The 72,089-nt window shown below is 35.9% G+C and overlaps 2 long non-coding RNA genes across 4 annotated transcripts; one reads left to right on the top strand and one right to left on the bottom strand.

The window, feature by feature from the left end:
* Positions 1-30,688: 30,688 nt before the first annotated feature.
* LOC116525848 lies at positions 30,689-36,755 on the bottom strand. The gene is made up of 3 exons (XR_004257851.1): positions 36,356-36,755; positions 32,724-32,874; positions 30,689-31,079 (listed from the first exon to the last, which is right to left on the bottom strand). It is a non-coding gene; the product is annotated as an uncharacterized LOC116525848 (long non-coding RNA).
* Positions 36,756-41,109: 4,354 nt separating this feature from the next.
* On the top strand, positions 41,110-62,743 carry LOC116525746. Of its 3 annotated transcripts, XR_004257804.1 has the most exons (5): positions 41,110-41,694; positions 46,842-46,936; positions 49,010-49,155; positions 56,667-56,845; positions 62,587-62,743. It is a non-coding gene; the product is annotated as an uncharacterized LOC116525746 (long non-coding RNA). The 3 variants fall into 3 exon arrangements; XR_004257803.1 differs by lacking the exon at positions 49,010-49,155 and having other exon boundaries at positions 41,127-41,694; XR_004257802.1 differs by lacking the exons at positions 49,010-49,155; positions 56,667-56,845 and having other exon boundaries at positions 41,432-41,694.
* Positions 62,744-72,089: the final 9,346 nt, after the last annotated feature.

The raw sequence follows: 72,089 nt of genomic DNA, 5'->3' as shown, positions 1-72,089 counted from the left end.
AAAAATGCTCATTATCACTGGTCATTAGAGAAATGCAAATCAAAAGTAGATTGAGATACTGTCTCATGCCAGTTAGAATGGCGATCATTAAAAAATCTGGAGACAACAGATGCTGGAGAGGATGTGGAGAAATAGGAACACCTTTACACTGTTGGTGGGAGTGTAAATTAGTTCAACCATTGTGGAAGACAGTGTGGCGATTCCTCAAGGACCTAGAAATAGAAATTCCATTTGACCCAGCAATTCAATTACTGGGTATATATCCAAAGGATTATAAATCGTTCTGCTATAAGGACACATGCACACGAATGTTCATTGCAGCACAATTTACAACAGCAAAGACCTGGAACCAACCCAAATGCCCATCGATGATAGACTGGACAGGGAAAATGTGGTACATATACACCATGGAATATTATGCAGCCATCAAATACAATGAGTTTGTGTCCTTTGTAGGGGCATGGATGAACCTGGAAACCATCATTCTTAGCAAACTGACACAAGAACAGAAAATCAAACACCACATGTTCTTACTCATAGGTGAGTGTTGAACAATGAGAACACATGGACACAGGGAAGGGAGCATCACACACTGGGATCTGTCGGGGGTAAATAGGGGAAGGACAGTGGGGGGTGGGGAGTTGGGGAGAGATAGCATGGGGAGAAATGCCAGATATAGGTGTTGGGGAGGAAGGCAGCAAATCACACTGCTGTATGTGTACCTGTGTAAGAATCTTGCATGTTCTTCATATGTACCCTAAAACCTAAAATGCAATAAAAAAATTTAAAAATCACATATACCTTTTAAATATGTACATTTTTTATGTATCCATAACATTTTTTAAAGTACATAAATTCTGCTTTTTAAAGGCTATGTACACTAATTCCAAAGATGATCACAAGACATGACTTAAAAACAATGTAGAGAGCAAGGGAATTTGTAAAGCACTTACCAGTTGAAAATAATTTGGAAAGGGGACAGCGTGTGTTATAGGTGAGCTCTTCAATTTTTATTTTTGTAAGTTCTTTGGGGTAACTTGAACTAATATTTGAGTGCTGACAAGGTTTTGGAACTGTCTTTGATAGCTTCATATGAGATATTTGAGAACTAATCATTTATATGCAAATTGTAACTGCCAGGTCCTTGAGAATTGCTATATTTTCTTAGGTAGAGTGAACTCCAGGAAACCATTTTCATAGTATTAGCTTTCTTCAAAAATTCTTTTTTCATAGATAATAGGAAAGTTAATTTAAACCCATCTAGTCTCAGTCAAATTATCACAAATTCCAAACGAACCGAGTCCAAGTTAATTTCTCTGCAATGCAGAATGTGTATATTTATACAAAGTGGAGACCGAATAATGAAGCAATCAGAATCAGATGCAGTTAAAGCAGGAAATACAATAAATTATGAATTATTTAATTTTTCATGGATAAAATGGAAATTCTAACTTGTGACATTTGATGATTTGTCCTAATCTAAACAGGCTGTTAGTCTCTACAAAGTGTAAGAATATATCAAGGCGATTGGAGTTTCTGCATTAAATTCCAATTTAAGCATAGGCTTTGGAACTGGACACATTGTAGGACCAGTCCAGTCTTTGCCAGTTAGGAACCTGGTTGGGCAAGTTGCTTTATCTCCCTAAGATTTCATTTAATCCTCTGTAAAACGAAGGGGTGTTGAGAAACAAACCAAATGTATTCACAGCTTCAGTCTCTAGAGTAAAGTAGGGGAAAAAAGGTGGTTATTGTTATCACATTATTATTTTAGTGTTACCCATGTAGCTCAGTGGAATAATTTTAATAACGAGTATGTTCTCTTTCATTAGGTTTTTAAAAAAATATGATAAATTCCATTATTTTCTTCTTAAAAAAACTTTTTTGTGGAAGGTGTGAGGAGATGGGAAGAGATGGTTTTGGCTGACCCTTGGATGGACAGACACATGCTGAGGTTATAAAGGAATGCTCACTCACTGCTTTTGTTCTCAATGAAGCAACTGTAATACTTGACAAGGAGAAATCCTTGAAAGAGCTTCATGGCTCAGTTAAATCTGCTCAAGTACTAGAAAGAAAGGCCTTGCTAACATAAAAAAGACACATCTGCAGTACATTTTGGTTGCAGTAACAAAAACTGGACAAGTCCCTGGCCCATTCAATCACAAAAATTTACTTTCCCCTTGCCGAAGTTGAACATTTTCCATGGGTTCTTGTTTGGTATTTGAATGGGATGGTAAGTAAGTTAAGCCTTCTGGCATGAAAAATCCTCAGTAATGTAGGGTGCAATTTTTACTTCCCCACAAACACTTAGACATTTCTTCTGATGATTATTTAAAGGAATAATACTATGTTAATAAAATATCGTTTTCTTTCATCTCTTCTTGTGCTGTTTGGAAAGAGTAATTTTGTACCAAAACAAAACAGAAAAACCACCAACTAAATGTAATTTTCCTGGTTCAACCAAAAAAATCAAAGTACAGTAGTGAATATACAAAACATATTTTTCACTGGTACCTTTGGAAATACTGTAAAACATTTTCTTCATCGTGCCCTGGTATACCTTTCAAAGGAAATTGGATAGAATGACAAGGGAAGGAAATGCACAAAACATATGAACAGATATAATTCAGAAGGGTACAGGCTACCTGTAGTTTAAAATATTTATTCCTGGTTGAATTTCAGGCCTCTGGCTGTTCTCTCTATCATGAAGTGTTCCATTTCTGAAAGTAGAAAGCAAAGAAGGAAATATCTAAGCTGTAAAATGTCAAATTGCTTTCCAAACTTGTTCCAATTTCCAACCACATCAAGAAGGATGTCTGAAAAGACAATCAGCTTTTGCACTAACCAAATACATATACAATTATTTGTTTTTAAAAAATTTTCCTTGGGAATGCACCATCAAAGGAACATTTAGGGTTATTCTGAGGCTATTTCCCTTCAATCCTTTAAAAACTAGTTTTGTAGCTACAGTATATTTGTCTTTTTTACCTTTAAAATTTTTGTAAATCAAATAAGCCACAATTCAATTTATGTAGGAAAAAAGTGCCTACAGTTGGATATATTTTATCCATTTTCTGGGAATAATATGTTGGTGCCCTCCCAAAGAACAACTTAAAAAGACATAATCAAAACCTTACTTTTTCCCTCCTAATACCAAATAGGAAAAGGATTAAACCTTGATGAGATCTATTTTACCAAGATGTAACATTAGTAGATCTTATGAAGGAGTTGCTTGTCTATAAAGTCACTTCCATTTCCTAGGACATAGAGTAGAAAGTCAGGGTTCTGCTTGTATATTTTAGAACTTGGATTCATAAACAAATTAACACATTATTCTGTGTACCTCAGAAAATCCAAAGGATTTAAAAGACTTCCTTGCTAATTAATTGTCAAGTAATCAGTATTTTTGATGAGTTTAGTATAAATTCGAGTTACATGCAATGTTTTCAGCTATAAAAATGGTTAGAAACTAATGACTTAGAGTCATACATTTAGATAAATCATGTATTTCTTTTTTCTTTGTAGAGAAAGGGGATGGAATCTCACTCTGTCACTGAGGCTGGAGTGCAGTGGTGTGATCTCAGCTCATTGCAACCTCCGCCTCCCAGGTTCAAGCTATTCTTTTGCCTCAGCCACCCAAGTAACTGGGACTACAGGCGTGTGTCACCATGCCTGGCTAATTTTTGTATTTTTAGTAGAGACAGGGTTTCACCATGTTGGCCAGGCTGGTCTTGAACTCCTGACCTCAGGTGGTCCTCCCATCTCGGTCTCCCAAATTGCTTGGATTACAGGTGTGAGCTACCACACCTGGCCGTGAATTATCTATTTCTAATCTTCCATTTTATCTCATCTACTGGGTTGTTTGCTTCATTTTCTTTGTTTTAAAATTTTGGGTTGCCTCTTTTTCCTTTCTGCTTTCTCTCTGTATTTGATATACAGTTAATTCATTCTCATCTCTCATTAATTATCATTACATTGTATATTGTCACCTATACCTCACTTCTGTCCATTGTGCTACTGTTGTCATTCATTTACAAAAAATTTTATTTACTTGCTGAATGTACTTACATTTTTATTGATTTAATTAACTTTACATATGTTGTAAGCACCATAGTACATTGTTACAATTTTTGCTTTGGAGTGGTAAGTTACCTTTAAAAGAAATTAAACAGATAAAATGGACTTTTCTATATTCATGTTTTAAATATTTCTAGTGTCTGATTATCCATCCGTATAAGTTCCCTTGAGCCTGAAGAAACAGCTGTATATGTTTTCTAGCGCAGGTGGACTGGTGACAAGTTTGCTCAAGTTTTATGTTAAATATCCTTATTTTACTTTCATTTTTGAAGACTCTCTTAGCTAGATATGGAATTCTAGAGTGACAAAGTTTTGTTTTGTTTTTCCTCCCTTCTGCCTTGGCATGTTAACATTGTTGTTTCATTATCTTCTGACAAAACTTGCTTCTGATGTGTGACAGTATAGTTATTGCTATGACAGTTGTCCTGCATGTAAAATGTAGATTTCCTCCTTAGCTGCCTTTAAGATGTTCTCTTTATTATACACATGTGGCCAACAATCATGTGGAAAGATGCTTAACATCAATGATTATTAGAGAAATGCAAATCAAAACCACAGTGAGACACCATCTCATACCAGTCAGAGTGGCTGCTACTAACAAAATCAAAAAATAGCAGATACTGGAAAGATTATGGAGAAAAAGGAACACTTATACACTGTTGGTGAAAGTGTAAATTAGTTCAGCCATTGTGGAAGACAGTGTTGTGATTCTCCAAAGACCTAAAAACAGAAATACCATTTGACCCAGAAGTCCTCCATTTATATGCCCAAAAATATAAATCATTCTGTTATAAAGACACATGTATGGGTATGTTCATTGCAGCACTATTCACAATAGCAAAGACATGGAGTCAACCTAAATGCCCATCAATGATAGGCTGGATAAAGAAAATGCGATTCCATGTACACCATGGAATACTACACAGCCATAAAAAAGAATAAGAACATGTTCTTTGTAGGGATATGAATGGAGCTGGGGCCCATCATCCTTAGCTAACTAATACAGAAACAGAAAACCAAATACTGCATGCTCTCAATTCTATAAATAGAAGCTAACTGATGAGAACACATGGATACATAGAGAGGGACAAGACACACAGGGGGCTTTTCAGAAGGTGAAGAGTGGGAGGAGGGAGAGGATCAGGAAAAAAACTAGTGGTTACTAGGCTTAACACCTGGGTGATGAAATAATCTGCTCCACAAACTTTCATTACACAAGTTTACCTATGTAACAATCCTGCACTTATACTCCTGAACTTAAAAGTTAAAAAAAAAAAAAAAGATTTTTCTTTGTCATTGGATTTCAGCAACTTGCCTAGATGTGATTAACTTTGTATTTTTTCTGCTTATCTTCAGGAAACTTTTTGAACCGTGTTAATATTTTTCATCAAATTTAGAAAATTTTGATAAATTCTTTAAATATTTTTTCTTTTCTAGCCCATTTTCTCTCTCATCGTCTGTATATTGAACTGTTTGATATTATCCCACAGCTAACTGATGTTTTAATTATCTTTTCAAAATACCTGTGTCTCTATTCTTTATTTTTGTCAATTTCCATTGATTTATTTTCAACTTTAGTGATGCTTTCTGATTCAGCATTTATGCTGTTAATAGCGCATTCAAACAAATATATTTTTAAGCTCTAAAATTTCCATTCAGTTCAGTTTTAGTTTTCATTTCTTTCCTGAAATACTCTACCTATTTATTACACTCATCTTTTCTTATAAATTCTTTTGTATCTTTAAAGTAGTGTGTTTTTTTGTCCTTATCTGTTAATTCCAATAAATTGAGTCACGCATGATTCTCATTCTACTGACTGCTCTTACTTGATTTGAAATTAAGGATGATATTTTCTTCTTCCTTTGCATGTATCATCATTTTTTATTGCATTTCAGCATTTTATATAAAATAACGGTGGAGACTAAAGAATCTTAAAGAAAAAAAAAGGTATTTGTGCATTTATCAAGGAGTTGCTAGTCTGTTCATTCTCTTTAGTTAAGGTAAGAGGTTGATCATTTGAATCCTCCTAAAGTGGGGCTGAGAGCCATAGCTCCTATTAGAATTTTTTTCATCTATGCCAAGCCCAACCCTAAAGCTCCACCAATATTATCAACTTTTATGGGGTCAGTGGTGGTTGACATACAATTTCACCTTTAGAGTCCATTCCGGCAGGACTTTGGAATCCAAGCACTGCAAGAATGCAAAGGACTAGGTGAGTTCTCTTTGCCTTTAGCTAACCCTCCATTACTTTTTTTTTTTCCACACAATTTGCAGCTGGGATGGAGCTATTGTCAGGTTAAAGGATTTATTTTTGTGTTTGAGGCTCTTTAGGATTCTTTTTTTTTTTTTTTTTAACTAACCCCCACTGTTATGTAAGGCAGCTAATTTCTCCTCATCCCTCCAAAGGGATCTCTTGTTTACAGTGCGCCTGCTCCTCCTTGTGTTTTTACCCAGCTCAGGAGCCTTCCTGCAGGTGTGGAAGTTGCTGTGACTCTAGCCTACTATGGAGGGCTTGTTTCTCCCTGGAATTCAGTTCACCAAAGCTTCCTTTAGCCCATCACTCCTCAATTACTCCATTCAAAAGTACACTGGGTTTTTGTTTTTGTTGATTTTGGTCTTGTCTTTTATTGCTGTCACCATAGCAGGAATGATCTATTACATCTGTTTTTAGTTTTCTACATTTTTACTAAACATTATTTATGAGCATCCATTGCAAACAACACAGTCTCTGAACCATTTCAAAAATCACCTTCTCTGAATTTCACATCATGTCTCTTCTCTAATTTCCTTTGTTAAACATTTGATCTCATTCATTTTTCACTTTAAAGGATATTTATTATCAGTTTTGTCTCCAGCCTTATTTATTCCTTTCATTTTTGTACATATCAGTTCTTCGTATATTCCTGTCCTTCATCAAGACTAAAATTCCTGAGTCCAAAACTCCAAATGTTCTTTTTAATTATATGAAAAGTTTTATTGTGCTATAAATGATAGAAATTTATATATATATATATATATATATGGTAAGTTTTGACATATTTATACATCAATGAAGCCGCCACAATAAAGGAATTAGCATAATCATTACCCCCAAAATGTCCTTGTTTCCCTCTATGGATCATAAAAGGATAGAAATGATTTGCCTTTCTAACTCTCCTTCCCTCCCACATCTTTAGACAACCACTGATATGTCTTTTATTCTACAGCATGTTCTAGAATTTTACACAAATGGAATTATACACAATTATATACAATTTGTAGTCTTTTTTGACTGACCTCTTTTCTTCAGCATTAATATTTTCAGATTCACCCATGTAGTTACATGTATCAATAGCTGATTTTATTGTTGAGTCTCAGTGCATTGCATGAGTATATCACAATCTGTTTATCCACTCACCTGTAAAATCACCTTTGGATTATTCCCAATTATTAGTTATTTCAAATAAAGCTGCTGTGAGAATGGTGGCACAAATTTTTGTCTGGAAATATTTAAAATTTATATTGGGTATATACAAAGAGTAGAATGGCTAGATCATATAGTAGGTATATGTTGATCTTTTTCATAAGCTGCCAACCTGTTTCATGAAATGGTTATATCATTTTAGATTTTTACCTTATATAAGATTTCCAACAGCACCACATCCTTACCAACACTTGTTATGGTTATTCTTTTGTTGTAGAATTCTTCATTTTTTAAATCATTTATTTATTTAGAGATGGAGTCTCGCTCTGTTGCCCAGGCTTGAGTGCAGTAGCATGATCTGGGCTGTCTGCAACCTCCACCTCCCAAGTTCAAATGATTCTCCAGCCTCATCCTTCTAAGTAGCTGAGATTACAGGTTTGTGTCACCATGCCCGGCTAATTTTTGTATTTTTAGTAGAGACAGGGTTTCACCACATTGGCCAGGCTGCTCTTGAAATCCTGACCTCAGTGATCGGCCCACCTCACCCATTCTCAGTACTAGGATTACATGTTTGAGCCACCACTCCTGGTCTCTTGTTGTAGAATTCTAATTACATGTGTAATGATATCTTATCATGGTTTTAATTATTTACATTGCCCTAAGAAATAATGATGCTTAGCATTTTTATGTGCTTATTTTTCACCTCCACATTTTCTATAGTTAAATAGCAATATAAAATCTCTTGCCCATTTCTTATTGGGTTTTAAAAATATTTTTGAGTTTTGAGAGATTTTAAATATATTTTGGAAAAAAGTTCAAATATATTTTGGATACAGAACTTTATTGCACCAGTGTTTTGAATAGATTTTTCTCCCAATGTCTCGCCTTTTCATTTTCTTAACAATATCCTTTAAAAAGCAGACATTAAGAAAAATTTACTGAAGTCCAGTATATCAATTTTTATCTTTATGCATCATTCTTTTAATTCAAGAAATCTTTGCAGAACCCAAGGTCTCAATGATTTCCTCTTACGTTTCTGATGATTCATTTTACATTAATTTCCTCAATGTTGTAAATTTAAAGATATGTGGAGGATTGTTTGAGTCAGGCTAATGTTTTCCTCACTACCTTGAGGTGCCTCAGGGTATGATGTGAGATTCGCTGCAACTAAATCATTCTCTACCTAGAACCTATGATGTTCTTGAAAAATGTATTCAAAATGATGCAGTTATAGCTAATATGTATGTCTAACTGGATGGATATATATTCTCTCACAGGCTCTCATTTAGCTCAATGGTAGCAAAGATCAAAGTCAGGTGGATAATGAAATTTCCATCATTTCATTCCAGGAATAATCTCACTTAATCCCTTGATACTGCCACCAAGGCCCTTTCAATATTAAATTATAACCTGAATTTCCAACAAAACTTAATGAAGATAGTTCTCATATCTTTGTGGGTAACTTATATATAAGAATTAAGAAAGCTTGCATCTTCTCTTCACTTTCAAAGGCAGTAAGAGGAGACTTAAAATAGTATATTGTCAGATAATTAAAAGTTTAATGTGAATCTGAGAAACCTAAAAGAAAAATAGGCGTGTCCTTATAATTTTATAATTTACATTCCTTTAACCAAACACAGCTAGTTTCAGGAGATATGCCTGAGTCTTGAAGGTCAAAATAACCCAATTAAAGAGACACAGATGGATTTTATTTGAGTTCATTTCACCAGATATGAAATATGCTATCTCTTGTTTTGCAATATGAAACACTAAACAGACCTTTCTGATGGTGACTTAGGATGGACACAGCAAAGGTGGATAAGATTAGGCAGCTGTAGTAACTGGCAGACTGAATGCCTTCCAAAACCTTGCCTGGATTCATGAGGCATATGCAAGTCAGAGGATGAAAAGAAAGTCAAGGAGGTATGTGATATTTTACTAAGGTAACTGCTTAGTAAAAAGCATTATTTCACTTCATTTTCACTCACATTTATTTATTCATGTACTCATTCAATTTTCATTGAGTACTTAGGTTTAGGGCACTATGATAGGTCTTGGAAAAGGTATATGCTATCTCTATATCATATACTATCTCTGTTCTCAAGGTGCTTACAGACTATTTGGATATTAAAAATACACCAAAAAAGAAAAAGAAAAATGGAATTCAAAAGGTAGAAATATAATATGTGCTCTTTTAATGCAGTCAGAATTGTTTTGTTTTTGTTTTTTAGTGAGGAAGTTTGGAAGTTTCTTAGTGGAGTAATGAATATTTGAGTTGCAAATCTGAATGAACAAAGAAATGAATAATCTATCTAGAAATGTAGGATAAGGTGCTCTAAGCTATGGGGACAGTGTGAACAAAAGTATACAGGTAAGAGAGCCCAAACAGGGTAAAAAACACCAAACTGTTCAAATGTAGTTATATTGAATATTAAGGAGAAAAAAAAAGACAAAGATGGAAAAAACTCTGAAAATATCCATTTGTTCCGTTTACACGTTCTGAATCACCTAATGGAGTATAAATTGGCTAAATTGTTCTCAAACTATCCATATTTTTATGGTTTGGGTGTGGGCTACAATGCAAAAATCAAAGTTTCTGCTGAGGTTAAACAATTTGCCCAGCATTGGGCCCAGAACACTTACTTCACCATTCAATTGGCACAAACCCTGTAATGGTTAATTTCACACCTTAACTTGACTTGACTGGGCCACAGAGTGACCAGATATTTTGTCAAACATTATTTTGAGTATTTTTGTGAAGATTTTTTTGGATGAAATTAGCATTTAAATTGGTAAAGTTAATAAGGCTGATTAACCTCCCTAATGTGAATGGGCCTAATGTGAATGATCCTTTTGCAAGTAAGAGAAAATTCTCCTGCCCCATGGCCTTGAACTGAGACATTGGCTCTTCCTGTTTTTGCAACAGAGTCTGTACTTTGGAGCTAAACTGGGACACTGGTCTGCAGATTTTGGACTTTCCAGCCTCAATAATCATGTGAACTGTGAACCAAAATTCTCTATAAAGGTCTTTGCGTGCGTGCGTGCACACACACACACACACACACACACGCACACATCCTATCAGTTCTCTGGAGAATACTAACCCAAACCTTGTAGGATTCTGAGTTCTCATATACACAACAACAGAACCTCTATGAACCCCTTGGTATGAAAAATAGTGTTAAAAATCAGTGCCATTTCTTCCAGGTAAGAGCCCCACTTCTGCCAGCCAATGACCATTTCTCAGTCTCTGACACTACAGCCTGGCAAAAGGAAACGATGGCTTTTGCAGTACTGAGGAAAGAACCTTGTTCCAGTTATTCACCCTGACCATTTCCATCTCAAAGCCACGTGGTTGGCTGTTAAAAACATTCGTTGCACTTGCATTGGCAAATATTTTATTTCTCCAAATTGGATCTAGAATCATAAATACCTGTATGGAGCTCAGCTGTTAAAAATAGCTCAATAGCATCCTGCAAACAGTACTACTTCCTGTTGAACCAGATGGAGAAATCTGCACACGCCAAGCCAATGTGGAGAGAGCAACGGCAGTCACTGGAACCTAGCCACTTATGCCAGAGGAGCTGGCAAAGGTCTGCACATAAAATGTAGTCTAGACCTGGTCAAGCCTTTAGCTCTTCCAGGAAAACCGAGCTCAAAGTGAGGAATTTGGGCTTTTATTTTCCCTAGTGGGAAAATACTTAGAGATCATTCATATGATACTCAATGATTATGTGTAAAAATAATGTTTTTATTTTCCTTCTTTCAACTCCTTGCATTACTTTTCTCTTTGGAACCCTCAATTCAACATGATTTTTCTAAGTGCATTCATTCAACTAACATTGAGCATCCTTTGCATGCCTATACAATGTAAGGTCCTCATTTATAGTCTCCAACGCAAATTGACCTATGTCTTCGTTGTCATTGTCTCTCTCTGATACTTCAAACTACATCCATCTGGTCACTTCACTGCTTCTTACTCATCTTCTTTTCTTTTCTCTGGCTTGATGATTTGTCCCTTTCTCCCTCTCTGGTCCAGAGAAACTTGACATAATGTGGCAACTATTTCCTTTACATAATGATGGGTTGGGAAGGAAGAGGTGGGTTAACTTTCCTAATAGTCAGCAATTGGAAGGAGTCACCTCTACCAATGTCAACTGGCTCTTCTCCTCAGCCTTGATTTTTTTTTTAAGTGTATGGCAACAGGGAAAGGTCTATGCCTTTACTAACTTTTTTTTTCAAGTAAATAAATTAAGAGGAATTATAATGGATTCTTCAGAGTTTTCTCCATTTGTCTTGCAGATTTGACGAGAACACCTGCTTTTCTTGGTCTTAGGGTTAGAGAAAATTCTGTTTCTCTTGCCTTTGAATTTGCAGCTAATCAAAAAGTAGGAAAAGAAGATAATATAATTCATTTAGGTACTCATCTGACAAGCATAATCCAAGACATAATGAATGACATATTTTTCATGTATAAAATACATTTTTCATACACTCATTGAATCCCAGAAGCTGAACACTCAGATGATGTTAGATACAGAAATTATTTTCAAATTAATCAGTGGTCCACATTTTTGCCAAAATTTAGCAGTAGAGTCATTTTAGGACAGGGTCTGGCAAACTTTTTCTTGAAGTGTCCAGATAGAAAATGTTTTCTGCTTGTGTTGGCTATGCAGGCTTTATTGCAAATACTCAATTGTGCAGTCATAAAAGAAGGCATAGATGATGCAGAAATAGAAAGGTCTGTGTTCTAATAAAACTTTATTTACAAAAGCAAACAGAAGGACCACTTTGGCCTGAGGCTTTTGTTTTATGACAGTAAGTTTCAACCAATAAAATAAAATCCATAGAATATCTTTTAGAAAGGTATTATTATTATATTACTTGAAGGAAATATAATGAAAAACAATGTGTCTTAGAGATACCCAGAATGAATGCTATAAATGCAGTTCAGAGCTCCTGTCTCAGTCTTTAGGTTTCTGGATGTCTAATGGAGAAGACCTGGTTAATAAGCATCCCTAGAGACCATTTGCATAAACTTGAGAACTCCTACCACTACAGAGCCATAAATGCATAGGTTAGCTTACCCACAAAGCAAAAAACCTAGGAGGCAAGATGTTGACTGGGTGGGCACTTTAATTCTTTCTGTGTTGTGTTTCTTTCAATTCAAGGTATGATTGACTGGTTAAGAGAATGGGTTTGTGCATCAAAGAAATATGGCTTCAGATGAAGTATATGTCATTTCTAATTGGGAGACTTTTGTTGGTGAAATGGAGCTCATACCTATGACATATCTAGGATCATGTGGGGAATTAATAAATTAAAAAGTGCAAAGGGCTTAGCATTCTTCCAGTTTCATCATCAGCTGTCACTTTGTAGAAGATGTTTTGATGCAGTAATTACCCACTCCTGATTCTGTGGTTAATAGGAGCTTATTCTGTTCAGGGTTGTGAAAAAAGAGCATATGTGATGGTGAGAGAATGCTCAAAGGTTCAGCCTCTGTCTCAGAAATCACATAAACACAGAATTAGTACCTTGCTCTTTTGTTCTTCAATGCAAAGTGACTTGATTTCAATTATGTGAAAGCAGAGTAGGTTTCCTGATTGCTCACCCAGTTAGAGAAAGAAAACAGAAACAGATGAGCAGTTCATGAGTTAGCCCACTTAAGAATGATCTCTTCACTTATTTCAGAAATAAAATTCTTAAATTTTAAGAGAGTGTGAGTAGAATGTTCGAATCTTAGAATCACAGTACTATTGATCCCTTATCATGTGGCAGGTGCATTTCATATGTTGCCTTAATCTTTATAACACAAATAAGTGGTATGTGCCATTAATGCTGCATCATTGGTAAGGAAAATAAAGGTGGAGAATTCATGGTTTTCACCAAAGACTATGCAGTGGTAATATCAGAAATGATATATGCACACAAACTGCCAGTCTTGAACCTCTTTGAAATATCATCATTTTCAACACTTGCTGTTCATTATAATCAATACTAGAAGTAAAAACAATAATACTGCTTCCGGAATTTGATTCACTTCCAGGGATTCTGATTTAATTGGTCTTAGGTGGGAATCAGGCATTTGCATTTTTAAAGAATAGTTTCCCCCCTCACTGCCTATTGTGTGTGAGACTTGAAAAGTACTGTACTTCATACTACTTTGTTATTTAAAGCTGCATGTTTTCTTCATATAAGTGATCCCCTCTCCTTATATGTGTCAACATTATTAACTACAGTATCTATAAACATCTCAAATGTTAAATTGAGAGCAAGCCAAATACTAGGATATTTAAAAACCTTGTCTTGACGTCAAGCATGGAAGATCAAATACACTAACTTTGTGGTTGCCAGTAAGCATTCCCAGTGTTTGCCTAGCTCCAAAAAAAATTATTATATTTGTTTTTTGGCATCTAAAAACAGGCAGTTCCACAAACCACGTTTGCTTTTGATCAAAGGCAATTCTAGGTCACTGGCTGAATGGGATGGGTCCAGCTAGTATTCCTAATCAGATGGTGTCATCCACTCTGAAGAAGGTAGATAGAAAATTAAGTTGTGTTTGGTGAGTTAATATGACTGAACTCAGTCAGTTACTTGGCCCTGTTAGACTTTTATTCTTCTAGTCTGCTTTAGCCTGAAGACTGTTAAGAAAGAGCATGGAATTTGTAAAAGCAACCTAAGAATTGAGGAAAGGTGAACAGACAAGATCACTTTGGCTTCTGTAAAATGCTAATGGCAAGAGATGAGATGTTACCTGCAGGTGAAGTTCTGGGAACACTGGGATATAAAGTGGTATGAAACTTTGAGCTAGATTTAGCTGGATTTGGTTTTCCTTTGGTGTGACATGGTCATGTTAGTTGATACAGCTTGGCTCTGTATCCCCATCCAAATCTCACCAAGATTATAATCCCCATGTACTGAGAGAGGAACCTGGTAGATGGAGATTGGATCATGGGGGCTTTTTCCCCCATGCTGTTCTCCTGATGGTGAGTTTTCATAAGAGCTGATGGTTTTAAAAGTGTGGCACTTACTTGCTCTCACTGTCTTGTACCACCTTGTGAAGGAGGTGCCTGCTGTTCCTTCACCTTCCACCATGATTGTAAGTTTCCTGAGGCCTCCCTGGTCATGTGGAACTGCGAGTCAATTAAACTTCTTTTGTTTATAAATTACTCAGTCTCAGATAATATCTTTATAGCATGTGAAAACAAACGAATACATTAGTCAGTATGTTTAATAAACCCATACTGTTATCATTCAACTGAAGAAAATAATAACCTGCTTCTCAAAGTTAAGAGCCTTAGTTTTGGATATCATGAAGGAGACAGGATTAGACTTCAATAAGGGATGACTGCTTATGATTATGTATTTCATACATTTTACTGGGTGAGATGTTTATGTGACAATTATTTACTGCCTTAGATATTGGGTTAAAATAAGCAATTTTTGTTAATTATATTACATAACACTATAATTTTGTTAATATTTTTGTTAAATAGGGCATAAAGGTTTTGAGTAGCAAAGAAGCTGAACTGATAGCATTTATAGCATATACCTTAGCATATACATACACCTTGGATTGATTTAAAATCTTTATTTTAATATGAGACTATTTTTTTTCTGCAGGAAGAATTTATACTTTAGTTCTAGTTTCCTATGAAATTTTTTTCCAGATTTGTGAGGAAAGTATCTTTGTTATATTTGAGAGCCATTGAACCTGTAATTTATTTATTCACACTGAAAACATAAAATGTAGCTAATATTAATAATAGTTTCATAAGTTATTGAGGACTATCAAGAAATTTAATGATAACACATAAACCACATGTTAAGGATTAGAGTTCTTTATTTTACAGGAGTATATATTTGAGTTAAATAACATATTCCTGTTTCTTATTAGGGGGTAAACTAGAATAATCGAGGTGATGTAAGATTCTCTAAGGGCTTTGCATTTGCTCTATTGAAATCAATTATTCTGAGTGGGTCTGAAGGGACAATCATGTTTCATGGGTTGTAGGTTACTTAGTTTTAACAGTGTTATTGAGGCATAATTGATATCACCCCAAAAATTACACATTTAGTATATACAATTTGGTGAGATTGGACATATGCATATACCTATGATATTATCAAGGTATTAAATATATCTATCACCTCCACACATTTTCTTGTTCTCCTCTGTGTTTTGCATGTGTGTGTGAGAACACTTAATATGACATCCACCCTCTTAACAATTTTTTGATTACACAATGCCATATTGGTGAAATAGAGGGCACTATGTTGTACATCAGATCTCTAGAATTTATTCATTTTTGCATAACTGAAACTTTACACCCATGGAACAACTCTCCATTTCCCCCTCCCTTCGAGATCCTGGCAACCACCATCCTGTCCTCTGCTTCTATAAGTTTGATTATTTCAGATGCAGACAATTCTACCATTTTAACAACATGGATGAACCTGGAGGACACTGTGCTAAGTGAAATAGACAATCCCCAAATGACAAATACTACATGGTTCCACTTATGGGTTTCTTTTGAGGGTGGCTTCTAGAGTTTCCCAACCTGGACAGAACTGATATTTGTGGTCGCATGATTCTTCGTTGCAGGGAGGAAGGCTGTCCTGTGCATTGTAGAATGTTCAGCAGCATCCCTGGTCTCCCCTCGCCAGATGCCAGTAGCACCCTCCCCAAGTTGTAACAACCCAAAATGTTTCCAGACATTGCTAAGTGTCTCTTACAGGGCAAAATTGCCCACCTGCTGAGAACCACTGTATAAAGGGAGGTGAATGTTCTTCCCTGAAGAAAATATTCTTGTTTACTTGTCATGACTGTTTGGACCAGGAATATGGTAGTCCTTGTCCTGAATAAGTTTTTAATTAGATGAGAGAGTTACATGTTAGTTGGAAGCTATGGTATAATGGGGGATATAATTCAAGGTTAGAATCTGAAGATGGAGAGAGACTGTTAGGTTTTAGAAGGAGTGAGGGCAATGTATTCACAAAAGGCAATAGTTCTGAGTGGATCCTTATCTGTGCTATAAGAATGCTTAAAAGTCATTAACCTCATCATGTATTATACATCTACATTTCTATTGTGATTGATGAAGAAACTAACATTGGGTGTTTAGCTGAATTAACTAGAATGCACAGGTAATGAAAGCAGGAGCCACATCTCTCTTGCTCATCTTTTCATAGCTCTGAAAGGGTCCACTTCATGAAGTAGTACTTAGTATTTGCATAGAAAAGTGAATGGATAAAAAAATAAATGAATTACAGGGGATGTAAGTGGATCAGGAGATCTGAGAAATGTTCTTTGTTTTTTGAGAGAGGGTCTCGCTCTGTTGCCTAGGCTGGAGCGCAGTTGCGTGATCGTGGTTCACGGCAGCCTCAACACCCTGGGCTCAAGCAATTTTCCCACTTTGGCCTTCTGAGTAGCAAAAACTACAGGTATCCATCACCACACCTGGGTACACATTACCACACCTGGATATGCACCATCACACCTGGCTACTGTTTTTATTTTTTTGTAAAGATGGGGTCTCCCTGTGTTGCCCAGGATGGTCTTGAACTCCTAGTCTCAAGTGATCCTCCCACCACTGACTCCCAAAGTGTTGCAATTACAGGCATAAGCCACCATGCCTGGTCCTGAGAAAAGTTCTTATTCTGCTTCCACCTTACTGAGCAAGTCACTTCACCTTCCTGAATGTCTTGATCTAAGAAATGGATAGCGTGTTAGCGATCTTGAGGGTTTCTTCAGGCTGTGAAATCTCATGACTCTGAGAAGATCACAGACTGTGTTGCATAATCATGATATTAAAATTCTTTGGTAAATTGAGCTATGAAAACTTGTATGTGGGGCAAGTTGGTCTCCCTGGTAAGAGTCTGTTTCACCAAAGGCAATCAGAGAATGTTGATCATAGTTGCCCAAAAGAACACATGTTACAGGTGGATACAAAATGAGGAGTGGACAAAAACAAGCTTCTAGAACACATAACTTTTATTATGTATGTTAGGTATTTCTTTCTTTAATGAAGGTGAAATACTGAAGATCTAGTAAAAAGAAACTATTAACCAACATTTAAATTGTCTGGAAACAGGATGGAATAATCATACTAAGAAATAGTACTATTCACATATGGATTAAATGTTAAAGTTATTTTTTGCAGGTATTTTATAAATAAGTAATAAATGTTCAATGTATCTTTTAAGATATCTCTTGTGGTAGAAATAGATTAGTCCTAAAAGATATTATTTTTCCTAACATATGGGCTGGTTGTTAAAAATTTTAGAACTCATAATATTATAACAAGAATGTTCAGAAGATTAATTAATTTTGGAAATTCATCTCTCACCCAGATTCTAAGCCAGACAAACTACTTCCACAGGAAGACTAATTACCACCCACATAAACTAGTCAGTAAAAGTGACCACAGTTTTACATTCCTGCAACTTGGAAAAGTAGAACACAAGCAGATTGCAAAAAAAAGCTGCCCATACTCTCAGAGCAAATCCAGATGTAAAACCAATTTATTTTTCAAGTGTCTACCTATGCTGATTTAGCCAGGGTTATGTCGATAATGCTAAGTGTAATTTATGGTTGAGGCAGACTTGTTTGGCAATGCTGAAGGTTTTCTGTGGGAAGTTAGAACAGATAAAGGCCTCCAAAAGCTATCACAACTCTTAAATTAGAAAAAGTTTGGTTGATGACAGGTACAGAAGATGTGGTTTTTCACACTGTCTGCTAAGAGTGCCTAAATGGGCATGGCATCCAGGATTAGCTCCATGTGTGGCAGTCTGATGCCAGTCACGTGGTGATATGGTTTGATTGTGTCCCACCCAAATCTCATCTTGAATTGTAACTCCCACAGTTTCCATCTGTTGTAGAAGGAAACTGGTGGGAGGCAAATGAATCATGGGGGCGGGTTTTTCCCATACTATTCCGGTGATAGTGAGTAACTCTCACGAGATCTGATGGTTTGATAAAGCAGAGTTTCCCTGCACAAGGTCTCTTCTCTTTTCTGCCACCATGTGAGACATGCCTTTTACCTTCTGCCGTGATTGTGAGGACTCCCCAGCCATGTGGGACTGTGAGTCCATTAAGCCTCTGTCTTTTATAAAGACTTACCCAGGTATGTCTTTATTGGCAGTGTGAAAATGAATTAATACACGTGGCAATCCTAGAGGAGCAGAGAATCAAGCTATGAATGTTAGCAGGAAACTACTGGGATGGCAGGAAAATGACTGCAGTGCTGATGGCATTGGGAAGAGAGGGCAGGGAACAAAAGAAGCCAAAACTCAGCAAGGATCAGAAGCTCTAGTACTGTGGCAGATGTTGAAAACAAAGAGCACCTAATCATGGTGTATGGCCCTGGAGGGACAGTTATAAACTGAGATCATGAGAGAAATTCTGTCAAAAAAAAAAAGCACAGATTTTCAGAAATTTCTAGACTCTAGAGACATGGAAAAGAAAGATAATTCTAAGTTGGAATACAGAAAAGGACCCCTCTAGGATCCAGCACTCTGGGACTGGCAGAAGGCCAAAGAAATCCTGGGAATATGAGACCAGGTTGGATAGAATCTGATCAGGCAAGCAGGATGACTACCCTAGAAATATTCAAAAGCTGCCAAAGTTGCTTCATTCAGCCACAAAAATCTGCTGAGTTTTTACTATAAGTACCATGGTAGGCTTGGAGATGATAAAGATTAAATCAGAAATAATCTAATTCTTTCAGCATGGGCTACATAATGAGACCCCATCTCTACAAAAATATTTTTTAAAAATTAGTCGAGTAGGCATGGTAGTTTATACCTAGAGTACCAGCTATCTGGGAAACGAGATGGGATGATCACTTGATCCAAGGAGTTTGAGGCTGCAGTTAGCCATGATTGCACCACTGCACTCTAGCCTGGCTGACGGAGCAAGACTCTGTCTCAAGGCAGGCAGAGGCGGAAGAAGAAACATCCTTGTTCTTGAGAAGTACATTTAATCTAGAAAGGGAGCAGGAGAGGTGTAAAGGTCAAATATCAAAATGCTATGTAGGGGCTACACACACACAAACAGCAATATGGTGGTGCATGTCTGTAGTCCCAGTTACTCAGGAGGTTGAGGCCAGACAATTGCTTGAGCCCAGGAGATTGAGGCTGCAGTGAGCTATGATTATTCTGCTCAGCCTGTACAATAGAGCAAGATCCTGTCTCAAAAACAAGAGAAAGAGTAAAGCACTGAGAAATTTCCGTGGTTAAAAGTGACGTAAGCAAAGGAAAAAAATATTGCTAATAAACATGTGAGATGTGTATATGTGTTTGTGTCAAGGGATGGGAAAGACTAAAATTTGTTTGGTATTTGGATATAAATTCAAGGCAGGAAGTAGCATAGACATGAGTGGAATCTATATAGGCGGAATACCTGAAAGAAATTGTTATGTCATGCTAAGGAGTTTGATTTTATCATATAGTAAGTTGGGCAAGGTTATCATCAAGGTCATTCCTTAGATGTCCAAAAACCGAAGTCCAAAAATCAAGTGTCTGCAGAGATATTGTTTTACTTGGGGACTCAGAAGAATCTGTTCTATGGCTCTCTTAACTTCTGGGGGTTGCCATCATCCTTGGTGTTCTTTGACTTATAGACACATGACTCCAATATCTGACTCCATCTTCTTCTACATGACATTCTTGCATGCATGCTGACATGGTAGCATGCCATCATTGGTGTTTCTTGGCTTGTAAAGGAATAACTTCAATCTCTGTCTCTGTTGTCAGATGGCAATCTTCCTGTGTGCCTTCTTGTTTTTACTTGGTGCTCTCCTTTCTGTGGGTATCTGTCTCTTCACCTCTTCTTATAAGTAGGCCAGTCATATCAGACTAAAGACCCAACTTACTTCAGATTGACTTTACCTTAATGAATCAGATCTATAGCAACAGTATTTCCAGATAAGGTCACATTCCAAGATAACAGGAATAACATGAACTGAGTGGGGAATACTTTTATATTCAGTATAGACAGGTTCACCAGTAGACTCTACATAGTCAAGAACAGAATCAGTGAACCTGAAGACAGGTCAGGAGAAATTTCCAAAACTGAAATACAAAAAGAAAAGATAGATTTGATGAGTAGAAAATACATAGATAAAAGAAAACAGAATAGATTATAAAACAGCTGTGTGGTAATATCAAATGATGAAACATACACATAATCAAAATCCAAGGAGAAAGCAATCAAGAAAATGGGACATTAGATTATTTGTAAAGAAATAATGGCTGAGAATTTTCTAAAATAAATAGGCACCAAAACAGATCCAAGAAGCTCAGGAAACACCAACCAGAATAAAATTGTAAAGGGAGTGAGAAAGAGAGAGAGATGTGTATGTGTGTATTCACACACACACACACACACACACACACACACACACTCCTAAGCATATCATATTGAGACTGCAAAAATTAAATATAAAGGGAAAACCCTGAAGATATTTGAAGAAAAATGAGACATTAAACAGTTAAATAAACTTTAAATAAATTAGACTTCTCATTAGAAGTTGTGAAAGGTAGAAGACAACAAAGTCATATTTTTAAAGTACACACAGGCAATAAACAAACTTGTCAACCAAGAATTCTTTACCTAGAAAAAGTATCTTTTTAATATTGGGAGAAATAATTATTTTCTCAAACAAAAACAGAACAGACTTTATTATGATGAAACCTTATTGAATCTTAAAAAAGTTTCCATAAGCAGAAGAAATATGATACCAGACTGAAACTTCAACCTGCAGAAAGAAATGAAGGGAACTGGAAAGGAAATAAATGAAGGAATATAAGATTCATCTTTTGTTTCTCTTAATTACTATAAAAGAGAGCCAATTAATATGGTCTGGATGTACCCCTGCTCAAATCTCATGTCAAATTATAATCTCCAATATTGGAGGAGGGGCCTGGTAGGAGGTGATTGGATCATGGGGGTGGAGTTTTCCTGAACGATTTAGAGCCATCCCTTTGGTGCTGTTCTTTTGATAGAGTTCTCATGTGATCTGGTTGTTTAAAGGTGTGTGTCACTTCTCCCATCTCTCTCTTTCTCCTTCTCTGGCTGTGTGAAGACTCTTTGTCTTCTGCCATGATTATAAGTTTCCTGAGCCTCCTGTCCCCAGGAGCTGAGTAAACTCCAGTATCATGCTTCCTGTACAGCCTGAAGAACCATGAGCCAATTAAATCTCTTTTCTTTATAAATTACCCTGTCTCAGGTATTTCTTTATAGCAAGATGAGAGTGGACTAATATAGAGAACTGGTATCAAGGAGTGGGGCATTGCTATAATGATATCTGAAAATGTAGAAGTGGCTTTGGAACTGGGTAATAGGCAGGAGATAGAAAGATGAGGAAAAATTTGGAACTTCCTAGAGACTTGTTAAATTGTTGTGACCAAAATGCTGCTAGTAATAAGGACAATTAAGTTCAAGCTGAAAAGGTCTGAGATGGAGATGAGAAACTTATTGGGTACTGGTGCAAAGATCACTTTTGTTATGCATTAGCGAAGAGGTTGGCTGCATTGTGGTCCTGCTCTAGGGATCTGTGTAGCTTGGAACTTGAAAGTGATGATTTAGAGTATCTGGAAATAAGAAATTTCTAAGCGGCAAAGCATTCAAGATGTGGCCGGCTGCTTCAACAACCTATTCTCATATGCATGGGCAAAAAAATGACCCCAAACTGGAATTTATATTTAAAAGGGAAGCACAGTATTAAAGTTGGGAAAATTTTCAGCCTGGTCATGTGGTAGAAAAGAAAACCCAACTTTCAGGGGAGAAAATTCCAACTGGCTACAAAGATTTCTATAGCTAAAAGGAAGACAAATGCTGATAGTCAAGGCAATGGGCAGAAGGCATCAAAGGCATTTCAGAGACCATTGCATCAGCCTCTCCCATCACAAGCCCAGATGCCTAAGAGGGAAGAATGGTTTCATTGGCCAGGCAAGGGTCCTGCTTCCCTGTGCAGCCTCAGGACACTGCTTTCTGCATCCCAGCCACTCCAGCTCCAGCCATTGTTCATAGAGGCCCTGGTACAGCCTGTGCTGCTGCTTTAGAGGTTACAAGCTGCTTTTTTTTTTTTTTTTTTGAGCCAAAGTCTTGGTCTATTGCCCAGGCTGGAGTGCAGTGGTGTGATCTCAGCTCACTACAACCTCTACCTCCTGGATTCAAGTGATTCTCCTGCCTCAGCCTACCGAGTAGCTGGGATTATAGGCACTCACCACCACACCCAGCTAATTTTTAAATATTTTTTAGTAGAAATGGGGTTTCACCATGTTGGGCAGGATGGTCTTGGACTCCTCCTGACCTCAAGTGATCCACCTGCCTCGACCTCCCAAAGTGCTGGGATTATAGATGTGAGCCACCACTGTGCCTGGCCACAAGCTGCTCTTATGATCCAGAAGGAATATGCAGTATAAAATAATTTGTATGATATTTATGGTATCTTTTATCATCATAGTCTATGAGCCTATTATGATTATTATGAAGTTCCCACACCATTAAATAATGGGGACAATGTCCATCAACTAGCTGCCTTTTGTTTCTCATTTGGACAGTAATTTATTTAGTCAAGTGGAGAAGATATTTACATTTACTTTATTATTCTTCATGGAAATAAAAATAAAAGTAGAACTTTTAACTTGACATCTAGAATCCTTATAAAAATGACTGGTACTGACTGAAGAAGTGAAGACATTCTATAGAATTCTAAGATAACCTGTAATCTTATATGTATATATGTATGTGTATATGTCAATATACAGGACTTTGTGTGTATATATCTATATCTATACCTGTAGGTCTAGATCTCTATAAAACCATCTTCTAGAATTCATTACAGAATCACTACAGACATTTATAAGCCAAAGTGGCAGAAATATTAAAATAAATCACTGTAATATTTTAACTCTGATCATTGTTTTGCTAGCATAGCTCTTTCATATGTCGATGCAGATTTCTGTAGCTAATATATATTAAGAAATAAAGTTCTATTTAAACCAACAGAATAAGTTGGGAATCAGTATATTAGCAAATGATTACTAGAGACATGTTTTTTCAACTTAATGATTACATCAGAAATACACTTATTGAGAATAAGCTGCATTCCTGATAATGAGAAGGCAAAGAAAGATTCTGCAGGATTTGGCTCCACTAGATCTCCTTTTGGCAATTTAAGGTCATTTACCATAGTGACTTGGAATTTCAAAAGGTATATGTGTTATTTTCAAGAAGTAAATAGAAGGTGCTTAGGTTGGTTTAATTTGCTTTAATTGAAAGTGCATAAGGACATTCAATATTTATGTATTCACCTTCTTTTAGTTTCCCTGTGCTTTGCACGGGGAAATGAAATGAACTTTGACATTGTATAGCCTTGATTTATAAAACAACTCTACTACTTATAATTTCATAGTAAATACTTAAACTTGCTGATCTTTAGTTTTTCCTTCTTTACATTGAAGAAAAATATAGGATTTTTTATAAGAATTATATTAAATTAAATAGCATGTGTAGGAACCCTAACACAATGGTTGGGTCATAATCACTCTCAATACGCATTAATTTTATTAATCATGCCTTACTCCTTAGGAACTATTCTTCATTTGTTACTCAAAGATGCTTCTGTATGGACAAAGACAGTAAGAACTGCAAACACTAAAGGAGAATTTTTATGGACTTGAGAAAGCTGTAATGAGAAACATGAGGCAGCCAAATGGAGACCTGAAATAAGTTAATTTACACTGCAAATCATATATTATTTATATTTGTCAGGAACAACCATAATTGATTTGAAAGTGGACATGTGATCTGTAGGTGTCCTTTCAAAGACATGTTGAGTGATTATTGTATAGGAGTGTGAGTGAGCCTTTTATCGACTCAGCCACTTTCTAATTCTGTAAATTATGGAAAACTGAAAGGAACACAAATGTTTCCTTTGTGTTGACAGGCAAGTGAATTGTGTCTGGAAGATTTATAATTGATTTCTACCCTGTAGAATAGGTATTTCAAATAGTATATGTTTTTACTGGTAGTGATCCATTTTGCATCTATTAGCAAATTTTTTTCAGAACTTGTGATTACCTGTATTTGCATCTGTGTTTAGATTTTCTTTTGGACTAATTTTAACATCCTGTGAGTTTCTTCATTAATGAGTTACAAAAATTGACACACATATTTATTGTATAGTTTTATGAGAATCATAATTTTATCCTTCTGAAAATTATCTTATAACAAACTTGAACTCAGGTCTTCTGTTTCTAATCCCAGAGTTTATAAACGGAAGTTCAAAGGAACTAGATAAACCTTGCCTCTGTCAACTGTAAATTCCAAAACAGATTACCCAAAACACATTGATCAAACCTACTGCAATAAGAAAAAATGCCACTTTACCAACAAAAAGTTTTTACACGCACATACAGGAAATCTGAAGAAAAAGAAGATTGTCTTTATTTGCAAGGTCATGATTGTGTAAGTAGACAGTACATAAAAATCTGTAGATAAAGAATTCACATTAAGAAGCTATTTTATCAAGGCCTCTGGATACAACAAGTAAATAGAATTAAAAAGATACCATTTATAATTGAACCAAAACAAAATATTTAGGAATAATATATAAAATACCTATATAGAAAACTGCAAAATGTTAGGGAGAGAAATAAAGAAGACCTAAATCAATGCATACATATTTGGAAGAGTCAATAGTTTACAATTCATCCTAAACTGATCAATAGGTGGAATGCAATCACTTGAGGTGCTTTCTGGAAACTGGTAAGCCAATTCCAAAATGTATTTGGATATGCAAGGGACCAAAAATAATCAAGAAAATCTCAAAGAATAACAACTAAGTTGGGGATGGATAGTTTCAGGTATTAAGAGTAATAATGCTGCAACGTTTTTGAAAGTGTGGTATTGGTATAAGGTAGACAAACAGAACAAAATCAGAAGCCTATAAAAAGAACACACATGTTTAGTTGTTTGATTTCTTACAAACGAGAGACTGCAGTAGAGTTTAGAAAGAGTGGCCTTTTCAGTTATTGGGCCTACATCGATTTGGTATTCTAAGTAGATAAGCATCTTGCTTCTCTGTTGTCAACTCCTGAAAAGACCACCACAAAACTTGTTGATTGAGCAAAGTTTACCAGATTCTGTTTGACAAAAGTCAGAGAAAACTGTACGAGGCTTTGCATTTGGGCCTAAGTGGTTAAAGTAAGATCCTTCAAGGCTAGGAACTGACTGAGATTAGGAAAAATCAGTTTTGTAGTAGTTTAGGATTGGTCATCACAAAGTCAGGCTTGAAGTAAGTCTAGATAAGGAAACTAATTTTTTGATACAGGAGCTGCTTGCCCTGGTGAGAAATCTATTATCTTGATAGTAGGGGTACTCACAGATAAAGGAAGCATTTTTTGAGAGAAATTGGTTTGCAAGAATTCCCTGGAGTAAAGAGTTCTGTCATGTCTCGTTTCTCTGTCTAGCTAATTAACTATGTGAATGCAGTTGTCCCTCCTCCACCCTCTACCTCACACTGTACGCAAAAGTCAATTCTAGGTGGAATGTAGATCTAAATCTACAACTAAATAAAGCTTCTAGAAGAAGAAATAGGAAGGCATTTTTATGGTCTTCAAGTTGACAAAGCTTTTGAAAATCAGACCCAAAAAGCTCCTTAACCATAAAAGAGGGAAAGGTGGTTAAATCAACCTACATTTGACTACGAATCTGTTCATTCAAAATAAACCATTAAGAGAGTCAAAGGGCAAAAAAAAAATGAGCATAAAGTTTGAAGGAGAACTTGACAAAGAGGGCATTCCAATGGTTATTAAAGCTGAGAAAATTATATTTTATAATCCAGCAATTATATTTCTCTAGGCATATACCCAAAAGAAGTACATACACATGTTCCCCAAAATATGTACATGATAATTTTCATTAATGGAAGAGCCTATAAATAAAATTGCTATATATCCATACAATGAAGAAAGAATAAGCATGAATAAGCATGAACAAACTATTGTGACAGGCAGCAACATGTAGTATTGCCAGGCAAAACATAATGCCAGGCAAAACGAAGCCAAACCCAAAAGATAATAGACTAGATGTTTCTCATTCCATAATGTTCAAATGTAGGCAAATTTAATCTAGGTTATTATAACTCTGAACAATGTTGACCTTTGGTAGTAACTGGAAGGGGACATCCCTACCTTCTGCAATGTTATAAATTTCCTACCTTGTGATCTGAGTGCTGATTATGCTTACAGGCTTAGTTTGTGAAAATTCAGCAAAGTGTTTTTTCTATACTTTCAATGGAGTTTACAAGAAACCTGTAAAGAAGGGCAGAGAAAGAAGAAGGCTATAAGGAAAGGCAAAAGAAGGAAAGAAGGATTAAAGGAAGAGTCACTTTCTAGGGATCTGCAATCTAATAGTCATCATCATGACATGGAAAACTATGTGGAAAAAGAAGAGACCAAACTGATTCCTGTTCACAGTAACCAAAACAAATTGAAGAGTGAGAATGGTAATCTGAAGTGTGCATAGCTTGTTCACCTCTTTTAATTCTTAGAATTCTCCACTAAAAATTGTTTCTTGGTGACAAGCTTAGTTCTTCATACCTCATTAAAGAAGCATTTACAGCTGAATGATTGCTATTTCTCTTCACGTGGAGCCAAATTTGGATTTTAATTGGCAGCCCAGACCCTGTTCTCTTTATTTCCTATGTGCAATTAGAAAGGGAGAGCATATGTTCTGAAGTCGAAGCTCAGGAATGGGATGTTTGGAGTTCCTGAAGTCATTCTTCACTCTGTGAAACCTAAATTCATCCCACTCTCTTCTGACTGCACATGTGCAGTGTAACATTTGCTGCAAGGTGACTCTAACATGAGCTTCAGCTGACATCCTTTCTGCTAGTTCCAGAAATACAAATTAGCCTGTGTTGGCAGAAGATTAGGAACTGCTCTTTAAGCAGTCTTTCATTCTGCAGTTTTATTTTCCATTCATCTTGCCAAGAGAGTATCTTTTTCCAGAAGTTTCTCCTCTGCTCTCCCCTGCCCTTTTCTTCCTTTTTTTTTTTTCAGTTCTTTTTTTCTCTGCAAGATCCAAATGTATCTTTACTGAAGTCTCTTGCTGTTTCTTATCCTCATATTTTTATACTGTCAATTGCTTTCATCTCTGCACTTCACTTATTTTAAAATTTTTGGCCAGTAGTAAAAACATGCATGAATTAAGAACCCGTGAAGTGGAAACATTACCTGTTTTGTTCAATAACATTATAACATTTCATTTATCATTTAGAATATTTATTTTTTTAATTTTTGAGACAGAGTCTCATTCTGTCACCCAGGATGGAGTGCAGTAGTGCAATCTCAGCTCACTGCAACCTCCACCTCCCAGGTTCAAGCGATTTTCCTGCCCCAGACTCCTGAGTAGCTGGAATTGCAGGTACCCACCAACACATCAGGCTAATTGTGTGTGTGTGTGTGTGTGTGTGTGTGTGTGTGTGTGTGTGTGTATTTTTAGTAGAGATGGGGTTTCACCAGGTTTTCCAGGCTGGTTTTGAACACCTGACCTCAAGTGATCCACCTGCTTTGGCCTCTCAAAGTGCTGGGATTACAGGCATGAGCCACCACCACCAGCCACATTTAGACATTTTGAATGCTTTGAGATGTAAGATATTAAAATAATTATAAATCATTAGCAAATATGGATTACTTATATCCTGCCTATAATGATAGTTTTATTTTCCCTTAAATCATGGAAGTATCAATAAGAGGATATAACTATCTTCCTACTCCTCTACCTTTTAAATTTAGCTCCTTTAAAAATATGCTGTTTTATAATATCTATCTAGGAAGCTAAGTGTAATTAACCCATTACCTAATGCGTTCATGTGTCTAAAGGCAGCTCTCTTTGACTTTAGTAGCAGTGGAATGGGGAGAAGCCAGGGCCAGTTGCATTACTGATTCTCTGTTCTCATTTCCTTCTGATTCTGCCATAGTAGTTCTTGATTTTTCTTGCTTACAATTTTTGAGCTTTGGATGTCTCTTCTATTTTTTTTTTTTTTTTTTTTTTTTTTTAGACAGAGTCTCACTCTGTTGCCCAGGCTGGAGTGCAGTGGCACAATCTGAGCTCACTCCAACCTTAGGCTCCCAGGTTCAACTGGTTTCTGGTTAATTTTTGTATTTTTTTTTTTCAATGGAGACTGGGTTTCACCATGTTAGCCAGGCTGGTCTCAAACTCCTGACCTCGAGTGATCTGCCCACCTCGGACTCCCAAAGTGCTAGGATTACAGGTGTGAGCCACCACACAGGGCTGGATGTCTCTTTATTATCAAAGGTCTTGCAGCTTACGCACAGGAAGGATGACTGCTCAATGCTGGGGTCTGTAGTTAACCTGCACTATTTGGATATCGCCAGGGAGGGAGGAAAGGACAGCAGTTTGGGCCCAGTGGAAGCTCTGCCTAGGGACCTAAAATCCAGGCATTAGTTAAGACTTTTTGTGGCATTAGCTCACACCCTCCCAGTTTAAACTTTTAAAAACATTATTCTTTTTGTCATTATTTTCTATGAGGTTGAAATATCCAGGCTTCAACACTAAGGAATTAATGTTTGCTCTTTTCTTGATAAGATATTTAACTGAATTCCTATTCTTGAACAAACAATATGTATCTTTATGAAGTTATGGACAAGTTCAATAACAGCCCTCCCCAAATCTTGATTTTATTTCCACTCTGTTAGAATTGATTAAGGTTTCTATAGAGAAAGAGTAACCAAAACACTAACATTTTACAACTTTTATTTTCCTTTTCATGTTTTATTTGTAGTACCATTTGAGCCTAATTCAGTTATAAAGCCAATGAAAGAGGGATGGATTTGGACATGCCTGGCTAGAATTAGAGGTTCTAGACTTAGTGTCTATTATATTTTAAACATTAATGAGTTATTATTGTTTTTTAATCTGGACAAATCAGTGGCCTAGAAATTCAAGGAATTGTTATAATTGAAATTTCAATTCTCTCAATTCTTTGTTTCTTTATCTGTTAAGGGTTAGGGGAAGATTATGACGCTAAATATAACAATGTCATTTGGGTTTCATTTCGTGAGTTGTAGGGGGAAAGGTGTGTACAGTCCTTTTTTTTTTTTTTTTTTTTTTGGTCTAGTTCTATCCTTGGAAGAAAGAGAAGGAGAAAGAGGAAAAGGAGGAGGGGGGGGAGGAGGAGGAGGAGGGGGAGGAGGAAGGAGGAGCAGCAGCAGCAGCTCCATCATATTTGTTCCACCATAGTGAAATGTTACAATAGTGTAGTATCTAACTCCTCTCAGTGTTGCTTTTAGAAAACACTGATGCAAATAAACATGAGTCTTTTCTTCAAACTACAAAAAAGATTTAAACTTTAAGTTAAATGAAATACTTGTCAAATAGGTTAATGAGCAATTTTCCATATGGACAGAGGTGGGCTCTGATTAGAGAAGGAAGCAGATGAAAAGGCTCACCTGGATTCAGAGTGAATCATTTTATGTTCATGTATTAGGTTGGTGCAAACGGAATTGCGAGTTTTGCCATTACTTTTAATATGGCAAAACCTGCAATTATGTTTGTACCAACCTAATATATTATCTATCTCTTCATTTTCCAGTTTCTCTAACTTTCATCCTCCAAAGGGATACAAAAATGATCACTTAATGGGAGTCTAGAAAAATGCATAATTATAATTTCAATTAAGTGTTACATAAAATGTGCTAAAGTTTTCGATGTGTGAAGCTTGAGAGTTAGAGTTTTATTATTAATTTTTACAATAAGATTTTATGGCTAGTACTTTACCATCAACTGAACATATTTCCACATAGTATATCATTTGAGTCTCAGAACGATCTGGAGGGGTGGGTAAATAACAGGCATGATGATTTATATTCTAAAAATAGAATCTTGAGCATTCAAGATGTGACTTTTCCATCTCCATGGTCACATATCATTAAATTAGTGGGCTACGTGTTAGCATTTTAGCATTTTTTCAGTGGATTATTAACTTTGGAGATATTAAGAACACTTTTTAAAATTCCATTTATTTTTTAAAATTATCCACCCCCAACCTCCAACTAAAAAAGGAATTCTCTTTGACCAGTTGGTAATTGAATTCATTACCTGGAACTAACCAGAGAAGAAACAAAACTAAACCAAACCAACTGAAAGAAAAAAAAATAGAAAATTGTAACCCTCTTTAACTGAATTGATTTAAGATATAACAAGGGAAATGAAAAAATTGGACTATCCTGACGGATAACTTTGTTTGCCAAACTGCAGGCAGATCAGTATCTAAGAGGCTTACTCTTAAACTCCTGGAAAATAAGAGAATGCTTTCAAATGAAAATTTTTTAAAATGACTTTTTAAAGTAGGGCACTACAGATCAGTGAGATGGTACAAATACACAAGTTAATAAAGAGAGTATAATTGATTGGACTCTAGGCACACTTACCAACAAATCTAAAAGAATTCTATATGTGTTGACAATAATTGTTATGGTCAGCGGTGCAAAAATATTATCTGCCCTCCATAGTTTCAAATGTTCTCTTCCAGTTTATGGCTGTCAAAATTCACTGAAGTCCATGGGGCTGCAGTATAAACAGAGATATATAAACATGTATGCATTAAATGTCTTCACCAGCGACAAAAATGTTAAATCGATTTTATGAGAAGTTGGTTTTCCAGCCACTGAGTGGCTGTAAATGTTAAGTGTTTTTACAGGTTGTTGCTTTCCCAGCTGCTGAGCTGTTTTAAATGTTATCTCTCACACGCACACACACATACACATATCCTTGCTGTGCCAGCTGTTAAGCCTCTCTGCACATTTTTATAAAGTTTTTTCCCCCATTTTTTTACTTGCTAAATCTATTTATATTTTACTCACATAAGCAAGTGCAAAATTGTCTTGGCATCCTCCAACTTTTATTTTTATTGAATTTTTTTTAACTACAAATAAAAATTCCATCCCTGTTTCAGTGCTTTCCAGAGAGTAGGGGCTGTAGTTATAATGAATCCAAGATGAGCATTAGGAGTTCATCTCAAAATTTAGATACCACAAAAGCACTCTTCTTGTGGTATGCTCAGTGGAAACACTGTTTTTGCGGTTTTTCCATTGGAAATATTGTACTTGTGGTATTTTCAATGGAAAAACTATTACTGTGGCATTACTGAGTGCTGTAGGAAATGCTGGCTGGAGTCTTCTAACAAATGGCCCACAGAAGAGGGAAGCAAGAGAATTAAAGTAGCAACCAATGGAAGGAAGGAGTGATGATGATGATGACAATATTTTATTTAAGAATTCAAAATTCATCCCTGTTACATTATCTGTGAGTAAAGGGAGGGATTCACTTCTAGTAAGAAAAAGTTTTGTAAAACCCTTAAGATAAAATGTGAGTGAGAAACTAGACTTACAGTAGAATAAAAATAATAAAAACAAGACAAGTGAGGTAATAAGCCATTTTTGGAGGGGGAAAGGGGGACGTGCCTTATGACTTTCTCTTAGTGTCTGTTCACAGACTCTAGAAAAGAATTGCTTAAGGAAAAAAGGCACCAAGTAAAAGTTCGAAGAAACAGACACAAGAATTTTCTGAAGGATTTTCCCAATCAAGTTGGAGGCTGGATTGTACTGAAGTAAACCAGCTTAAAATAATTATCTAGCTCCCTAGGCTGTCCTGAGTCTGGCTGGGGCTTGGTGCTTTTCTTTATTACCCAGCATTCCTCAGCAGGATTCTCTGCTTCTGTTGGGCGGAATTTTCACATTTTCCCACTGATGCCTGGCTTTTTTTTCCTTGACTTTCTGCTCATGACCATCCTCCCTGCTGGGATACCTATCACTTATCTAAATACCTCGCAGGCTTCCTTGAAGGTTAAAGTCCAATTCATCAAAAGAAGTCTTTCATGGCTCATCCTTCAGCCTTCATAGATCAACTATTTTAAAAAACTGTCAAATAGAGGTACTTCTCTACACTTCAGCATTTAGTGGTGTCTTTGTGGTCTGTGCCCTACTAGCAATATTGAAATCAGACACTATGATTTTTATTTCTTTAAAATTTATATCACCGAGCACAGATCTGAAGACTGATAGATGCTTATTAACTAGTAATTGCTTACCTGAGGTAAAGCAAATATGATATCTTGATTTCTCTGAATCCTCATTGACTATTTTAGTTATAATAGTACTAGCTATTATAAGAGATAAACCCCCAAATTGCAGAGCCTAAAACAATAATTACTTTTTCTTATTCATATTGTATTCCTGTGTGGACATTTCTGGTAGAGTGGCTCTTCTCCAAGTAGTGACTCAGGGATCCAGGATCCTTCCATTGTGTGGCTTTACCCCATGGCTTCCAAGATTGCACAGAAGGTGGTCTCTATCCTGGTCATCTGGAAAGGGAAAAAGAAATTAAAGGAAAGAACTGTGTATTTAATGTATATGTAGAATTGAACTGAAAGTGATATCTGTGACTCCTGCCCATATTTTATTGTTCAAAACTCCGTTATATAATGTCTTGTGTTGACTTTTATTCCCCTAGGCTTATACATTGAAATCCTAACTCCCAGTACTTTAAAATGTGACCATATAGTACTTGCAGATAGGGCCTGTAAAGAGGTAATTAGCTAAAATAGAAGTTATTAGTATGGAATCTCATTCAATATAACTGGTCTCCTGAGAAGAAGAAGAAGAAATTTGGACACAGATGGGTACAGAGGAAAGACCATGTGAAGACATATGTAGAAGTCAGCCATCTACAAGCCAAGAAGAGAGACCCCAAGAAATCAACCAGCTCTTCTACTACCTTGGTCTCAGAAATCTAGTCTCCAAAATTGTGAGAAAATAAATTTCTCCAGCATAACATAGTATTAGTCTGTGATACTTCATTATAGCAGCCTCAGTGAATTAATACACATGGCAACACTTACCTGAAAGGGAATCTGGGACATGTAGTCTTTCTGTGTGTCGAGGAATAAAAGGAAACCGGTTTTGCTGAACATACAACAATTTCTGCCACAGTACCAGAACTGGGTAGGGCATTAAGGACCATCTACTCCAATACTGTCTTTTCTTTTTAGAGATCAAGATAAAGTCTGATAAATGAATTGACTTGTTCAAGAATCCTCTGGATAAGTCACCTAACTAGTGACTGTATTATTTATCTAATTAATTGGATCAAAAATTTGCTAATGATTATTGTCCACCAATGTTCCACCTATCCCCCATTCCCTTTAATGAGTTTCACCCTATATAGATTATATAATTGTGAGGCCTAATGCAAAAAAAAATGAGGGTGAAAATTATTAAGAATTCCCAAATTATTAAGAATTCCAAAAAAAGTGACAGTAGATCATTAGACCATGCACAGGACCTTTCTGACTGTGGGTCTATGTGAATGCACAGGTTGCATGCCCATGAAGCTGGCCCTGGTGCCACATATACCACCAACACTACCACTACCATGGGTCTTGATGGCTTGAAATTGACATTAGAAGGTTGGGGAAAAATTTGAAGAACTAATCCACCCCCAGCCCATGTTGGGTAGACTATCAATAAGAGGTTGATGATGCTCAGTCTAAAGCATTGGTGTGTAAACATCTGCCTTCTGTCACCAAACCTCTTATGTTAGAATCACATGGGGGAATATTTTATTTTTTTATCATATAGAGATTCTAATGAAATTTGTTGGGACACAGGTAAGATTTTCTTTTCAAGTGCCCCCAGCTGATTCTCTTGCCCAGGCCACATTTGGACAGTACAGGTTATAACAATTTGAAATCTTATGAGTCTGTTGACTTTAACCTACCTAACACCCCCAGATTTGTCATTCCTTATTTCCCTTACTCAGAGAAGAATTTTATTTGTAGATGATGTTTCTTTGGATAAGATTTGGCAATGTTAATACAGTCAAGATTTCCTCCCAAAAGTTCTAGTCTTCAAAATTAATTTTCTGGTATCCACCTCAAATGTCCCTAACTCCTTTCCATGGTTATCTCTGGTAACCTTATAAAAGATATAGTGTGTTCTAGTTCTGTCTGTATTTTGCATCATCAAAATTATTCTCAGGAAAAGGCCTAGTAAATGTGTTTATATTAAAACATTAAAGACAGATATGAACTGATATAGCAATCCTTGTCAGAATCTTTTCCTTCCAAGGGACAAATGGATTTAAGCCAAAATAACAAATCTTTTATTGCAGGATTTCAGGCACTGATGAAATTTTAATGGGTCAAATATATATGCTGTGAAGTTTTAATTTTATTCACTCATTGACTTATTTGTATTTTTTTAATTTTTTATTTTTTTCAAATTTATTATACTTTAAGTTCTGGGATACATGTGTAGATAATGCAGGTTTGAAAATGTATTTAATTTTAAAAGAGAGATTTCATTATTAAGTAATCCCCACATTGAAGGAAATCTTATTTTAAAAAGGTACATATACATAATAAAAGAAAATAAGGAAGTACTGTTTATCTACATTTGTATTTATTCTATTTTTTATAACTATCTGTGTATCTCTTATCTATTTTCTTATCTATCTCTAGGGAAACCCAGGAGAAGAAGTAATGCATTCTGTCTGAAACCAACAGAAAAGATGTAGACAGTAGGCGTGCAGTTTGAACTGAATTCTAAGACAGCATGGTATAAATTTTAGTGTCAAACATGAGTGTCTGCCATTTGTTTAATAAAATCAGTTTGGGGAAATTACTTTGCTCAGGGTAAACACTCTGGAGTCGGACTGCTGGGGTTTGAATCCGGCTTCATGACTAACTGTATAGCCTGGGGTGATTTATGTAACATCCCTGTTCCTTATTTCTTCATTTATAAAATGAGAATAAAAATAAATAGATCTGGCCACATTGGTTTTATGAGAGGATTAAAGAATTAACTCATGCAAAACATTGAGAACGGGGCTTCTATTCCTATTACAAACTTCACTATAACCCAGTTTATTCTCTCTAAGATGAGAAGGATAATATATGCCTTTAAGACTGATCTGAGTATCAAATTGAAGAATGTATGCAAAACATCTAGCCAGTGTAGTCTAAATTCTAATGTGGGCTCAGAAAACATTGTTTACTCAGTGATTCACCCAAGAGACATTAATGTAAGTTACATCTGTACAGATTACCTTTTCCTTTTACATAGATTACCTTTTTTGTTGATTAATTTAACTTTATACAGATCAGTATTTGAGTGCTGGAATAAAGTGAGCATAGACAGCATATTTAGTGTTTTTATGCCTATAATTGGTTATTTTGCTTTTCATTCAAATATATCTTTATGATTACACCAAACAACTCAAATTAGGCTATCTGAATCAGTACACCATGAATAGAGCTATAAAAGTATTTATTCTCTAATTAACAACCTTTGAAATCTTCAACTGAATGATATGAAGACAGAAAAAATAATTTCTCATGCAAGCTATTTTATGTTTTCATATCAATTTTGGGAATTTTTTTTCTTAATTCTGTAAAAAACATGATGTTGGCATTTGTATAGAAATTGCATTGAATCTGCGGATTGGTTTGGGCAGTATGATCATTTTAATTTAATGAATATAAATTAGTACAGCTTCTATGGAAAACAGTGTGGAGATTTCTCAAAGAACCAAAAATGTGACTACTGTTATATACTGCAATCCCACTACCGGGTATCTACCCAAAGGAAAAGAAGTCATTATATCAAAAAGATACCTGCACTTGTATGTTTATCGAAGCACTATTCACAATAACAAAGGTATGGAATCAGCCTAAATCCATCAACAGAAGACAGGTAACTGTATCAGTCAGAATTATCTTAAGGGACAGAACTAATAGAATAGATGCATATATGAAAGGGAGTTTATTAGGAGAATTGACTCACACAATCACAACGTGAAGTCTCACAATAGGCCATCTGCAAGCTGAGGAGCCAGGAAGCCAGTGCAAGTCCCACAACCTCATCAGTAGGAAAGCCAATAGTGCAGCCTTCAGTCTATGGGCGGAAGACCTGATAGTCCCTGGCAAATCATTGGTGTAAGTCCGAGAGTCCAAAAGCTGAAGAACTTGGGAGTCTTCATTTGAGGGCAGGAAGCACCTAGCATGAAAGAAAGGTGGAGGCCAGAAGACTGAGCCAGTCTAGTACTTCCAGGTTCCTCTCCCTGCTTGTATCCTAGCCACACTAGCATCTGATTAGATGGTACCCACCCAGATTGAGGATAAATCTGCCTTTCCAAGTCCACTGACACAAATGATAATCTCCTGTGGCAACACCCTCACAGACACACCCAGGAAAAATAATTAGCATCCTTCAATCAAATTGACACTCAAGATTAACCACCACCATAGAATAAAACTGATGATAAAGAAAATGTGGGGCTGGGCATGAGGGTTCACACCTGTAATCCTAGCAGTTTAGGAGGCCAAGGTGGGAGGATCAATTGAGCTCGAAAGTTCAAGACCAAGCTGGGTAACACAGTGAGATGTCATCTCAGAAAGAGAGAAAAGAAAAAAAGAAAGAAAGAAAGAAAGAGGGAGAGAGAGAGAGAGAAAAGAAAGAGAGAGAAAGAAAGAAAGGAAAGAAAGGAAGGAAGGAAGGAAGGAGAGGTTAAAAAAAAATAAAGAAAATATGGTACATATACACAATGGCTATTTAGCCATACAAAGAATGAAATCATGTCTTTTGCAGTACCATGGATAGAACTGCAAACCATTATCTTAAGTGAAATAAGTCAGACATGTATTGCATGTTCTCACTTGTAAGTGGAAGCTAAATAATAGGTACACATGGACATGGAGCGTGGAATAATAGATATTGGAGACTTGGAAGGGTGGGAGCATGAAAGGGGGTGATGGATGAGGAATTATTTAATGTATACAATGTATATTCTTCAGGTGGTGGTTACACTAAAAGCCCAGTCTTCACCACTATGGAATCTATACATGTAACAGAACTGCTCTTGTACCCCTTAAATTTATACAAAATTAATATATGGTTTGGATATGTCCCCACCCAAATCTCATCTTATAGCTCCCACAATTCCCATGTGTTGTGGGAGGGACTCAGGGGGAGGTAATTGAATCATGGGGGAGGGCCCTTTCCTTGCTAGTCTAATGATAGTGAATAAGTCTCACGAGATCTGATGGTTTTATAAAAGGGAGTTTTCCTGCACAAGTTCTCTTTTCTTGTCTGCCACGTGAGACATGACTTTTACCTTCCACCATGATTGTGAGGCCTCCTCATCCATGTGGAACTGTGACTCCATTGAACTTGATTTTATACTTTTTCTTTTGTAAATTGTACAGTCATACACACACACACACACACACTCTCTCTCTCTCTCTATCTCTATCTCTCTCTCTCAGAGTGAAGATGGTCAAGCAATCAAGTGATTCTATAGCTGTCTTTAGTATGCCTTTTTCAGAATTATTTTTAGTCAGTACTTATGTTTCACATCGTTAAAATATATATACTTGTGTTTTACTTGGCTTGAAGAAATACATAAAACAAAAGTAAAAATACAACCCAAAAAGTAGACAAAGAAAAAATTAAAGTGGCACAATAAGAAAAAGTACAGGTTTCCATCTATGCATGAAATTTATACTGTAGGTCAAATTACACTACAGATAAAGGTGGACCACAAAAAATGGTTCTGAAATTTCTAGCAGACAGACCAAAAAGGAAAAAAGATCAGATTCATAGGGGCCATCAGATAAAAGCAAGCATGTCAAAAGACAGTTTTATTACAGCTCAATCTTTTAACCATCCAAACACTTTCTGAACTCATAGACACTTTACCTAAGCCTCTTTTCTGCATGCATCTGTCTTTAACTTGTGTTTAGGCATCTTGATCCACTGCAAAACCATGTGAATCGTAAAGACAGAGGCCTTAGCATATTAATTTTTTATAACACTGTGCTTCACACAAGACAGGATTTCCATTACATGTTTGCACAATAAATTAATTAATGACATTTTAAGATGTATGTCAAAAGAAAGAAACCTGTTCGAGTGAACCTCACACTCTCAAAGCACACTGGCTGGGAAGACAGGCTGACGAATTGTATTGAGAAAAATGAAGGTTATAAGGTGGATCTCTCTGTGTATATAGGAATAATTATTATGGCAATTTATTATCATTTTTACAAACGGGAAACAGAATGGAGTGGTTGAAGAAGATAGCTTGAAAAGAAGGGAGAAACTATTGAATACAGACTCTTCATTACAAATTTTTATCAAAATCTGAATCTCAGTAGAATAACAATCTGAAGTCACTGGGCAAATGGTCTTCATTCACTTTAAAATTAATAATCATATTGTTTTTAAGTTACAAGTTTCCCATCAATTTAAGTGTCTTTAACTGTATTCCAACAATTTATACTGCTCACTAACACATGTTATTGTATCCAAAGTCTAGAAGCATCTAGTCAAATTACTGTATTTGTTATATGGTAATCAGTATTATTTTGGCCTTTAATGCCAGAATTCCATGTAACAGTTATCTAAGTGGGGGTTACTTTGGGTATTTCATGCAATTTCCTTTTTATTCGTATATTTATTTGGCAAGCACTTACTATCTGCTCACAATGTGCCAGCACTGTGGGTGAGAAAGAAGCATGGTACCACTAATCAAGGAACTTACAGTCAAGAAGGAGAAATAACTACAGCAGAGGAGTGCATATTTGTGTACACCAAGGAATGGTGCAGAGTCCTCCAGGAGCTGAAGGTCATAAGAGAAAAAGAGCTAACTTCTTGGTTTGATCTAAGAAGAAACAGCAGAGGAGGTGGCATTAGATCTAGTCTTAAATAATACGAAAACTTTGGATTCCTATTTAAGGGCACATGTGGAAGTAGGGGGATGCAAAATTGTTAGATGGAATTTAGGATGAAGTATCTTAACCTCAAACAAAGGAGCAGTGGAAACAGTTGTGTAAGGGGAAGGGAAGGGAAGAGAAGAGGGTGTTAACATCTTGATGAAAGGGATAGCAAAATCAGAGTGACACTTGACGTGAATTATCGATGGAGGTGTACAGGAAAGAATGTACTGCATTTGTGTCTTTCAATACATCCAGAAGAACAATGCCAACCAGAGTTGAAGCGCATTTTCCAGTATAGGCAAATGTTTAGAGACAGAAAGTAGAGTAGGGTTAGCCAGAAGCTGGGGCCAGGGGAAATAGGGAGTAACTGCTGATGGAAATGGTTTTTTTAAATTTCTTGTAGTGATTAAAAATGTTCTGGAATTAGGTTGTGATAACGGTTGCATGATTTTGCAAATGTTTAAAAAGTCATATATTCTCCACTTTAAAAATAGTTGCCAGCCGGGTGCGATGGCTCATGCCTATCATCCCAGCACTTCGTGAGGCTGAGGCGGGCAGATCACCTGAGGTCGGGAGTTTGAGACTAATATGGAGAAACCCTGTCTCTACTAAAAATACAAAAATTAGCTGGGCTTGGTGGTGCCTGCCTGTAATCCCAGCTACTAGGGAGGCTGAGGCAGGAGAATTGCTTAAATCCGGGAGGCGGAGGTTGAGGTGAGCCAAGATCGTGCTATTGCACTCCCCGCTGGGCAACAAGAACAAAACTCTGTCTCAAAAAAAAAAAAAAAAAAAGTTCCCGCTTAACCTTTTCATAGTGTTTAGACATGGCTTATTAGTTGTCCTTATTTATGCTCTGTTTTGATTTAGTATTGGCTCATATACTATGCTTTATGTCCTCAGATTAGCAATCCTCTTTTGCATCACAGCTCTCATGGTGGCCTTGCTCCAGGATACCACTTCAGGTCTTGTTGCTATTATCCCTACTGTGGATAACAAGAGCGCCATCCTATCAGATAGGATACTGCCCATCTGAAGCTATTCTCCACCTGGCTCCAAGCCTGAGGGGGGCAGGGGAATTAGGCAGATACATTCAATCAGAGTCATGAAAATCAATTAGACAGCGTTTTAGAGGAGTTGTAAATTGCTAAGGCTTAATTTAGGATGGGGTAGGACTGAGATTAGAAAAGAAGAAAGGAAAGAGATCTTGTGCGAGAACAGGCAGGGAGTTGTTTCAGATTACATCTGGAATAGAGTCAGAGTAACCAAAAATAAATCACATTTGAAGTCCCAAGTGGCACAACTTTTTGTCACAGTTCCTTGGAAGTTCTGCTGGAGGGTTACATATTATGATATAACACTTTACATAGTGCTTGGTATGCAGTAAGTATATGTAATGGGTTTTGCAAGGATTTTATGTTTATGTTTTGTTTTTACTTCTTCCCAGGAGACTCTTGCTTTCGAATCAGTTCATTAATCATTATCATTGTAATCTACAGGATCTAGGAATTAGTATCCTCATTTTGTAAATGAGACTACTGAAGATGAATGAGATTAAACGACTTAACCAAGGCCTCCATGGTGGACTGTGATTTTGCAGAAAGGCAGAGCAAATTCTGTTAGTTCTACACAGGAGATGGGAGATGACAAGGAATTGATGGAATCAGAGACAAAGGTATTGATGCCCACGTTACGTTCATTATTTCTGGTTGAGTTCAGTTACAATGAATTTGTGATGGCAGTTTGAAAATTTACTGTCAGTAACTGCAAACGAAGAAAAATAAAAACCAGAGCATTGTCTTTGCGATTACGCTGGGACACTTTCAGAGTAAGTCCCCAAGATACATGGTCCAAAAAAAATACTGACATCATACTCAGTTGTGATTCTTTGCCTTCTCTTTCTAAGAGAACTTCAGCTGCACGTTGGATGGAAAACTGTACAAAACTAGGGAGACAGAGGAAAAACACCGCTTGTTAATATTCACTGCTAGATTCTGTAGAGGAATCACTTGATTTTACAGATACAACTAGCTTAAGTAGATCTAAAAGTCATGTAGCTACAAAGCTGACTTGCACACTAAAAGCTAATAAAGGGAAATGCAGCTTTCCCAGGGTAGGTTCTTGGCACTTCTCTGCAAATAGGTAAAAGGGAATGGCAGATATTCAAGCTTAGGGAACAAGCAGCAAGGACAGAGCCTTCCCCTGTCTCTGTGTGTTGAAGTCAGCAGATAGCACACCTGCTGCTGCTTGAGTTCCTTCTGCCAAGCAGAGTAGCACAGCTGGAAGACACTCTGCGCCTGGCTCTGAGCTTTGCCTGTCTTCAGGGATGGAGCCCCTCCCAAGGCAAGTTCAACCGGGTTCTTTGGCAGCCGAAGTCTACACGGACCCTGCAGGGAGTGGAGGAGAAAAGTGAGTTTGACATGCTTGGAAATATTTAGATCTTGGATGTAAACTTCAAGGAAAATATTTATTCTGTTTGTTTTAATACCACAGAGGTTTGGATCCCAGGAATCTTCAGACGAGTACAAAAGGCTCTTGCCAAGGCACCAATTTAACAATTTGGTCAGTGACAAAAGGGCATCCTGTTTAACTAGTCTGAATTTAAATAGCATGTTTCCAATGTATTAGCATGTCTGTCTCATTTGTTTACTGCACTGTTTCCTTTAACCCCTGAATCTTGGGTTTGGTTTATGAATTTGCACAGAATCAAGTACATTTTTTAATAGAAAGCAAGCAAAAAAGCAGGTTATCACATAGCTGAAAGCATTGCTATTCGAGCATTGACAATAAACTTCCCCTGATTACTTGACCATTCAGAGTGACCAGATCCTCATAGAGGGGTACAAGCTCTCTTTACTCATGGCTTGTGGTGAACATTCCTTACTATCTTTTTGTTGGTGTTGAGAAATACTGCAGAATGCTAAAGGACTATCCAATTGTAGTTTTGGTGAGTGAATTATGATAAAATAGAAGGCTTTTGTAAATGTGACTTGAAAAGTTGCATATTTTGTGTCTTCTCTTTGTGTTTCATGGGGAATCCCCCTGCAGAACATAATTTTCAGGACTCACACTGACCACTGATTTCCCTTTAATTTTCCATTTTTGTTAGTCTGCAGTAGAGCGGGAAATAGTTACTGTCAAGGGAAGTCTTAAGAAGATGTGTCAGATATGTGCACAGTATATGCACATATCTTGAGGAAAAATAGACAAAAAGGGAAACTGGCATCACAATGATCTCTCTAAGGGCCTATAAGAGAGAAACTGGGACTCCTTCCTGCCTTCAGATAGCACATCAGGCAGAGAAAATATTAACCATTTTTCAACTCTCAGAAAAGTAGATTTTATGATCTCATACAATTTCCTATTCCAATATCGGATTTCTTCCCCATTTTAGCAATTTAAAACAATTAAACTTTTTTTTTTTTTTTTGCTATACTGCCAAGCCAATTTCTCCTATATAATTGTTTTTAGACATGGCGAATGAACAGCTGTTTTTCAATTATTGGACACAGTTGTATTTCAATTCTCTTTTAACAGCTGTGAAACAGAATTCCTATTCAGAATTTTATAACAGTAAACCACACAAAAAGACTGCTGTTGTCTCTCTGCTAATGGAGATTTAGTGTCCTGTTTCTTTTTCAGGACCATTTCCAGATGCTGTCTATTATCTTTTCTCCATATTTGCTTGACTGTTACTACCATGTGTATGATTCCAACCAAGTCTGATGTCTGCTGATTAAACTTTATTTACAATATCTTTGTCAATTTTTTCTTCCATTGGAAGACAAAGTTATCCCACTTCTCCTAACCAGTTGACAATTAAGTGAAGAAACAATTTTATAACTGAAATAGTCATTCTGTCACTACCAATTATTGTCACATATCTTCTTAGTTGCGTATCAATCATAAGAACAATTATAGTGGGAAAAAGCCAAACATGTGAAAACTTATATTTACTAATAAACTAATTTGCATGGGAACCATTAGAGAAATATAGACTCATCTGCTTTATGGCAGCTTAGAACAGAGAGGGATCTACAAGACCAGTTAGTGTAACTCTAACGCCTTTCATCTTGGAAGAAGAAAAACAAGCTACAGTGCTAAAGTATTTTTTCTGTATTCAGATAACGCACCTCTTTTGTAGATTAGGTATCCTACAGTTCAATTTCCCAGTTTTAGTAGCTTCCTTACTCTTTAACAAATGGTAATCTAAAATCAGAGAAAGCGTGGTTCTGAAACATTGGAAGGTAAACTAAGAGAACTATATGTTGCCATTCAGCTGGCTGTAATAATAATTCTCCCACTCTCTAGGCCAGACTGAATTTCCATCTGGTAGAGATTTATGCATTAACTATAATACTTGATTTCCCTCTAAAGTTGAAATCTTCCTGGAAGGTATTAATTTTATGTTATTTAGGCGTTTATACAGAGTATGAACTAACAATCTGAAAGTATGTTTTCATAGGCCGAAAGGAGGAGATGCATGAGGGATTTATACAATGCCATTTAATTTAAACTTAATAATACAATGTTAATGGCTATGTATTAGTTTTCTTTTGCTGCTGTAGCAAATTACCACAAACTTGGAGGCTTAAATAATATAAATGTATTATCTTCTAGCTCTTAAGTTACATGTCTGAAGTGTTTTTCACTGGACAAAAATCAAGGTGTTGGCTGGGCTACCTTCCCTTCTGGAGACTCTAAGGGAGAACCCATTTCCTTGTCTTTTTCAGAACCTAAAAATACCTGCATTTCTTCGCTTTTATAACCTGTCTTCCATCTTCAGAGCCAGTAACAGTGAGTTGAGAGTCCTGATATGACATCACTCTGATCTCCTCTGCTGCTCCTTCTTCCACTTTTAAGGACTGTGTGATTACATTGCGCCTAAATGGATAGCCCAGAATAGCCCTTTCTTCTAAGATCAGCTGTCAAGCAAACTAAATTCCATACAACCTTAATTTTCCCCCTTCAGCCGTGTAACTTAATATATTCACAAGTTCCAAAGATAAGGAAGTGGACATCTTTGAGGGTGTGTTTTCATTCTGCGTAACACAGCCTGTAAGAGAAAAGCTACAAATATCAGTGGCTTAACTAAATAAAAATTTATTTCTTATTCACATCAGGAGTTTCTGGAAGAGCAATCTTCTAAGTGACTATTCAAGGACTCGGACTTCTTTCATATTCTGCATCTGCCTTCCTACTGAGCTTGATAGCTTTCCCTGTTCGGTTAATACATGAAGAAAGAGAGCAAGGCTTTTGTGTGTGTGGTTTTATGCGCCCAGGCTTGGAGGCTGTGAAAATTATTTCTACTTATATTTCCTTAACAATAATCAGTTATGTAACTATACCTAAGTACAATGGAAGTTAGGAAATACAGCCTATCTATGTGCTTGGAACATGAAGAAAATGCATTTGATGAAGAGCTAGTCAGTCTGTGCCAATTCTGTTTGTTTGTTCACCAAACATCTATTCCATTTTACCTGATACACATGAACACAGATGTCCTTTCTGAAAGTGGAAAACTCAGCCCCAACAAGTCATTGCATAAAACTTAAAGTCCAGGATCCTTGAGTGATGCTCATCTCTCCAAACCAGAATTGAAGTAGCTTCTCTATATCTATAAATGATGTATATTTACATACACACACGCACACACACAAACACACACAGGCATGCACATACCATGCAGAGGTGATACATAGATACAGGAAAACATTTTAGATACTTGTTTGGTAAAGGAAAAAATGAGAGGCATGCAGCTGTTACTGGACCATAGCATTTTTGAAATCCTGCCAGGCAGATATTAAAGGTCCTACCATTTGGCTGGAAAAAAATGTTTCATTTATTCCTCAATCATGCTCCTTAGAACTCCATTCTTCACTCTTCTCCAAGGTTACCAATTCCGGCCTCTGAGAGATTCTTTTTTGCCTGTCTTCCCCATGGCCTTCAGGAAGTGGGAGTTGGCGATTATGTTTGGTGCTGATTAAAGTTGGTGGACTCAGCAATAACCTTAAAGCTTAAGAAGTCAGACCTTTAGTCCATGCTGATAGAATCCTTAACAAAACAATTTTCCCCAAACTAATAGGCATCTAAATAGTTTTGTTTCTAGTTAATTCCATGTGCAAAAAACTACATTTGAAGTGTTTTTCATCATGATAGTTCTCATGCCTGATTTATTTTTTTGCTTCCTCACCTATACCCTTCCAGGCCACTCCCAACCTCCCTGAAGCTATCTGAAATAACATTTTTGAATACTGTTTCCTTAATCTAATCTTTATGTTAAATTGTCTGTTTTTTTTTTTTCCCAATAATCTTATTTGGTTCTTGTCATTCAGACCCTTTTTCAATTTATCTTAATTAGGATGCAGAAGCACTTAGGTTTACTAACTCTAAAAGCTATTGATCTCTGGATACATATCCACTTCAATTTCTGCTTCAAAACAAGCCTGTTTTTGTCTGTGCTCATCTGCTTCCTGCAACATATTGCTAAGAAAGGCCAATAGTAGCAAATAGTCACTGTTACTCTCATATCAATCTCTTGTCCTAACATCCAAAAACTACAGGCTTATAGGCTCATGAGGTGTGTTATGCCTTTCTGTTTAATGTATGAAATGGTTTTGCCACCTGTTTGGCTATGAAACAACATGACCTGGACCTTCATTGTTCCAGCCTCATCTATCAGCCTCCACAAAGCTTTTCAAAATAATATTTGTGAATACCCATTTCCTTAATCTGATCTTTATCCTAAGGTTGTGTTATCAGTTTTCGGATCCTTCCCTTTTCAGGGACAAATAGAAAAAAGCGAGGGTCACTTGTGGGGTATTATGATAAAATGGGCCTACAATGGATTAACATCTTTTCTGCCTATAATCTGTTGTCACAATTAAGTCATATGACCATATTTAATTGCAAAATGTAATAGGAAATGCATTTGTGTGTGTGTGTGTGTGAGTGTGTGTGTGTGTGCGTGTGTGTGTGTGCGCACCCAGTGGGAAATGGCAATGGATTTTATTGCATATTTGCAGTCTCTGTCACACCAAAAAACACAAAACTAAGTATCTGGATATGCCAAAAGTCAGCTGTATTGTTAGATAGTATTTCTTAGAGCATTAAATTGAACTATTATTGATAAGCTATTGAACATTGAACAGCAAAAGATCTGTTGACAGTATGATATCAATGTGCAGAAATTTTAAAATCTTGAGGCATTCAAAATATCATATACAAATCAGGGTAATTCATTTACTAGAGCATATTACTGACTACCTGTCATGTATTGGACTTTTTGTTATGTGCTTTGTAAATAAAATGCACAGGATGGATCTGTAACCTCAAGAAGCTTTCAGTATCCCAGAAGAGGCAAGCATACATACAAGTAACTAAAATGCATTTTTTGTTCTATTATGCAGTTATAAGCATTGTATAGGAGCACAGAAGAGGGAACTACTATGTCCTAGTCTTATTAAGAAAAAGGTAAACAGAGACAGCAAGAAAATGGCAACTATTAAGAATGTTGTGTTTTTCTGTTTTTGTTTGGTTTTACTATGAAAATGAAGTATCTCATCAAATAAGGAAGACTTTATGAGCAGAAAATTATCAAAATACTGAACAGACTGCACTGAAGAAGCAAAACCCAAAGGTGTTCAAAAAGGTCAGTGCTTTGTCTAGTTCAATGTTTTGGGAAAGAGATCTTGAAATCTTAAAATCCAGAATAATATTTAAAGTAAGAAAATAAGCAAAGCCATTTTTTCCTCTTTGGTGGTTGCTATTGTTGACGTTGAAGAGTAACTGGAAAGAATAAGTTAAATGGTCAAAAGTTTGTTTTTGAGATGCCTGCAATATGGCACTTGGGCAACCTCCCATGATGCTAGAGCCCTGTTGGGTCTGACGAAGGCAGACATTCATTAAGCCTCTCACCACCAGCGGTTGGAATCCATCCACTTCATGCGAGTAGACAACCACAAATATTTTATTCCGTATATCAGTACCAGAAGCTAGAAGCATGGAATGCACACAGTGTGCTTTGAACCTCATAATTGTTCCTTGTAATAATAAATTTTTACATTTGAACCTGTGAGTTATCAAGGAAAAAAAAACAAAAAGCCACTTTGGTTAAGGGATAGACTTAAAATAACAGGAATTATGGAAATGGAAAAATACCACTTTTCTTTGTTGGCCCAAGGATTTATGTGTGGGGAAAAAATGATTCAGAGGTGATGGCCTTTCTTGGACATTAACAAACTGTAGTGGAGTTTGCGTCCCTGACAATGGATGGTATGTAAATCCTAACGGTGGTGGGGGTGGGAGAGAGAGGGTGGATGTGGCAGAAAAAGAGAAGCTGAGCTTAGGCAGTTCCATACTTACAAAGGGAGAAGTTGCTTGGATTTTTTTTTTGGGGGGGGAAAGAAAATCTATTGTTAAAAGTCACTTCAGCCTTTCCTACAGAGTGAGAATAATTGGGCTTTAAACTATTAATAGAATATGAATATTGATGAAAAATAAAATATCGTACAAATGACAGTTTTTTTCCAGCCAATTTGTTATACTCAACGCATGCTTATCGCAATCTGAGCTTTATACAAATAAACTTTAGATGGAAAAATAATCAAACATTTAAACATGAGAAATCTCATGACAAAAGAATAAAGAAACAGAGTAGAAATTAAAGAAAAAAATTGACAGTTGAAATTTCAATACATTAAAACATTTCTAATGTAAAAAAATTACAGTGATAGTTGTGTCAAATAGGGGATTGAGTTCATCTCTTAATCCCTCATGCTAAATTTATAAGAAAATAATTAGCATGATTAACAATAATTTACTGATCAATATTACAGTAAATGTATAAATGGGTAAATAAAAATAGCAGATATGCTAATGGAAACTGTTTAATTATGCTAATAATAAGAAAGTATCATAAATTAGGGTCCTATTTCATATGTTAATTATAGTTAACACAGAAAGAGAATGTTTAAAGCTAGAAAGAGTATCATGGTACTGATTCTCCTTCATTGCTGATGATATTGTAAATTGGTAAACCTGTTTTAGAATGCAACTTGAAAATGTGTGTATTTGTTGATTGAATAACTGAATTTAGTGGGTGAAATTGTGAAACGATTATATTTTTCTTCAGCAACAGCCTGATAAATTCTGTGTTGAACTTTCTATCCTTGCCCCTGCACAAAAACTTCTGATAACTAATCTTCAGGTTACCAGTAGGGCTGATGTACAAAAGCCTAGTCAAACTTAAGAAACAAAACAAAACCAAAACACAAAATCTTTCATTGTCTCATTCTCTTTTAAGCTTCTTTCCTGGACTCCTGATGTGGGACTGGGAAAATTATAGTAAGGAAAACAGATACCCATTATTTTTCCACTTTATCCTTTCTTCTTCCCTTACTCAAGATGTTATTTCTTGACCACCCTCTTGGTGATGTTGGGTGGAAAAGAAAAACAAGGGTTGAAAAGTTGCATATCAATCAACACAGTAGTAATCTAGAGCCAGGCGATACCTAAATGCTATCTTCCCACTTAGGATATTTTTCAGGTTCTTCGAAAAAGCCAGTGAAAACAATCCACTATACTATTCACTGAATTGGGCAGTGCCCCAACTAGCTAGCTATGAAACAAGGGTTGAAAAGTTATTTATCAATCAATGGCATCCACTTGAACCCCTGCTTCTTGGGCAATCTTCCAATAGCCTCTTAGTTCTGTCGTCTGTTAGCCCTTGCAGGTAAGCCACATATGGGTATCCTTTCCAGGTAATTCATGCCTCACTACCCTCTGGAGCGTCCACACTGGCTCTACTTTTTCTCCATGTTCAGCCATCAGGACTATTTCCAGCCAATCTCCTGTCTTTATATTTTGCAGGTGAGAGCTGGCCTCTTTGCTTTCTAAATCCCTCATATATCAAGTTCTAAGTTCCCTCGCTTGGCCTGAGGTTAGTTAAGAAAGTATGGAGGAAGGAAAGAGAAATGCTGAATAATGCTGACAATTGTTCCAAAAAATAATTTATCAATTCCCCTAATGAATGCTTACCTTTTGTTATATAAGGGAAGGTAGGTGATGGACTAAGAGAGGCTGAATCTGTTTTGTGAAAGCCCTTTTGTAGCTCGCATTGAAAAGATCAGGCATCTCTCTTCAGAAGGTAACAGTAATTGTCACATATACTTTTGATCTTTGAAATCCTAGCCAAAACTGAGACAATGGAAAAGTCATATTTAGATGTTACACATTTAAAAAATCTTCAGAATTTCCAAACCTTTTAGCCTATAGGGGAGGAAAACAGAAACAAGTAAATGATTTAAAAGCTGGATTTATTAAGATAGTAATTATAGTATTAATTTGAAAACTATAAAATTTGAAAATGGGAATTTGAAAGTAGTCCAATATCTCATAATAGGAGAATGGTTAAGAAAGTTAGGAAATATCTAAATTAAAGAAAACCAACCTGCTAAAATAACAAGCTACGTTCTTGTGTAGAACATATAATTCAGCATTGATTTGGAAAAACAGGACATAAAATTTTATTTACGCTATGTTTACAACTATGTAAGTCACATATTTAAGAGGCTTGGGACAGGAAATCAAACAATTAGTTGTCTGTCACAGCCCTGGGACTTGGTAGCTCGGTAACCTTAAAGACATTATTTAAAGTCTCCAACTCATCTCTCTAAAAAGCAGATAATAGTTTCTATTGTTTCCATGGGACTTACATGTGCTAAAGCATTGTCTGGCACTTAGTAATTAATTTTAAAGCTCTATTAAAAGACAAAGGAGCACACAAAAATGAAAACAGGAGTGATGTTAAAATTATTTAAAATCTCTTTTACATTATTTTAATCTTCCCATAGTGCTGTTATATTAATTCCATAATTAAAAAAAAACTTAAAAAGCTAAACAGTAGGGGGGTCAATATATTGGTGACACCACCCTACAAACATTTAGGACATCTAAACAGGAGGCTGTACCAAATTGAGGCTTACTCACATTTCATGGACAAACTTGTTTTCCCAAAATATTGTGTTAACTGATCTAAAAAATGACTGTTCATTCCAATCAATTGGCATTCTCTAGCAACCTTTGTATCACCTGGGTATCATTGTCATAGATTTTAGACATACATTACAGCAGTTTACCTTGCTTTCTTTGTAGTCCATTTCTGTCAAATCACAAAACCAAAAAAAAATATTTCAGAAACAAACAAGGGCTATTTTCCAGTTTATGAGCACTTAGATAAAAAGGGGAAAATCACAATCCCCTAAAGTGGGCTTAATTCAAACAAGAGAATATACCTTGCAAACCTTTTGATAATTTTTATTATAGTTTTTAATGCGCTCTATCTAGACTATAATCTGCAAATGAATTGGGTATTAAAGTAAGCTACTTTTAAAAGTTTGCAAATAAAATCTCTCCCTATATATTCTCACTCTTTTATTTGCTCTTATTTAGGCTAATAAATATGAAAACGTTACATGCATTATTTCAAACCAATAAGAGAGTCAAAAAGAACTTTTAAAAACAATGTAAAGTTCGAAAATTAAAATTGCTTCCTCTAGTGGGTTTTGGACAAGAACATTGACTATATCCCAGAAATATATAATTGATTCACCTAAGCTTGTTTCTTAAAGACTAAGTAAAACTAACATTTACTCATGTACTTCTCATATGGCTTTATGCTCTTGCTTCTAATGATAACTTAAAACAACTTTTAAAATACATATTCTCAGATTTGAGGTGAAATCTGAACAAGTGCATCTACATGCCTTTCTTCATAGTTATATGTGGATAAACAACTAAGAATAAACCACAAAATAAAAACATTTTAAATACAATATTTGAGGATTTTCTTCCATTAACTCTTTATAACTTAAAAGATGGTGAATTTTGGCTGGAACCTTGTGGTCAACTATTTAAAAATAAATATAGAATTGGAGGTAGCAAGTAATTGACATTTCTGATTTTTGGAAGTTGGAGCTCAGTGGTGTGTCCAACAAGTCTTGCTAGAAAACAATAAGATATGAGTGTCATACAACTATACACACTGGTTTCTGACTTATGGCAGCTGGGTGGGAAGGGTACATCTGGTTGATCTTGGCTGACTGCGATCAGCTGGTCTTAGGCTTCAGCCATCTATCCAGATCAGTTTTGCTCCAAGTGTTCTCACCTTTTGAGACTAGTAGGTTGGATGGGGAATGTTTTCTTGATGTGGGATGAAAAGTCCCAAAGACAATGAGAGGAAAAAAAAAAAGAATGCCTCTTAAGACCTAGGCCTGGAACCTAGGTCATTCCCACCCCATTAACTAAGTTACATGCCCATGTGTTGCTAATGCCAATTCCTCTCAGAGAGATAAGAAATAATGGAGTGACCATTCCTGAATAACAATTTAATCTCACACAAGTGATACATATTGTACTTCATGATCCTACAATGTTGTTATAAACACTTCCACCCAATGACTGAATTCTCCTGCTTCTTTTATCTTCAATGTCTCTTCCTTCTTCTCTAGTTTCTTGGGTTATGAATACAACACATCTCCCTTCAACTATTACAATGATCTCCTTCCCTATGCCTTCATGGACTTAACCTTCATCTTCTAAAATACTTCCATTGTTAACTCTGTAATGTAAAATTGGGGCATATCATTCTATTCCTCATAATTCAATAACTCCTTATCATAATAGGTGGGCAAATTTTCTTGAGGTGGAATAGGTGACCTGGTCAAGCTAACTTATACATGGATAAATGACTAAAAAATAACCCCCAAATAAAAACCTATTACATTTAATATTTGAGAATTTTCTTCCATTAATTCTTTATTTACTTAAAAGATGGTGAATTTCATCTGGAACCTTGTGGTCAACTATTTTAAAATAAACATAGAGTTGGGGAGAGTTGGTCATTGATATTTCAGATTTTTAGGAATTGGAGTTCAGTGATGTATTATTTTGTTTTCATACACTATATAGAACTGCTGGAGACTGGATAATTTACATAGGAAAGAGGTTTAATTGACTCACAGCATGGCTGGAAGGCCTCAGGAAACTTACAACCATGATAGAAGATGAAGAGGAAGCAAAGCACCTTCTTTACAAAGTGGAAGGAAGGAGAAGTGCTGAGCGAAGGGGGAAGAGCCCCTTATAAAATCATCAGATCTTGTGAGAACTCACTTACCATCATGAGGACAGCACGGGGGAAACTATCCCCATGATTCAATTTACCTCCACCTGATCTCTCCCTTGACATATGGGGATTGTGGGGATTATGGGCAAATAAAAGAGTGACAATTCAATTCACGGATTACAATTCAAGATGAGATTTTGGGTGGGGACACAGCCAAACCAGATCAAGTGTTATATCAATCAAGTTTTGCTAGAAAACAGTAAGATCTGAGTATCATATCGTACAACTATAAGCATTGATTTCTAATTTATGGCAGCTGGGTTAGAGCTTCTGCTTTAATTTCTGCATTACATTTTAGACATCCATGATTCTCTCATGATCTCATACACCTTGATGCCCCTGTCTCTGCAATATTGTCTATCTGTAGTGTCTTCTTCCAATGGCCCATGAGTCAAAGTACTCCTTATCCTCCAATTCTACCTCTTGTCTGAAACTGAACCAGTCAGGAAACACTAAGTTAGGAACCAAATGACAGTGGCTTAAAACCACAAACATGTATTTCTTGCTCACACTACATCTCCACTGCTGATTGGTTTTAGAACTCTTTATTTCAGGACCTGGACTAATGGAGTGACTCTTATCTATCTATTTCACCATAGGGAAAATAATAATATTGAAGCATGTGCTAGCTCCTAAAACTTGTATTTGCTACTACCACACTCATGTTTCATTGGCTAAGTCAACTCACATATACATGTCAGAATTCAACAGGATGAAGGTGTAAAACTCTCCCTCAAGAGGGAAGGACACCTCAATGTGATCCAGTAAATAGTTTGAAGAGTGTCAAAATCTACCACAGAAGTGGCCCTTTTGTCTTCCTGTTAAATATTTATTTTACTATGTTACAACAATAATTAATATAACTATCACTTATTGAAATATCTATTTGTTTGATATTTATATATCTTTATTGATCACTCAGTTTACTGAGTACTTTTTCTACTTCCCGCATAACTTCAGGCAAAAGCATTACTAAATTTTCTCCTATAACATAATGAGATCCCTTTCTCCAGTTTCTAACATTTACGTCATTCACCTGTGAGACCTCACCTGTAGCTTTAGGAAAAAGCACAAGTCTTCTATTGACAGTGTGTTCAAGGCACTACAAGCTGTCACTAATACTTTTCTCAAACTCCATTGCTCAGTTCTAAAGCCACTCCCACATTGTGAGTTGCTATTTTGCCACCATCTCACTGTTAATATTAGCATATGATAGTTACATATTGCTCTGTAACAAATTACTATAAAACATGGCAGCTAAAACAACAAACATTTATTATTATCAGTTTCTGAGGGTCAGGAATCCAGGAATGGATTGGCTGGCTGATTCTAGCTCAGTGTTTCTTGTGAGGTTGCATCCAAGCTGTTACCGGGTTGCAGTCATCTGAAGGCTTAACTGGGGTTGGGAGATCTGCTTTCAGTATCACTCATGGGGTTGTTGGAAGCCCTCAGTTTCTGCTGAGTGTTATTCGGAGGTTCCAGTTTCTCACCACATGGGGCTCCCCACAGGTCTGCCTGAGTGTTTTCAAGACCTGGCAGCTGGTTTCTCCCAGAACAAGAAATCAAAGAAATCAAAAGACTGAAGAGAGAAGCTTCAGTCTTTTATAGCTTAACGTCAGAAGCACCTACCATCAATTCTGCCATATTCTATTGGTCACACAAACTGTGATACAGTATATGGGAAGACTATACAATACTAGGAGGTAAGGATAATTGGGAAAACCATTTGGTAGACTGGCTTTGACAAATAGTATTTTTTTCAACCTTAAAAATCCAGAGCTATTAGAGAAAAAAAATAACTTCAATGTGACTAGTTCAGTTAACTATTTATATAGTTATTCAAAAAAAATCTCTTTTACCTGTGTACTAGCCCCTGTGATAGTTGCTGGCTACATAGAAACGAAAATGTTTTCTTTGAAGAGCTTACAAACTATTAAGGAAATAGACATACACAGCTATGTATCACATAATTTTTTTCATCAGTAATAAACTGCATATAACTATCCCATATCACAGTGATCCCATAAGATTACAATACTGTATTTTTACTGTACTTTTTCTATACTTAGATACACAAATACTTACCATTGTGTTATAATTGCCTATAGTTTTAAGAATAATAATATGTTATACAGGTTTATAGCCTAGAAGCAACAGACTAAACCATATAGCCTAGGTTTGTGGTAGGCTATGCCATCTGGGTTTTTTATGAGTACACACTATGGTGATTAACAACATCATTGCCTAATGATACATTTCTCAAAATGTATCCTTATCATAAAGGAATGCACCATTGTACAGAAGTTAAAAATTGCTTTATACATTAATTGTTGTAATGGAGTACATACATATAATGAGAGTCAAAATTATAAGTGGTTAAAGACTTTGACTTTTGGGGTCAGATCACAGAATTTTGATTCTGTTTATTAGTTGTAGTACCTTTAGCAAATTACTTTATCTTTTGTGACTCAGTTTCCTCATTTATTAATACAGAAAATAATAGTGTTTTCCCATAGGGTTGATACAAATTTTAAATGACTTCTACACATACAGATATAAAGGCAGGTACATAAGTAGGTAGGTAGGTAGGTAGGTAGGTAGGTAGATAGGTAGATAGATGATAGATGATAGAAGATAGATCAATCGATAGATAGATAGAAGACAGATAGACAGATAAATAGATAGATATGCTTGCAGATAGGTGAGTCAAAAGTTATTTAAATTTGACAGAAGGGATGCTTTTGTCATGCAGTGATAGCAAATTTAGAAACATAATTTGCAGTTACGTGTAAAGTAGAATATATGTGCAATAAATTGGATGATCCAGCTAAGTTATGACAATGATGATGTCAATTGCATGCATGAGTGGAAGAGGATACAAAGGCAGTTTTAGATAAAGAATCTCATCATTTATTGAAATAGGCATTTCCTATTTCTTGCTTATTCTCAACATTTGAGCTTATAATGGAGAATCAAAGAGGAATTTTTTTTCTCTTTGTAAAAATAATGCCTTTAATTATCTGAAGAATATAAATGTGAAATGGATAATTTACTGTGTGGATATTTGTACCTGTCAAGATAACAGAATCTGAATATGATTGAAAATTAGCCATATAAAAATTCTAGTCTTTCTTATTGCCATCTAGCCTGGTTTGGCCAATACTGTCATAAAAAGCTAGAGATATTGCATAGCCATTGCGATAATCTCTTCTGGTGGACTATTTGCATGACCTTGGTTATGAGGTCATGAAATGTGCTAGAGTTGGTGGAGAAAACTTGTGCCTTTGAAATTTAAGAGCACTTTTTATTCCCTCTGGTAATTTTTCTGAAATTCTGTGAGTAGGACTTACCTAGCTTGATTCTTCATTATTTGGAAATCCTGAATAGTTTTTCTTGGAAGTAACCAGATGGAAAAAATTAAAAATGTTTCAGAAGAACTATTAATGCTGGGTAATTTTTTTTTCTGGAAGCATTTTATTTTTATTTAGACTTAGATTAAAAACTTTATGAGATTAAAGTTAGCTGATCCAGTATGATAAAAACTGTTTTTATTAGAATTTCAAACCACAGCTATTTGCATCAGTGGGCTTGACTCTGTTTTTAATATTTGTCTTTACCTTTCTTGCACTTTAAGAAGATAACAAAATAAAAGCATTTTACTGCAATTTTGCTTCAAAGGATGTGTTATTGTTTTAAAAAATAACATGTTCTGAGGAATGTTTTAAGGAAGCACTGACACTGTCTCCAGAATCTTTTCATAGAGAACATTTAGTCCCATTCTTATTACCCTTAATGGTTGTTCCTTTTTAAAGAACAAGTACTGAATGTATGATGGGGACTTCCCAGAGAAAGACTAGGTTCTATTACTGAGTTTCTGCAGGAAAAAAAAAATCTATAGGAAAATAATGAGTAAACCCAAAGGAATTCCATTTTTGAAATAATATTTTTTAAATACATGCTATAGTCCTAACAACAATTAGAAAAAATTTAGATGTTGAAATTCTCAAAATCCACAAGTGGAAAAGCATTTTGTAAGATTTTAATGGTGCGGACAATGCTGTGGATTGTACAAAGAGAGAGTAGGCTTCTGAAGTCCAAGGAGAGAGCCAAGTAATTGGATGTTCTGTGATGTGATTTAGTGCCTCCACCAGAACAAGGCATCCAGGAATTAGTGTTTCCCTCTTTTAGTTTTACAAAGAATAATTTGTGGTGTAAAAAGTAGAGACTTTGGAATAAAGCAGACCTGGGCACCACTTATTAACACCTTCAACTTCCACAGACTTCTGTATCTCCCCAAACATCTGTTTTTTCACTTCTGAAACAAGGACAGAAATTCAAGGGATGTTGGGAAGTGAAATATCCACAGGACTCACCAAGGTTAGTGGCCTTCTACCTGCTACTGGCGTTTGTATGCGTTAGGTTTATATTTAATTTCTTAATGTAATTCACCAGAAGGCGACAGTTTTCTCCATGTACAAACAAGCTCCACAATGATATAGAAAACTTTATCCTCTTTGAAGAAGACAAAGGTCTTAGAAGGGTAATGTTAACCTGTTTGAAAGTAGCTATGGAACAGTGGAAAAAGAAATACTCATGCAATTCTAACCCAAGACTTAGCCTGTCACCCTAAGCTGTCAGATCCATGGCTTCTGCCTTTATGTGATGAATTTAGTGAGGTAAATTATTCAAAACATAGCAGATGCTCAATAGAAGTCCATTATGAAAAATAAAAATAAAAGTGAACCATAACTAACTGAAAATGAAGGATGCCTGCTCTCCTGATGCATTTTTAGCATAAGGTAAACAAAGACACCTTAGAACCATGGGGCGTCCATGCTTTTTCCCCTGTTTTTATGTATATATAACAAAAAATGAAAGGAATGTTGCCATAAATCATTTTCTCTAAGTACGCTTTGTTACAGCAGCTTTACCAATTAATTCTGCCACAACCCAATATGTGTGAAGTCTTCTGTTCAAAGCCTTTGAAACAATCAAGTGTGTCACAACATGTTTTATTTCTCTTTTCAAGTTCTGCACATAAGTCCTGATCTGTTTTCTTTTGGTTAGCATCTTGCTGCAGAAAGTGCTTTATCAGCCTCCTGAGCTTCAATATCAGACTGAATGTGCTGTTATGCTTGTGGAAATATGACAGTAACTCTTAAACAGCTAATGGTATGTGATTTTGATCAATTTCAGGACTGAAAGTGTGTTAGCATAAACCATTCCCACACATTCAGCTGGTGCTCCTGTGACCGTGCCCTGAGACCAAAGACATATTTTTGAAAGAAATTTTACGGTCCCATGAGGGGTAACCAAGATGGTTATTCAAGTAACCACCTCAGAATGCAGTTTATGCTAGAGCATCATTATTAGATTGTCTGCCTCTTATGTGAAAGGACTTTAATGGGTGGTTTGAAAAAGGTATTCTGATTATTTTTCAGTCAATGAAAATCAGTAACCAAGATACAAATGATACAGCAAAGATTCTATAGAAATAAATTAATTAAAATAACTGTGAATATGATCTTTGTGTGATTAAATATTTCTAACATGAATGTTCAGTTTTATATTTCCTCAGATTTCAGTAATGAAAAACTTTTATTGTCTTTTGATTTTATTGTCCTTCAAATTTTATATGTCTTTCAAAGTCAGTCAACACTGACTTTGTTCTGAGCCTTGAAGGTCTTGTTTGGTGTGCTGCTTTGAAGTTTGAACGAAAAGAAACCAATCATTGTAAACCAATTTTCATATATTATAAGGTACAGTATTATCTGTTCCTTAAGTAACTCACCATGTTCTTTGTTCTAAAATTCTTTGGGAGCATAGTATCATTTTTAGTAATAAACAAAGGTAAAGAGAGAAGTGACCACACCAAAAAATAGACAATTACTTGTTTACAAGGTTTACTAAATTTATTTATATTATTTTCATCTTGCAGGTTTTTGTTTGCTTTGTTTTAATTTGTGTATAAAAGCGGAGAACTCATACCATGACTCATAGTTTCAGATCACTGCATTCCTGCAATTCCCAATCTCTTACAGCAGTAAAACTTCTAATATTGTATTTACAGTTGAATTTTACCCTGATAATATAGACTGTGAACTATAGTGGCTGAAAATGGAACATCTGTACAGTTAATTTAAGTCCAGAGACAATCAATCAAGTAAAAAGTATAGTCCAATCATTATTATCAGGTGAACTAACCTGTATATTACACATTTACAATGCCTAAAGTTTAGATGGAATAAGGGGAACACATAGACAAAAGGAATCAGTCCAGCTAAAATGATTATTTACAAAGATTCATCCTCAGAGATATTTGGCCCAACTCATTGATGGGCATGTTCAGCATCCCCAGATATTTAATGCAAGAAGGCCTGGTTTTCTTTTTTGATGCTATTTTTTTAGGAATTGGCATGTTCAGTTAAAAAAATCCAAATTTTAATATTGGAAAAGTAAATCAAATTGGATAGATTCCTGGAACTATTCTCTATGCAGCCTCAATATTCAGTGAGTCTGGATGAGGTGAGGCTTACACTGACCTTCAACGTTGGAGACAAGTTCCCTACGCTTCCACATGAATAATGATACCTGGAATCAGAGAAGTTACAAAAGAGAGACATTATCTGTGTAAGTATCTATACAAGGTTTCAAGAACATCTGGCAGTTTCTAGCTTTTCTTCCCTCACATTGTTGCCCCAGTATATTTTCTTTCAATGCGGAAACACCTTAGATTATAGACTGATGACAGTATGAAAGCTGTTCAGAACTGTAAATAATGATTTTCCATGCTGCTGTTTTTTTGTACATATATGTGATAAGGCTGAGAGGAAACAATTAAAAATAATGTCTATTTTATGGCAACTAAGTTTGCAGTCTTTCAATGTAGCAACTCCTGCAAAACTTGGAGAGGCATTCAAAAGACTCATAAAATGCCCTTAAATCTCAGTTTGAAAGTGAATGCATTTGTAGCCTTTCCGTTTTTGCCAGAACAAACAAACAAAAAAGTCCTGAAATGTTTGCCATTTTTTTTTTCCCCTCAGATGAGAGGTATAATGTCCTAGTTGCTGAGGTCCTCTGGAAATTATTGAGATAACTTAAAATGTTCTTATTCTCCCTCATTTAGGAAATTAAATAAACAAGCATATCTTTTAAAATGTGGCAGTGGGAACATGGATGTATTGACTAATCTTTTGGAGAAGTGACGTGGAAAGTGTGTTCTTTATTCAGCGGCAGGTATCTGATATTTTCCCTTAAATAAACTCAGCCATAAACTTAAGACTTCTTAAAAGTTCATCTGTATGCCTGTCCAAATGATACATCTAAATCAAGATTTTTCAGTCTTGACTTTATTGCCATTCTGAGTCAGAATATTCTTTATGTGAATGAGGGAGTGTCCTGAGCACCGTAGAAGGTTTAGAGGCATCCTTGGCCTCTGCTGACTGGATGCCAGTGGCTTCTCCAAGTCCCACCTCAATCATGACAGCCAACAATGTCTCCAGACATTACCAAATGTCCCCTGGGGGAAAAATAGCTCTTGGATCAGAATCATTATTGTAAACCTTGCAAAATAATAATACTTTACTACTTCTAAGCCTTAATATGTTAGTTATCTAGGATATATGGAGATATATATATATATATATATTTATATTCTTTTATATATAGTTTTTGTCATTCATATGCAATTCTCTAAGCTCCTTGGTCTATTACAAGAAACTGAAGATTGACTTAAAAGTAATTTTCTTCTCTATTTTACAACTCTTGCAACATACCCTGTGTGTCTGTTATATTTTGAAAACCTATTTTAATATGTTGGCTGTCTGTTCATTATTGATAGAAACAATTTCTTGCCTTTCTACCTCACTCAGGGGATCTCAGATATTAGTTTGGGAACAGTATTTTGCTGGGCTAGCTTCATGTGTGATCATGTCACTATTTAAAAATATATTTGCTAGCAGTACAGTCTTATGTACAGCTGTCTTCAAGAGCTAGCCAACAACTATCTCATCAGAATGGGTTTTTCGTCTTCTTCTTCTAATGCCTTTTTTTTCTTCCTTCCATGCTATAGGTATATTGATCTTGAGAAGAGGACTCACCCTTCACCTGGAGCAATAGTTAGGAAAGCAATATGTGAAAACAAAGTCACGAATTTGACAAGAAATGTACTTAAGGTATAAGAATATGGAGTTGCATTTTTATGATGTTTTAGAAAAATTGTCCTAAAAAAATCAAGTTCTGGAAGCCAGCCATTTTTCACTTTGTGGGGAGCGTGCCATGCAAAAGATCTCCTGATTTTAGGAAATCACGCAATGACCTATATTGTTCTGGTTGTCTACTGAGGAACATGTACCCTGCTTCAGTCTAAGAAAGAATGTTAAATTAAGGCAGCCACTTTCTCTTGGCCAAATTACATTCTTTATAGTCTCCCAAGTGTTACATTTAATTTACATTTGAAATAGAAAAGATGTGAACATAGACTTTGGCTCACAAATTATGTCAGCTTTCTGAATTCAGGGGAATATGCTTATTGAAGCAGATGTTCTTGAATATTATTTTATTACTAAAATTTCCACAAATATAAATCATTTAAAAATATGTGATTTAAGAGTTTAATAACCTGAAAATAACCACCCAGAAAAGTTTTGGTATCTTTCCTCAGCATTTCTGATCACATATTTTCAAGAAAGCATTGAAATTTTTATCAAAGCTTCGCATGTAGATAATCTCTTAAAAGTTCAAATCTCTTATAGAGTGTAAGAAAGGTATTTTTTGACTTCAATTTAAATGGTATTCTATGCTCTTTACAAACCCCTAAATATTTGATAACTCTGAAAGATGCAAATGGAAATTTCCTATAAATCCCTATTTTATTCAAAGATTGAAGACCTATTACCTCACTTAGAACAAATTTCATCCATTAACAACTATCTTGCAGTTAAACGGAAGCTAAATGTAAGTAAAGTACTAACAAGGCTAATTATGTTCAGGTGTATGGATGGTTTACCATAAAATTCACAACAGAGAACACTGTGTGGGTAAGGAATACAATTCCTTTTTGAAAATAATGTTGTACATGTATATATTTTCCTTCTCTTTTCACATGCACTGTTTAGATTGTATACATGGGGAGATGAATATACGTCTTTCTTTGCACTTTCTGGATGATAAATTAGAAAGGAAGAATCCAAAGAATGCAGCCATGCTATTTGTCCTCACTTCTGATCTGGAAAACTAGAGGAAATTAAGACGATTACTATTGTTACCATTTTTTCCACCCAAACCCTAGGAAATAGGAATTTAAAGTCATTAAATGTGTTCTCTGTAATCAACAAGTTATAAAGTTATTTTTATTAATCTTCTTGAAAATATAAATATAAGCCAGAGGTTCTTATTCATGGCTCATTTCTAGGGATTTCATAATACCACCAAGCACGCTGAAATCCATATAGTTAATAGGTTCCATGTAATCTGCCTGCATTGTTTAAACAAAACCCATTCATTTAAACTTTATCAATTATTTTTTATCCTTTACCATATCCCAGAAACTGGACAAGGGACCCAGAATACAGAAGTGAAAAAGATTATTTAGACAGCAGTAAGTTATATAAGGTAAATTAAACAAGGCAATGGGATAGAAAACAATGACCAAGATGTAGAGAAGACTTTGGATTGGGTTGTCAGGGCATGACACTCACTAGAGAGATTCCATTTGAGCTGAGATGTAATAAAAGTGATCCAAACATGTTGATTTAGGGAAAAACTACTTCAGGGATTGTAATCATAAAGCTCCTAAGATAGGAGTGAGCTGGGTGACCTTGATTTAGAGAAGAAAACAAGGTATGTAGACTCTAGGAAGCAAGATTAGGTGCTGCTAAGCACTGAATTGTGTTTCTTAAAAATGTATATGTTGAAGACCTAACCCCCACTGTTACTGCATGAGAGATGTGGCCTTTAAGGGGGTAATTATGATTAAATGAAGACTAACGGCAGGGCACTAAGCTGATACAATAGGTGTTCTTATAAGAAGAGACACCAGATTCTCTTTCTCTCTCTCTCCCTCTCTCTCTCTCTCTCTCTCTCTCTTTCTCATTCTCTCTCTCTCTCTCCATGCTCAGAGAAAAGACCAAGTGAGGACACAGTGAGAGGGAGGCCATATGCAAAGCAGAAGGGAATACCTCACCAGAACCAAAACCCAACCCTGCTGGCACCCTCATCTTGGACTTCTAGCCTTTCTCAGAACTGTGAGAAAACAAATTTCTGGTGTTTCAGTCACTCAGCCTGTGGTCATTTGTTATGCAACCCTAGCAGACAAACAGGGACCTAACTTAAGAACTGGTTAAAAATGAGGCCAGTTAGGAATTTGATATGCTATGGCTGGGAAGGTTTGATTTATTCTAAGTGCAATGGAATGGAGCTGGGGATATAAATTTGGGATTTATTGGCAGGTGAAACATATTTTAAAATAGACAAATTAAATTTCCTAAGGACAGAATGTAGATAGAAAAGAATCAAGATTTTATGACAAAAATCCAAGTCACTCCAATATCAGAGTTCTCCCAAACATTTAAAGAAGGCTTACCCTGATTCTATATAGTATCTTCCAAAAATTAGAAATTCTTTACAGCATCTTTCCAACTCATTTTACGAGGCCAAAATTACCTTGATATTACAACCAAAGAGACTACAAGAGAAAAACTACAGATCAATATCTCACATGAACTTAGACATAACATTTTTAAACAAAATATTAGCAACTTGAATGCATAATTCTTTTTTTATGTAAGAATTACATAATTACATAATTCTTACTATGTAATTCTTATAATATAATTATGTAATTCTTATGTAAAAAAGAATTGTGCACCATAGCCAAGTGGGATTTATTCCAGATATGCAAAGCTTTTAAATATTTGAAAGTAAGTCAATATAATCTACCATATTAACAGGATAATCGCATGATCATATCAGTTAATAAAGATCAAATCCATGATAAAATTCAACATCTATTTATAATTTTAAGAATCTCTCCAAAAATAAGAAACAGAGGGGAATTATCCTCAAATTGATAAAGTTCATTACAGAAAACACAAAAGCTAGCATTATACTTAATGGTGAGAATCTGAATTAGTTCCCCCTAAGATCAGGACCAGGCAAAGATGTTTGCTAGCATCACTCTTATTCTACATAGTGCTGTAAATTCTCACTGGTGCAGTGCAATGAGGCACACAGTGTAAATAAAGGCACTGAAATTAGTTTTAGTTAATTCTGTGTTGCTATAACAGAATGCCACAGACTGGATAATTTATTAAGAAAATTGTTTATTTCTTACAGTTTTGGAGGCTCAGAAGTTCAAGGTGCAGGGACCCACATCTGGTGAGGGCCTTCTCGCTGCATCAACACATGGCAGAAGGCAGAAGCGCAAGGGTGCAAGAGAGAAAGAAGGATGGAGAAGGGATTATATGAAGGGGCCAAACTCATCCTTTTTATCCAGAACCCACTCCTGAGATAATTACATCATTCCTGCAATACATCATTCATTAATCCATTCAGAGCCCTCATGACCTAATCACCTCTTAAAGGTTCCAACACAAAAACTTTGGGGGATGCATTTGGGGGATTAAGGTTCTAACACAAAACTTTGGGGGATGCATTCAAATTCTTGCTAGTTTGAATGGAAAAAAATTTAACTGTTTCTATTTCAAATGACATAATTGTATACATAGAAAATACCAGGCAATCTTTTAAAAACTGCTAGAACTAATAGATTAGTTTAGCAAGATCATAGGATACAAAACCAACACACAAAAATCAATCATATTTTATATGCTAACAATGAATATGTGGAAAATGCAATTAAAAATACAAGATTATTTGCAATTATTTCAAAAAGAGAGAAATAATTAGGTACAAATCTAACAGTACACATAGGATCTCTATGCTGCAAATGACAGGACACAAAGGAACAAAAGCAAAGGACATTTAAATAAATGGAGAGATGACCTTGTAATGCATAGGAAGATTCGATATAATAAAGATGTCAATTCTCTCCAACTTCATCAACAGGTGGAATTCAATTCATATCAAAATTCCAAAAAAATTTTGCAGATACAGTGACATTTATTTTAACATTTATATACCAAGGCATACGCCATGGACTAAGATAATTTTGAAAGCGAATAAAGTGAGATGGATTATTATATCCAAAGTTAAGACCTACTATATGGCTACAATAATAAAGAGAGTGTGATATTGGTCAGGGGATAGACTCATAGATTAATGGAACAGAACAGAGAGCCCAAAAGTAAACAGCACAAATATGCCCAGATGATTTTTGGAAAGGATATAAAAGCAGTTTGGTGGAAGAACAGTTGATGTCAAAGCAATTAGATATCCAAAGGCAAATAATTGAGTCTCAACCTAAACCTAATACTTCATTTAAAAATGCATTCAAAGTGTATTGTAGATTTAAATATAAAATGTAAAACTAAAAAACTTTAGCATAAAGCAAAAAAAAAAATTTAAGAAGTAGGGCTAGATGAGAAGTTTTTAGATATAACACCAAAAGCACTACTCATAAGAGAATATAATTACTATATTGGACTTCATAAAAATTAAAAACTTTTTCTCTAAAAAAGACTACATTAAGAAAATGAAAAGTTAATCTACAGACTAGAGGATATTTGCAAATCACAAGATTCAACATAGGACTTCTACTTAGAATATATAAAGAACTCTCAAACTGAACATTAAAAGAAGGCTGGTCTGAAGATAGTGAATTATCTTAATTGATTGTTCACAGTTCATTTCGTACTCTTTGTTCCACTCTTTCCCTCCTTCTCACTGCCGAAGTTGACTAATTTAAAAAAAACAATTAAATTAGAAAATTTCTAATCAAAATGAACAAAGGGTTTTTAACTGGGGAGGGATGATATCTCATTTTAGTTTTGATTTGCTTTTCTCAATAATCGATGATACTGAATGCCCTTTTATATGCCTGTTTGACATTTGCATGTCTTCTTTTGAGCTATGTCTATTCAAATCTTTTGCCCATTTTTAAAATCAAATTATTAGATTTTTTTCCTGTAAAATTGTTTGAGCTCCATCTATATTCTAATCACTAATCCCTCATCAGATGCGTAGTTTTCAAATAATTTCTCCCATTCTGCACATTGTATCTTCACTTTGTTTATTGTTCCCTTCATTCTGCAGAAGGCTTTTTAACTTGATGTGACCCCACTTCTCCATATCCAAAAGACAGGTAATAACAAATGCTGGTGAGGATGTGGAAAAAAAGGGAACCCTTGTACACTGTTTGTGGGAATGTAAATTAGTATAGCCACTCTGAAGAATAGTTTGGAGGTTCCTCAAAAAACTAAAAATAGAGGTACCATATGATTCAGCAATACTATTCCTAGTTATATGCCCAAAAGAAGGGAAATCAATGTATCGAAGCTATACCAGCACTCCCATGTTTGCTGAAACACTGTTCATAATAGCCAAGATTTGGAAGTGATCTAAGTGTGCATCAATAGATGAATGGATAAATAAAGTGTGATGCTTATACACAATAGAGTGTTATTTAGCCATGGGAAAGCATGAGATCCTGTCATTTGCAACAACATGGATGGAACTGGAGATCATTATGTTAAGTGAAATAAGTTAGGCATAGAAAGACAAACATCACATGTTCTCAGTTATTTTTGGGAGCTAAAATTTAAAACGATTGAACTCATAAACATAGAGTGCAGAGGATGGTTACCAGAGCCTGGTAAAGGTAGTAGGAATTGGGAGTATAGATGAAAATGGCTAATGGGAAAAAAAAAATGAATGAATGAACACCTGGTATTTGATAGTAAAACAGGGTGACTATAGTCAAAATAATTTAATTGTACATTTTCAAATAACTAAAAGAATATAATTGGATTGTTTGTACCACAAAGGATAAATCCTTAAGTGGATGAATACCCCGTTTGTCCTGATGTGATTATTATATGCATTGCATGCCTGTCATGTGGATGTCCAAGCAGAAGTTTTCTGCAGAGGTGGGGCTCTCATTAAGAACCTCTGCTTAAGGCAGTGTGGAAGGGGAATGTGGGGTTGGAGCCCCCAAACAGAATCTGAGGCCATGCCTAATAGAGCTTTGAGAAGAGGGCCACCATTCTCCACACCCCAGAATAGTAGATCAACTGACCGCTTGCACTATGTGCCTAGAAAACCTGCAGATGCTCAACACTAGCTTATCAAAGCAGCCAGGATGGGGGCTGTATCCTGCAAAGCCACAGGGGAGGAGCAGCCCAAGCCTGTTGGAGTCTACCTCCTGTATCAGCATGATCTGGATGTGAGACATGAAGTCAAAGGAGATCATTTTGCAACTTTAAGGTTTAATAACTGCCCTGTTAGATTTCAGACTTGCATGGAGTCTATAGCCCTTTTGTTCTGGCCAATTTCTCCATTTGGAATAGGTATATTTACTCAATGCCTGTATCCTCATTATTTCTAGGCAGTAATTAACTTGCTTTTGATTTTACAGATTCGTAAGTGGAAAAGAGTTACTTTGTCCCTGATGATACTTTCAACTGTGAACTTTTGAGTTAATGCTGAAATGAGTAGACTTTGGGGGACTGTTGGGAAGGTATGATTGGTTTCAAAATGTGAGAACATGAGATTTGAGAGGGGCCAGGGCTGACTTATATAGTTTGGCTGTGTCCCCACCCAAATCTCACCTTGAATTGTAATAATTCCCATGTGTCAACAGTGGAGCCAGGTGGAGATAATTGGATCATGGCAGCAGTTTCCCCATACTGTTCTTATGGTAGTGAATAAGTCTTAGGAGTCTGATGCTTTTATAAATGGGACTTCCCTATACAAACTCTCTCTTGCCTGATGCCATGTAAGATGCGACTTTACTCCTCATTTGCCTTCCATCATGATTGTGAGGTCTCCCCAGCTATGTGGAACTATGAGCCCATTAAACCTCTTTCCTTAATAAATTACCCAGTCTTGGGTATGTCTTTATTAGCAGTGTGAGAACAGACAAATATACAAGAACTTTTTTTTTTTTTGGTAGGAGGTGTGTTTTAGTTCACTAAAACAAACAAACAAAAAATCCCCAAAACAGCATCTAAAGAGAAAAACAGAAAGGCCTTAAAAATATATGTGTATTTACATATTTGTGTGGGTGTGTAAGTGTGTGTAATATGTTTATTTATATACACACACACATACACATGTGACTTGGTTTGGATATCAGCTTTTAATTATATATATATATATACACACATATGTATATATATATATATATATATGCACACACATATATACATAGATCCATGCTAATATCCACACCATATAGCATATACTGTGGATATCAGCTTTTAATTGAGTTTTAATCTTAAAACTCTTTAAAACATCTTTTCAAGTACCTTATTACCAGATTTTAGCCAAGACAAACAGCTGATATTTCTGGCCTTTGCACACAATCCGGAACTACCAGCAAAGACAGCTCAAAAAAAGGAAAATTTCACCAGCTACAAATGAAGTACAACCCACATGTCTGTCCAGCCATCTCCTCTAGGGTCTCAGCTTCTTAGCTGATAATCTACACACAAAAGTCCCAAAACCTTGTGTGCCTCCCCGAGATGGAAGTGTCTAGACAGGAAATCAAATACTGTCCAAGGATGAAAAAAAGATTAATAATGAATTGGTGCCCCAAAAGTCAAACAGAGACTAATTCCCTGATCAGGAAGCTAACCTGAGCCACAATGGGAATTTTAACCAACAGACTTCGAAATGGAGCGGTGTCTACTCTGAATATTGCATGGAATCCAAAGTGGGCTGTGTGTGTGTAACTTTGTTTTACCTCAGATTTTGATCTTTAATTTAGTTGAAAGAATTATTAAGGTTTGTCATGACACTAATATAGTTATTTTAATATGATCTTCCTACTGTTTGGAGTAAAGGTTCTCTAAAATTTTATTTTATTTTATTTATCTTTTTTTAGGAGTCTAACTTAAGGAATGGATCTTTTGGCCATTGAATTTTTAATGTTGAAGTTAATTTCAATAGCAACTCAATCCAATAGCCATTTTCAGAGAAGAAGCACTTCAAAAGATTGAAGATCCCTCCATTTTCCCAGAAATAGACTGAGATAGCAAAAGATTCTTTGGGCCATGACAGTTAAAATGGTGTTTTCCTCCTGTAACCCCAAAATTTGTTGGGGGCTGTGAGTCACAGACCAGTTAATCTGTCACATTGGGTAGGCCCTCCTGGGATTAGAGTTGCTCAGCACTAATCAGGCAACACAGATTGAGATGACAAAAGCCCCTATAAATGGCACTTCTTACGACAAACACTCCAAAGAGCTTGACACATTTGAAACAGAAAAAGTCTGGGATTCCCACCCATTTTCAGATTGGATACCTGAACTGACCCAGAAATCATGCCCCATAGATGGCAGGAACCAAGAGAGAAAGCACTCACTTGGCCACAGGTCAAGTTCTCAAGGATATAAAATAGGAGGAGAGAGAACTTCAACCAGCATCTGTCTTTATGACAGAACACATAAATACAAAGACAAGCAAAAAATATTTATGGGAAGAGAGGGATCAAACAATATAAATATTCATATCATAAAATACCAAAAAGTACAGTAGAGTTGCTGTACCCCAAGACCAGTCACACAAGCCCTTTTTTCCCATTAATAAAAACCTTGCAGAGGAGAGAAACAGTAATTTTTACCATGTACTCAACAGGACCGACCAAAAGAAAGAGCAGGACCCTGACTGGTAAGAAACTCTTACCCCTTTCACTGGCTTTTCAGGTTTTTGAATCTCTTCATTGAAGTTTCCAAAAGTACAGAGATGCTTTGGTGATTTTGCCCAAGGCACCAAAACTAAGGGAGCCAAGGCCCTTGGCCCACAAAATGTTTGCTGAAAAATACTGACATAAGGCAGATTGAGTAACAGGAGAAATGCATACAAATTTATGTAATGTGTGAACATGAGAGCCTTCAGAATAAAGATCTTACCTCCCAATGAGGCTACAGAAAGAATGGGGGGTTGGGTCCTAACAAAACAGATTACAGGAGGGGAGAGAAGAAGAATTCTGTTCAGAGAATTACTAGGGAGAATTAATTGATCCAGGAAAAGATATTAACTTATAAGTAGTTCTCTTTGGAATTCTAATAATTCTTGGATATTATAATTATACTTGTAAAAGATCTGCTCAGATGCAGTTACATTCTTGGTCCTCTTTTCTACAATAGATAATGAGATAACAAGGAGAGGAAAAAAGTAAACAATTATTCTGCTTATTGGGTCTGGGTCTTAGGCAGATAAAGGAGATTTCATCATCTATGAGAGGGATGATATGGAGGGAAGGTTGTCAGAGAGACCCTGAAGCTTCTTCATTTTAGCATGTCTGCTTGAGCAGTGAAGGTTAGAGATAACCAGTTCTACAGGATTTGATGTCTTTCCGCAATGTCAGACTTTTATTAATACTGTGTCAATCACAAAAGTCATGAGTTTCAATGAGTTCCCAAAGAGGTAACTCTCCTTAGTACTTCCCATTCACTTGGTAGTCAGTGCTACAGACACACAGGCTCAGGCGACACCACAAGTCTGTCAATATTGCAAACCACACATAATAGTATACTTAATCAATATCTAAATGTTACAGATTAAACATTCCACAAGGAACAAAGTAACATTTAACATCAAAAGGAAAAAGATAGGAGAAAGCATTAATGAACCAATCCAAGGGGAGCCAGGAAGTAAAAGGAGTCCTGGTATGGGCCTGGCTGTCCCTGAATATTGCAAGGAAGAGTCTTGGGTACGACAGAGGCTTCAGCGGCAGACGCTGAGTTCTTAGCACAAGTGACTGGAAAATGGTGTCAGTTAAGACAGCTGATTTGAGCTGCTGAACGCCTGCTTCTTTATGGTTAAAGAGTCCTTCAGTGAGAACTGATCATGGAAGAGTGTACTTGTTTCTTTCCTTATCTGGTTAGATGCAGTCTTTACTTTTTTGTTTATTAAGCAAAACATCGTACCCTTGTGGTTAGATGCAGTCTTTGTTTTGTTTTGTTTTTGTTTATTAAGCAAAACATCTTACCTTGTGGGCAAAGGGTCTTATGAAATACAAAATGAAATGTTATTCTAGAGTGGAGTTAGTTATGTCAAGAGTTCTCTATAAATGTAAAAATGGCATATTTTGGGGTATTGATTTCTAAGCCCTAACAAACTCTTCCTAGTTTTTATGACCAGCTGCAAAGGACAAGGACTGGGAGAAGGTCAGAGAAATCTTGCTTCTGCAGTCTTCTCAAGTGTCAAGGTGACATATTTTGGAGTAGTGTGTCCTGAACCCCTATCATTAATCAATAAAGATAAATCTAATTTCCAAAGTAAATTTATGACTAGAATAAACTGGTCCTTTTTGAGTTTTTTACGTTTCCTTTATACAGTTTAGATAGAATGTCCAGATGTTTGTGGCAAAGTTAATCAAATAAGAATGAGAGAAAACCAAAGGGAACTGATGGAATACTTGAAAGGGGCAATTAGAGAAAAATACGCTATTTTCAGTCATAAAATAATAACACCTTTAAATGACCCCTCATGTCTCAGATGATGGGTTAAGGCCTTGTATACTATTCATTCAACCCTTACAGCAGCCTCAAGGAGCCATAATTATTATTACTATTTTATAGATTAGAAAACAGCCTTAAAGAGGTTACATAATATATTGAATTTTTTCAGAGTTTGTAAATGGTGAAGTCAGGACTAGAACCCAAATCCCTCTGCCTGATTCTCCTAAAGTGACACTGTGATAAGAAGCTTCTCTGGACAAGGTCAAGAAACAAGGGCTAAGTATTTAAAATATTTTGGCACGCAGTGAGCCTGTGTGTTTAGGTAAGGGTAAAAATAGTATCATTCTCATTTCCTCTTGATAAGTCTTTAGGTTATGGAAGCTTTAAATATAAATTATTTGGGATTCAGTGGTATTGTGTTTCCTCATTTAAAAAAAAAAGGATTGAATTTCAAGCCAAGGGATTTCTGGAAAGAGTCATGCATGAGAGACAGCAGTAGTACTCCGGAGGTCCCGCCATATTGGGACCGGTCCTAATTGGCGGAAAGAAAGGGAAAAATTCATAATGAATATAATAACAGGGAGAGATGGAACAAAAAGGGCTCCATTCGCTTCTCTTTCTAATCAAGGGCCGTGATAAAAGACACACAGACACACAGCACGAGTATTCCAAGGTTGAATCATAGGATCCAACTTTATTTCCAAAGCTGCTGTCTTTTAAAATGTAGGTTCAGAAAAACAAGCAACCAACAATCAAACACGTTCTCTCATCTTGGGCCAAATTTTGAGCCAAACCAAAACAGACTATTTTCTAGAAGCTTATTAAATGTTTGGCACCATTAAGCAATCTCTTATTTGCTATAAAATTATTCCTAAGCTCTCATAGCTTCAATGATACTAATAGGTTTAAGTAAAGAGACAAATATGGGGAGAAATGTTAATGATGACTATTCAAATGGACTAATGTGAAGCACAAGGGCGGGACTACTTCAATCACTCTTTTTTATATTATTACAGGTGCCCACTTTGATGACTTGTT

This window comes from Sapajus apella, unplaced genomic scaffold (assembly GCF_009761245.1).
Source record: "Sapajus apella isolate SASKATOON/1434 unplaced genomic scaffold, GSC_monkey_1.0 scaffold48, whole genome shotgun sequence".
NCBI classification, from domain to species: domain Eukaryota; kingdom Metazoa; phylum Chordata; class Mammalia; order Primates; family Cebidae; genus Sapajus; species Sapajus apella.
This window is presented reverse-complemented; position numbering and strand designations above follow the sequence as displayed.